The 72,089-nt window shown below is 40.7% G+C and overlaps 1 protein-coding gene and 1 non-coding gene across 3 annotated transcripts; both read left to right on the top strand.

The window, feature by feature from the left end:
* The first annotated feature begins 7,953 nt into the window (after positions 1–7,953).
* On the top strand, positions 7,954–8,059 carry LOC113461750. Its single transcript, XR_003384031.1, has one exon. It is a non-coding gene; the product is annotated as a small nucleolar RNA R71 (small nucleolar RNA).
* A 29,106-nt stretch (positions 8,060–37,165) lies between these two features.
* Positions 37,166–49,926, top strand: LOC103697919. 2 transcript variants are annotated; one of them, XM_008779860.2, is made up of 6 exons: positions 37,166–37,446; positions 41,905–42,120; positions 47,874–47,935; positions 48,454–48,544; positions 48,646–48,730; positions 48,825–49,926. In XM_008779860.2, the coding sequence occupies exons 2-6, from the start codon at positions 41,945–41,947 to the stop codon at positions 49,530–49,532; spliced, it is 1,122 nt and encodes a 373-aa protein (XP_008778082.2). In that variant the 5' UTR covers positions 37,166–37,446; positions 41,905–41,944; the 3' UTR covers positions 49,533–49,926. The 2 variants fall into 2 exon arrangements, with proteins under 2 accessions (XP_008778082.2, XP_008778080.2); XM_008779858.2 differs by having other exon boundaries at positions 37,166–37,564.
* Positions 49,927–72,089: the final 22,163 nt, after the last annotated feature.

Below are 72,089 nucleotides of genomic sequence, written 5' to 3'. Positions count from 1 at the left end.
ATTGTACCTATTGGATGCAAATGTATCTACAAAGGAAGATAGGTTCGGATGGAGAGGTAGAGACCTATAAGGCAAGGCTTGTGGCGAAAGGGTATAGTCAGCGCGAAGGCATTGACTATCAGGAGACCTTTTCACCTGTAGCCATGCTAAAATCCATCCGAACATTGCTTGCCATTGCAGCATTTCATGATTATGAAATCTGGCAGATGGATGTGAAAACTGCTTTCCTGAATGGATATCTTGATGAAGATATCTATATGGAACAGCCTTTGGGTTTCACTTCCAGTGATGGAGATCACAAGGTCTGCAAGCTGCAAAGGTCCATCTATGGACTAAAGCAAGCGTCTCGGAGTTGGAACACTCGTTTCGATGATGCAATCAAAATGTTTGATTTCATCAAAAACGAAGAGGAACCATGTGTTTACAAAAAGGTTAGTGGGAGCGCTGTCGTATTTCTCGTACTGTACGTGGACGACATCCTACTGATAGGGAATGATATTCCCATGCTAACCTCGGTCAAGGTCTGGTTGTCAAAAGAATTCTCCATGAAAGACCTTGGGGAAGCATCCTATATTTTGGGAATAAAGGTCTATAGAGATAGATCTAAAAGGATGCTTGGCCTTTCACAGAAGATGTACATAAAGGAGGTGCTGAAGAGGTTCAGCATGGAAAACTCCAAGAGGGGTCTCTTACCCCTTAGGCATGGAATTCATCTCTCCAAGAAGATGTGCCCCAACACATCTGAAGAGATTCAACGCATGAGCAAGATTCCCTATGCATCGGCAATAGGAAGCCTCATGTATGCCATGCTATGTACACGACCTGATATAGCTCTTGCTGTGAGTGTCACAAGCAGATATCAGTCGAATCCAGGTGAAGAACACTGGACAGCTGTGAAGAATATTCTTAAGTACTTGAGAAGAACTAAAGATTTATTCTTGGTTTTTGGAGGATCATCAGAGTTAAAGGTAGAAGGATACACAGATTCAGACTTCATGACTGATGTCGATGATAGGAAGTCAACATCTGGATATGTGTTCTTGTGCAATGGTAGTACGGTGAATTGGAAGAGTTCTAAACAACCGATCATTGCTGATTCTACTATGGAAGCTAAATACATCGCTGCCTCTGAAGCTGCTAAGGAAGGCTTCTGGTTCAAAAAATTCATTGCAGAGTTGGACGTGATGACATCAGATGCCATAACACTCTACTGCGATAATAATGGCGCCATAGCCCTTGCTAAGGAGCCAAGGTCTCATCAGAAGTCCAAGCACATAGAGCGGCGCTTCCATCTCATACGCGACTATGTTGAGAAGAAATATGTAGAGGTGCAGAGAGTAGACTCCGCGGATAACGTGGCAGATCCGTTCACTAAGCAGCTAAGTCAGCAAAAGACTGAAGCCCACCTTGAGAAGATGGGGCTTAGATATATGACTGATTGGCTTTAGTGCAAGTGGGAGATTGTTAGATGTATGCCCTAGAAGCTAATCTGGCTGACACATTGTAAATTCTAGGGACATAATTTTGTACTTGACTATTTATTATTGAATAAATAAAAGGCATCTTTTCATTCATATTATTATGTGTCTATGAATCGTCCAAGAAATTAATAAGATGATGATACATATTCTCAAGAGTTGAGAATTTGAGCCATGTATCATTGGTGATTAATTTCTAAATGCTCCTGATCAATGGATCATCACGAGGACGGTGATCGATCCGATCAGTGCACAGATCACTTTCCTTCTGGATGGACGAGACTTGAGTCCACAGTGTAGGGACACTGAAGTGATAGTGCAGGTGCTTGTTAGAGAACAAGGGTACTGAGCATGACCAAGACAAGAAGTCACTTGGATGTCTATCCACTCGTCAGTGACTTGCTTGATGTTGCAGTAGTGTGACTGGTCCTTTGACCTGCGGTGCTTCGGCTACTCACAGTGAGGTTATTGTAGTTTGACTGCACACATACATAGTTTCTAGCCATATGGGTCCATGCAGTGTAGATTGGCTGCAGTAGGTTCACTGTAGGAGTAGGGTATGCACCTACAAGGAATCTATCGACCTTAATAGAAGAGGAGTGATCCTAGTGATTTGTTAGACTGAGTTCTAAGACCTTGGCCAGGGCAGTAATATAATTGGAGAAAGAGTTTTCCACTATCGAACTCGAGTCGAATAAATTTTGACATATGACAGACGATGGGGTTTGACGAAGTTGTCCATGACCTCCGTCCTGTAGGGATCCACGATAGTAGGGACTGTATCACATGGTAACTGCACCTAGAGGTTCATCTTCTATTCTACTGGGTAGCCACTACATGCTGCTAGGTGTCACTGGTGGATGGTGGGACTCACAGGGATTATCTCGATGATCGATAAACCTAATGAGTTGAGTTGGAATCGTTCCACCCATTGAAAGGAGTTTTCAATGATATAGTGATAGAGATCACAATATATCTCACTACCAGTCAGAGTAGAACTAATGGGTCACACACACTAGAAGTATTGACCGATCCAATGGTTGAAAAGTGATTATGAATCACAAGTAATCAATTCGATTGATATTCAGTTGAAGAAGAACAAAGGAATTTAATTATTGGACTTGAAACAAGAGTCCTACTTCGAGTAGGATTCCTAGAGTCCTAATTGGATTAGGACTGGGAATCCTAGTTGGAGTAGGACTGGAATTCCTACTTGGAATAGGATTCCTGAAATCCTAATGAGATTAGGAGTTTTGAATCAAAATTGGATTCCTACTTGGAGTAGGATTCCTAGAGTCCTAATCGGATTAAGACTTCGGATTCAAATAGAGTCCTAATTGGATTAGGACTAAAATTATATATGTCCTAATTTGGATTAGGGTTTCTTAAGTCACAATTAATTATTAATCTAATGAATCAATAAGACTCCTAATTGGATTAGGATTGAAGAGTTCAATTGAGTCAAAATTGATTTAAGTTCTAATTGGATTAGGACTTACCTAGATTGGATCCAAATTAGTTCACCCTTGGGCTAAGCCTAATTGGATTAGGGTTTGACCACATTAGGGCATTCCAATCCCTACCAATATGGATTAGGGTTTACCATGAGGAAGGGGATAAGCCCTCCCCTTTCCACGTGGAGAAGGGAGAAGAGATGGCGCCCCCTCTTAGGAAAGACATCAAGAACTCCTAAATGTTAGGAGCTCCACATGTCTATAAAAGGGACTTGTGGGCGGCACCTAGGGCATAGAAGAAGTCCTCTTCCTCCTTGCCGTACGCCTCCCTCTCCTCTCCTCTTGGTTCAGCCGCAAGCAAGGAAGATAAAAGCCAAAGGTGTTGGCGGCATCCTCTTCCTCCCTTCTTCCTTCCAACGCAGGGAAAAGAAAGAAGGCTGCGTGGGGATTCTTCTTCTTCCTCTTCTTCATCCTTCTTCTTCCTCCTCTCAAGCACAATCAAGGGTTGATTGAAAGAGAGGAAATCAGCCATCAAAAGAAGTCTTTGCAAGGGAGCTAGCACCCCGGGAAGACAAGAGAGCTTTGATCGGATCACTGCTTCGTGTGGATACCCGTAGAGGCCGGACACTTGAACGGCTTCAAGCAAACCTTCATCCTAGACCACGAACTTCAGTTTACGGTGATCATCTACCCGCACAAGGTGAAGATCTGATCTTCCTAAAGGTTTAAAAAGTTTTAATTCTTATCTAACTACGAACGATTCATGAAACAACGTTCATGCGATGAACGTCGATCCCGCTTATGCCGATTCCGCTGCCATCTGAATTTTTTTGAAATATCAGCGGCATGGGCGGGTTCCCAACAGTTCGTGACTAAATCCTTTTTTTTGATGAAGTCCTTTTTGATTTTTTTTTTTTTGGATTAGATAAGTAAGATTCATCAGGGTCCAAGGTTGCTACTATATTATCAACATAATGTCGAGCCTAGACCTTAGAAGAGTCGGCCAGTGTGTAGTAAAATTTCAAAGTATTAATTAGCTTACAACTCCCTAAGAGAGACTTAATAAAAAGAACTTAAATTTGTATTACTTCCGACTAGTCATTGGGCTTTTTAGATTTTATATATCTTGTGTGTTTATCATTCTCGCATTAATGTATAGAAATTAGGTTTTTTTAAAAAAAACAAGAACTTTTTTTTATTTTTAATTTATTATTATTATTATTATTATTTATAAAAATGAACAATTTTTTTTAAAAAAAATTAATTTTATTTTATTATTATTATTATTATTATTATTATTATTTTGTTGGGATGAAAATCAAGATGAAGATCCCCAAACATAAACCTGACATTGTGAAGTGAAAATGAACGCAAGAGATGCAAATAAAACCAAAAATGCTTAGAAATACTTAAAAAATATCTCCAAACCTAAACCTAACATTGTTTTCAATGTTAAAGAAATCTAAGAGAATTGGGTTGCCTCCCAATAAGCGCTAAGTTTATTGTCTTCAGCCAGACACAGTGAGATAGTTTTTGCATCTCCTTCTATGAGGTCATCTATTTTGTCTATTATAAAACACTCAACTTCCCTCGCGGGTTGGTCGGCCGCATTGAACACATTTAATTTTACCTTCATGTTCCCAAATGATATGTTCATTACCCCCGTTCTACAATTGATGCACGCATTGGCTGTTGCTAAAAAGGGACGCCCAAGGATCACGGAGATTTGTTTCTTAAGATTAGGTTCATGTTCCATATCAAGGACAATGAAGTCTACTGGAAAATAGAATTTATCTATCTTGACAAGAACATCTTCAATTATCCCACGTGGTGTTTTTACAGATCGATCAGCCAATTGAAGGGATATCGAGGTTGGTTTTAACTCACCTAACCCAAGCTTCTCATAAACTGAATAAGGTAAAAGGTTGACACTTGCCCCTAGATCTAAGAGTGCTCGATCAATGAAATTACTTTCTAAGACACAGGAGATGGTGGGAGCACCAGGATCTTTGAATTTCGGAGGGGTGTTGTATTGGAGAATAGAACTCACTTGCTCAGTTAGGAAGACCTTTCTAGGCACATGTGTCCTAGATTTTCGCTTTTGGGTACAAAGGTCTTTGAGAAATTTGGCATAGGAGGGAACTTGTCTAATAGTATTAAGATGCGGAAGGTTGATTTTCACTTGTTTAAAAACCTCCATCATTTCCTCTAGTGAAGTTCCCTTTCTGTCAAAGGGAGAGGGCGAATTAAGAGCTTCAGAAAATGGGGCCTTTGGGATGTGAGTTTTGGCAGAAGGTGGACTAGCTGAAGAAGAAGAAGGTTTTAGATTTTCATTTGACACATGTCTATCCTCTTCTTCACCTTCCTTATTGTTATCTTCCCCAATCTTATTGTTTACTACACGTCCACTCCTTAGGGTAGTCAAAGCATTGGCTTGTTCATGATGGATTGCATTTAGTTGTTTTTCTTGAGCCATGTATTGTCCCCTAGGATTACTTAGTGGTTGGCTTGGAAGCTTTCCTTCCTCTCGCTTGTTCAGTGCATTAGCTAGTTGCCCCATTTGGGATTCTAGCTTGGCGATGGATTGCGTGTGAGAGTGCACCAATTGTGTAATGGTTTCCAAACCTTGAAGGGCGTGCCACACTTTCTCCTCAAAGGCTGTGTTTCTTTGGGGTGGAGGAGGAGTGTGTTGAAATTGAGTCGAGGGACGGTAGGTGACGCGTTCGCAAAAATACTTTCGCGAAACTAATCTTCCAAGTATAGAAGAATCGTACAAGTAGTAAAATCTTGGAAGTCCGAGGTCGAATCCTCAAGGAACGATCCATGGATTATTAGCGTAATTTTTACATGTAATTTTCAATTGATTTTCAGAAATTAAAAACAAAGAATGATATGCAAATAAATAAAGTTCAATGAAACAGAGAGATGGTAGGGATCTGGAATCCCCCTTGATGATATTGCATCCAAGAAATAAACTCTATAGTTCTTGATTAAAGATTAACTGTAGGATAGATCTAATCATGGTATATGTTTCATGAACATATGAACTCAATTTCTAAGCATTCATCGTGCTTTCTACGTCTACGACGAATCAAATACTAAAGCAATCCATATATCAATAATCATAATCCATTAAAGAGCTATCTACGAAATAACTATGCATAGATCAAAAATATATCAGTAAATATAAGTCATTCAAAGCAAAAGTTTAGAGTTTACTTCAAAGAGTAATATATCAAAGGTTCCTCCATCACCCTTCCTAAGATATCAGCCACTCATTTCACACATTAATCCCCCTTTTCTTTTTTTCTTTTTCTTTTCGGAAATAGGGGATACCCTCTTTCCCTTTTTTTTTCTCTTTTCTCAAAAGGGCTGATGCTCTGTTTCTTCCCTCTCTGTTTTTCCGAATGAGGATTACCCCAAACCCTTCCCAGCCGAGAGGTATAACAAGCTAGCCTTCTCCCCACCTTCTCGCACGCGGTGGAGACGAGCTAAGAATGCAGAGCGGACGTGGAAGGAGCGGACATTGATCGATGGTGCTTGGACGCGCATGGACGACTGTGGATGCTTGCGAACGGCTGGATGAACGTGTGGATCCGGAAGAATCGGATGCGGAGGAGCCGAGCAGCAGAGCCTTAGACGCGGCAATCTGAGATTTGGAAGGTGGATCACGGACGCCTGCGGGATCTGGGGAAGGCTGAAGATTGTGGGGATGCTGGAATCTTGGATGTGATCACTGGATCTGGATGTTTCGTGTGATGCTAGGACGTGGGAGATTCGCACGCGGAGAAGACGGACGTGGTTCCTGGGGTCGCGAATCCGGAAGATGTGCGGATGGGCTGCACGCGGGCTGCTTCAAATGGATGCATGGGATGAGACGGGGAGGAAGGAGATCCGAGAAGAGCTGGGATGCGGTCGAGGGAAGCTTCACGGGAGGCTCGCAGGAGGAGATTTGACAGCGGAAGAATGTGGCGATGGAGCCGGCTCGCGGACGGTTGAGCTTGGGCTCGTGGAAGAAGCGAACTCACGGGGTGACGGCTGCGAATGAAGCTTGGAATCAATCCGGGGACTGAGACGCAGATGCTGGGATCTGTTGGAATACATGGGAGATGAACCATGGACGGCTAGGAGCTGATCACATGCGCTAGGAGAAGTTGGATGCGGGAGGTTAGATCACGGATCCTGGGACGCGCTGGATCTGAGAAGGCTGATGTGGCTGGAACTCGAGAGAGCTGGCTCACGCGTGAGGCGGGCTAAAGAAGAGCTGGGATCTGTTCAGCTGGAAAGAGATGAATTTGTATAAAATAATGATGAAAATTATAATAAGTGCTATGGATAAAATATTTAATCATGCAAATGTTAACACCTATCATTTATCATTATTTTGCTAACATTAGGCTAAGTTAATTTGTACTTAGATCGCACTTTTGTGCTCTCATAAGTAGGGATGAATATTTTGTGAGGTTTGAAAATTCTGAGGGTTTTGAAAATTATGGGAGTAGGGTTGGGCAGTATTCGAAGCTTGCTGCTTCCAAGAAAAGTTTGGATGATTCCGCCATCCTGGGTTATATGTATTGAAAAATGGGTCATTACTCGGTCTGGGCTGGGTTTGAGCAGCATTGATGTGTTCTTGCACGAGTTCGGGGAATTGGGGTGCTGAGGGGCACTCATGAATAGGGTGGGATGGGCTAGAACAGATAGTACACACTTGTGCTTGGGAAGAGTTAATGAAATGCCCACCTATCATCAGTTGGTCAATCTTATGGGACAATGCATCTACCTTGCTAGACAGGTCCATAGAATGACTTATTTCACAAATGGTCCCTTTTCTTTGAGAACTCGAGGGTGCTTGACGAGAACAGGAAGCATGGTGGAGGGAGTTTTCATTAAGATTTTCAAATAATTGCCATGCTTCATGCTCATTTTGAAGCATGAATGTCCCCCCGCATGCGGCATCGATCATCTGACGGTTTCGTTCAGTCAATCCATCATAGAAACATTGCACTAGCTACCATTTAGGTATTTGATGATGTGGGCATTTACGGATTAGGTCCCGAAATCTCTCCCAAGTTTTATGAAATTCTTCTCCCTCGGTTTGGGAGAAGCTTGTAATGGCATGTCTAAACTGGTTCGTTCTTCCTATGAGAAAGTATTTTTTAAGAAATTCTTGTTGCATTTGATCCCAGGAACGAATCAAATTGGCTTCTAAAGAATTCAGCCATTGCTTGGCTCTATCTTTAAGGGAGAAGGGGAATAATCTAAGTTTTAGAGCATCATCAGTGAAATTCTGAATCTTGACAGTGGTGCAAATCTCAAGGAATTCATCTAGGTGTTTATATGGATCTTCATTGGTGAGCCCATAAAAAGATGGGAGCATTCGGATCACACTAGACTTTATTTCATATTGTACAGCTGCTACTTCAAGTAATCAAATGCAAGATGGGAAAGTGTAAATGGTGGGAGTAAAGTACTCCCTCAGGAGTTTGGGTTGTTCTTCAGCCATCTCAGGAGGTGGGGATGATTCTAATATTCTGATCTCAGCTCGAATATTCCTAAGGGTCCGTTCTATTTCAGGGTCAAAAGGTAATAGGTTACGTACTCTAGAACGACTCCCTTGCATACACTAGTACTTGATCAGTCAAGCATGCAATAAAAGAAAAACACATCAATCCTTGTATTTGTCCTAAAATCACTAGACAGCTCCTAGCTGGTTTGAAGAGATCCATCCCGAACAAGAAGGAGGAGCCCCTGTTTTAGGGCTTCTCCTCTTTCTCCTTTGAGTCCACCGAAAGAGAGCCGCCACTGATCGGTTCTTTCAATTTCAAAAGTAAACCACGCAATAGCACGTATCCTGTAGGATAGTGATTACGGGTGTCGGTCCACAGGGATTAGAGATAAGTTATTTTTCTTTAATAATAAATCAAAAAGAAGAGTTTGCTAACTTAATTATACTGAATTAATCTATGAGTACGAATTGAAATTTATCAAAGTAGATGGATCTAGGGTTTGGAATCCACCACATAGCATTGCATCAGGGACTGTGTTCTTAATTTTTTTTATCTTTTGGAGAGACATGCAAATTGGCTACAAGCTTTTTTTTAAAAATAAAAACATAAAGAGTTTTAGGAAGATCCATGATAAGTGCTAAATAATGCATAAATTAATATCTTATTCATAGCACTTATCATTATTTTAATTCACATATTTTGTAAATTCAACTAAAAGATGTGTTACCCTCATCATTGCATTTTAATAAATTAATTCGAGTTTGATTTAATTATATATTAATTGAGCCTAATGTATGCAGGTCGATTCGAACTTATTCGGGATAATTCCTGAACCCAAATCCCATGAACCCAACGGATTAGATCATCTCTCGGAAGTCTCATCTTCCCATTTACATGCACCCCATTTCCGAGCATCACTCATGGCATCACATCTCAGCCATTAACATCCAATTCCTTCACACATGTATTCATCAAAAATAGGTCTTTCCATGTGTCCAAACTTTCCAAATTTCTTTCTCAGCATGTGGCATCGATCCTAAGTTCACGTGCCCACATCCAAGCCAATCAACAACCCATTCCTTCCCAGCCGAATCAAGCCAAATCGTCCGCCGATTCCTTCCATGGATGAGCTCAAATCCCCTGTTCGCGGATCAAGCCAGCATTCATCCCGTTCGCCATCCGTGATCATCTCCCAGCATCCTCTTTTTTCGGCCTGATTCCAGCTCCCCTGTTACGTGTAGCATCCCGTCTTCATCGCCAACCAAACTCAGAATCCATTCAATCCCAACGTCCCTGCTCACAGCTCGCTCCCAAACACATCTCGTGTTCCTATCAGCCCTTCCTCCCAACTTCCGAATCCAAACTCCACCCCATCCTGTTTCTTCCACGCCATTCCATTCTTCTCCGAATCTCCCAGCTCCTATATCCCATCGAACAAACCAAACTCCCCTGCTACGGATCCCATCTTCTCCGTGATCCGACTCCATCCTTATCTCATGGATAAGCCTAAGCTAACTTCTTCAACCTCCCTCCGAAACCACTCCTTCCCAGATCAACCTCATCCGCAAGCTTCATCTCCAGCCATATCTCCTCCCGGTCATGAATCATCCCAGCATCCAAACCAATCAAAAACCAATCCTTCGTCCATGGATTTCTCTCAGCTCTCATTTCGTTGTGATCCATATTCATCCAAGTTCAGTCGTATCCACTGATCCCAAGCTTCAACTGCATCCTCCCCTATTTCGGAAACAGAATCCTCTCCCCAGGCATCACGAAGGAGCTCTCTTCCAAGATCTTCTTTATCCAAATCTCTTGTTCCCACCGAACTCAGGAACCGTTTGCATCCTCCCCTGCTGCAGCGGAACAGAGGACCGAGTCTTCCCATCGTTAACTCCATCGATCACAAGCTTATCCCATGCAACCGTGGAACAGCAACATCGGCTTCTTCTGTGTGCTCTCCAAGTTCCAGAACAGCAAGTAGATTTTCTCCAAGGATCCGAATCAGATCTCCAACATTTTCGGATCACTTCACCGAGCTAATCCAACGGCTTCCTGTTCCAACGACTAGATCAGTTCAATCCATGCATCCTTATCTTTGAGGAGGAGAAAGAGATGGCTGCCTATATAAAGGAAGGATTTCTGATGGGAAAGGGTATTCCTCCTTCTTCCCCATCGAAGGATCAGCAAGCGGGGGCTTTGATTCCACAGTTCTTCTCAAGGTGACTTCCCACGGGAAGAAGAGGAAACAGGGGAGGGAGTGAGCCGAATCCCATGAGAGAATAAAAAATGAGAGAAAGGAAATAGAGAGAAGATTTCTTGGTTATTTTGGGAATAACTTCCCCTAAGAGCTAAGAATGAGCCGTTCTCAAGGAAATCGCAAGAGGGAGAGATGGGAGCCCATTGCTGTGCTGCTGCTGCCGTCTCCAACTCCATGCAGGGCTGATCTTCTCTCTAGGGCCGGATGCAGCCCTAACAAAGGGCCAAGGATTTTGTATTTTTGATTTATGTTCTTGGAATTGTATAAACTTCTTTGATCTTAATAAATATTTCTTTAATTCCATATTTGAATTCTGTGATTTTAAATATGATGTTTATACAATTGTTCTTCATGATCACTAAGTAAATATAAGATAGTCCATGCTTAAGGAAGATGCGATGTGCTGCCACTTTAGATTAGGGTAGACATTTCATGCTAACTAAAGATGGATTATGCCTAAATTACTTTTATGAATTTCTATTTAAATGCTTATTAGGCTTGTAGCCAATTTGCATGTTTATCCAAGAATAAATTAAAATATAAATAACCCTTGTTCCGATGTTAGTGGTGAATTCCTTGCCCTAGGTTTCCCCCAAACTGATATCTTTTTAATTGCATTTTGCTTTATTAAAATTCCTTAGTTTAATTTTCTTCACCAACTCTTCCTTTTTAAATATTTTATTTTTTTAAAAGAAAAACAACTGTACCCCAATCCCTGTGGATCGATACCCGTAATCACTATCCTACCAAATACGTGCTATTGCGTGGTCTTTAAAGTTGACTATCAATCCATCTTCGGTATAGCATGGAGTGTCTATCTAAGTATGCTAATCTAGGGTGCAGCACACCTCATCTTCCTAGACATGGATCATCTTAGACTACTTTAGCAAATATGAATAGTAAATGGCATGCTAAAGGTTTAAACATCATAAAAGAAATTTTCATTGAGAATGAGAATTTAAACAAGCTCCAAAAAGATTAAAAGGGTAAGAAATACAATGCCCTGATACATTACTAGGGCTTCATCCAGCCCTAGATTAGAGGTTTAGCTGCGCGTGGTGGCCGAATGTCCTCCCATCTTCATATGAAAATCTTCCGCTCCCATTATTCCCAAAATACCCAAAATACTCTCTCCCCCCTCCTTTCTTTTCTTCTTTTCTCCCGAACAGAGCCTCTCCTCTGTTCTTCAAACCGTGCTCTCTCCTCTCTTCCCTCCGTTATCCGCTCCTCCTTTTATATCTCCAAGGGCACCCGGTTTAGCATATCATCGATCTTTCCCCTGTTTTGGCGTTGGAATCGAGGGGGAGGAGCTGGACGCGGTTGATACGCGTTGATGCGGAAGGCTGCTTGAAATCCGGCCGCCGGGCGATCCGGGCGAACGTGGAAGGCTGGCTGGCACGAAGAGGAGATCTGGGATGCGGCTGGAAAGCGTTGGGGACGCGCGGAGGATCTGGGAATGAGGGGATCTCTTCTTGGAACGAATCCGGGTGCAGCTGAGGCACGGTGAAGCGGAGAGGATCTTGGCTTGGATGAAATCTTTGGGCGCGGAAGGAATGGATGATCTGGTTGCTTCGGTTTGCTGGGAAGGAAAGGGATGATCTGCCGATTTTTGGGAAGAGATCTTCCCTTGGTTCGGTGCTGAGATGGAAGGTAGAGATTTGAATCGTGGAAGCGGAAGAGGGGAGGACGTAGAACAGGGGATTCTTATCTGTGGGAGATAAAGATGCTGAGATTCAGAATCGGCTGGAAATTGATCTTTGGGAAGACGATGCTTGACTCGCGGACGCTGGGAGGATTGCCTTGCGGGAGGAGATCACATTTGGAGCAAAGAATCTGGGAGGACGTGGTTGAATGGGAATGGGAAGAATCCTTAGGTGATCATGCGGCTTGTTCTGAAACTGGGGAAGAAAGAAAAAAAATAATAATAATGTGGGAGATGAATACGGAAATGAGGGAGGATATGTGAATTTTCTTATTATTTATATTTCTTCTTCTTTTTCTTTTTTTAGAAAAGTGGTTGGGGTCCACTCGGGTAGGTTGGAAGAGCTTTGTTCTGAATCTAAAATAAAGAAAGTTTGGACACGTGGAGAAAATGGGAGAGGCCTTTGTTTTGCTAAGTTGGGAAGCTTGGTGTACACAGAAAATATAACGTGGATAAAAGAGTGGGTAGCTTCATGCACATATGGGAGAAAGTAGTCCACACATGGAACAGATTGGAACTAGTTCGTGAATGGGATGACTCAACCTGCACACACATTAGACTAAATCAATAAAGGAAATTAAACCAAACTTGAATTACCTCTAATAATTTATTAAAATGCAATGAAGAGGGGAAACACATTTTCTTATGTTTAAATTTAAAATATACGCATAACAATAATAATAAGTGCTATGTAAAATAGATAAATTTATACATTATTTAGCACTTATCAGCCACACCCAAGGAAGAAAGGAGGAGGGTCTTCTTCACATTGTCGGAGAGAGAGGAAAAGGGATAGCCGAGCCACAGCACGCACGGGTGACCCTTTTCCTTCATTGTCACCGAAGAGGAAAGCCACCGGACCATCGTCGGGGCCGACGTAAGGACTTCCAACTTTCCTCCCATCCTTTCATGATGTTTAGCCATGATTTATTGTGGTTCTTGAGCCGATCAATCATCGAAAATTGGGTTCAAAATGGAAGCTCTGTTCGGCCTGAGAACACTCGCCGCCGGCCGTGTTCGCCGCCACTAGCCGCCAGGGGTGGTCGGCTTTGCTCCGCCACCTCCTGTCGCCATCAGGGCCGGCCACCATGGCTGCCCTTGGACTTGACCAAGGAGGGAAGAAGAAGAAGAAAGGGGGGGGGTCACGGTCCCTGTTCCACCAAAGAAGAGAGGAGTCGGGAAAAGAGGGAAAGGGAAGAAGAGAAAGGAAAGGAAAAAAAAAGAAGAAAAAAAAAAAGAAAAAAAAAAGAGAGGGGAGGGGGGTGGTTTACGGGTATGAACCTAAATCCGAACCCGAACCCGGGATGCTAGACACTTCTGCAGGGTCGGCCCTAGGAGAATGTTAAAATTTAAGTTTTATATATATTGTGATGAATTTTAAAAGAAAACTATGATTTTTGGATATTAGGTTCTGCGAGGGATTTGTGAGATTAATTGGATTTATTGTGGATCGCGTTCAATATATGTAATGAACTGCCTTTTCTAGACTCTTCATTTATATAATATTATTTTTGCATTTGATAGTCAACTTTAAAAACCACGCAATAGCACGTATCTGGTAGGATAGTGATTACGGGTATCGATCCACAGGAATTGGGGTACAGTTGTTTTCTTAAAAATATTTTAAAAAAGAAAGTTTGTGAAGAAAGTTAAACTAACAAATTTTTTAAAAAAATGCAATTGATAATAATATCAGTTGGGAGAACCTAGGATAAGGAATTCACCACTAACATCGGAACAAGGGTTAATTGTATTTTAATTTATTCTTGGATTAACATGCCAATTGGCTACAAGCCTAATAAGCATTTAAATAGAAATTCACAAAAGTAATTTGGAAATAATCCATCTTCAGTTGGCATGAAATGTCTACCCTAAAATAAGGTGGCAGGATACTGCATCTTCCTTAAGCATGGACTATCTTTATATTCACTCAGTGATCATGAAAAACAGTTGTACGAACATCATATTTAAAGTCACAGGGATTAAATATGAGATGAAAAAAAATATTTATTTAAGAGTAAGAGAGTTCATACAACTCCAAGAATATAAAAATTAAATACATAAAACTCGTGTTCCTTTGTTAGGGCTGCATCCAGCCTTAGTGAAGAGCGTGGACGGCAGCAGCGCAGGAGGCTTCCATCACTTCTGGCTCTTCTTCCTTTCCTCCACCGGCTTTTCTTCTCTCCAAATAAATTACTCGATGGGATATTGGATACTAGCCCCTCGCTTTCCCCTCTGTTCACATTGACTCCCCTTTATATAGGCTGCCAACTCCCTCTCTCCTCCTCTGTGGCTGATACGAATGAGAGGATAAAGACGTGAGTGATCCGGCTGAATGCGGCTGGGAGAATATCTTGCTGGATTGCGGAAGATGGATGGAGTTCATCCGGAATGATGCGTGAAACAAGGGATTCGGAAGAAGATTAATGCTGTGAACAGATGCCTGGGAGCGGAAGTTGGTAGGAGCTGGATTCGGTGAATCATGCTGAGAGATGATGCGGAAGAAGCCTTGAATCGTGGACGGCTGCTGGCTGTGATTCGCGAACGTGAAGAATCTGGAAGAAGCTGATCACGGATGCGGTTGAATGCTGGGCGGGATTCGTGATAAGCTATTGTTTTGATCCGTGATGAGCTGCATCTGCTGGGAGGATGCGGAGAAAATCTCGGACGCGGAAGGAGCTGGAAGGAAATGGTTCTGGAATTTCGGGATGCAGGGGAAGAAGTTTGATCCGAGAAGATGATGATGGGAGCAATCCGGAACGAGAGGAAGCTCGGGAACGGCTTGGGACGTTGGGAGTAATCCGGTAGGATGTTGGATTCAGCTCTATCTTGGGAGGATAAGCTCGGGAAGGAGGATGAACTCTGTTCTGTTTCCGAAACAGGGGAGGATGTGGATTGTGTGAGGCTTGGGAGGAGCTGGAACTTATCCATGGGAATGGAATCAATCTGCGAACGGGATGAAGGCTGGATAATTGGGGAAGTAGGTGACATGGTTTTGGGATAAGTGGGATTACAAACGGGATGTACGTCCGGCTGGGATGCGGCTGGGACTTGCTTGATTCGGCCTGGGAAGGATAAGGATGAATGCGGAGCTGATGCTGGGATTTGTTCCGAAGAAGGGATAAGGATGCAAGGCTGGGAGATGAAGCTGATGGGTATGTGGAGGGAGAAGAGGATGAATGTGGAAGCTAGGGAGGGATTTGCGGACAGAGTGGATTATGGTCGCGTGAGCTTCTTCCGGGATGCTCGGCATGGCTGGAAAACAGGGAATGATCCACGGGTGCTTCGGAATCTTGGGTGTTAGATGAATCTGGGACCTCACATACGGACATCTGGGAAGCTTGAGACAGATTGTTCTTGGATGCGGAAGGGAATGACGTGGAGGAGACACGGCTCTGTCATGGATGCCGTGAAGCTTGGGAGAGAACGGGAAGAGGACACGGAAAAAAAAATGGGATTGAGCTTAGAAGTTGATCTCGGCTGGGAAATAATGCTTTGGTTGTTTGGAATCCTTACGGGGTTCGGATAAGGAAGGGGAACACGGGAGTGGGACTCATAGCTTTGTATGAACTTGGGACGAAGTTGTTTGGGATGCTTGGATTGGTTTGGACATGGAATTTAAGAAGACTTTGAATAGCTAATTGCGGATGTGATAATGACCAGATAGTACAACGTAAAGAAAGTTTAAGCTCGATTGGATGCAAAAGAAACAGGGGAGTGGGGCTGAACCGGGGTGCGTGTCATTCGGGTTCAGGGATCATCCGAAATAAGTTTGACTCGACCTGCATATATTGGACATAACCAATAAGATCAATCAAACATGAATTACTTCTAATAATTTATGCAATGATGGTAACACATATTTTATGGTTAAATTTACGAAATATGTGTGTTAAAATAATAATAAGTGCTAGGAGAATGAGGTTAATTTATGTATTATTTAGCACTTATCACACCCCCCAACCTACCATTTTGCTAGTCCTCAAGCAAAAATAAAATAAAAATAATAGAAAAAGAAATTAACTCACTTTCGCAGGAATCGCGATTGCATTTATCGTATGCAATAAGGCTTTAAACCCCTAGGTGGCCCTAGTGGACGAGTTTTGTCTCGTGAGGGTTTTTGGCGCAGATACCCACAAACTGTTGTCTCAAGAGTTTATTTTATTAAGTTTCTGTTAGAAAGTTGTAAGACTTATTTATACTTGGGTGCTCGGTGATATCTGGACCATACACAAGCTAAGGCTTTAGATTCCCCAAAATACTGCTAAAGCTAGTAGTTTCCAAGAATAGGTCAGATAAGACCTAATCACTGATTCAAAATCATCCTATCTTGCAGGATTTCGAGAGTTGTTGATGTTTACTTTAATACTTCATGGCTTTATCTGTAATATTCCAGTTTACTCGAATTTTTACAACGACGGCTTTCACACTATCGTTTTTTTCAAGGTCAATATTATTTTCTCTTTCTCTATTTTTTTTTATTTTTTTATTTTGCATTTATAAATAAATTATGCACTTTTACTCTTGTAATGATTCCTCCGTGTAGCGAGCATTCAGTCAACAACTCCTACACCAGATGGCATAAGGTGTTAGGCATCAAGACTCCCCTACGGACCTATGCTCGGGTTCATCATCACAAGCCCGCTGATCTTTAACGATAGGTAGCCCTTTTCGATGTACCTGACTAACTTCACTTTCTATGTATATTTTTTAATTTTTTTATTATTATTTTTTATTTTTTTGAGGTAAAAGTGAATTAGATAAGTATGATTCATCAGAACTCAAGGTTGCTACCAGACTTAACAATATAATGTTGAACCTAACCTTTAGAAGTGCAGGCCATGTGTGTTGTGAAATTCCAAAGTAAAAAATTATCTTACAACTCGCTAAAAGAACTTTTAATAAACAGAACTCAAATTGACTAACTCCTGACTAGTTATTGGGATTTTTAGATTATATATACTTTGTGTGTTTATCATTTCAGCACTAAAGCATAGAAATTAGGTTTTTTATTTTTTTTAATCAAAATTTGAAAAACTTATACGAAAATGCAAAAAATTTCTTCAAAAAGTCGAATCCTATACCCCCCAACCTAGATCAGACATTGTCCTCAATGTTTTTGTTTTTTTTAATATGTTGTTTTTTTATTATTATTATTTTTGTTATTTTTTATTTAATTTTTGTTTGAATATTATATTTTTATTTTTTTTATATATTTTATATTTTTTTATTTTAGTTTGGACGAAAATATGATGCAGATAGAGGATAGAAGCATTTTACCGTAGTTGCATCAGTAATATGAGGGATCCCTGTTAAGAAAATAACAAAAAAAAATGCGACAAGACAAATATGCAAAAATAATCTACGAGAATTGGGTTGCCTCCTAATAAGCGCTAAGTTTAACATCTTCAGCCAGACGCAGCACATCCTTAATTATATCATGCCGGGTTCATGCTGAGTTTTCCAAGAAAGAAAATTTGTGGGAAATTGATTGTCGGGCACAGAGTTGGCTGCTTCTATGGCCTTTTCCAAGAGAAAGTCTACTTGAAAGAAAAAGAAGCCTGCTAAGAAGCAGAAAAAGGACAAGAAGCTAAAGAAGGAAGTTCAAAAGAAAAGGGCTAACGACAAAGAAAAATGTTTCCACTGCAATGTCGACGGCCACTGGAAGAGAAACTGTCCTTCATACCTCGAGAGCCTGAAGAACAAGAAAGGTGACATACCTTCAGAAGGTATAGACTTGCTCATTATTGAAACTAATCTAACGGTTTCTTCTACTTCTAGTTGGGTTATAGATTCTGGTTCTAGTGCCTCATTTGTGCACTACCATGCAGGGTCTAAAGGAAAGTAGAAGGCTTGGCGGAAGGTGCGGTAACCCTTCGGGTTTGGCAACGGGGCCAAAAGTTGCTGCTGTGGCTGTGGGCACCTACCATCTGTGACTACCGTCTGGATTTAGTTTATTACTTAGAGACTGCTATTATGTACCTGCTGCTAGCAGAAATTTGATTTCTGTTTCATGTCTAGCACAGGAAGGTCATGTTTTTATATTTGACAAAGACTGCTGTTCTATTTATTTCAGAAATAAAATAGTTGCACGTGGTTTCATGATCGACAGTCTCTATCATTTACATATGGATGTATCTGTGAATGTTACCGAGCAAGAAGTGAGTGCCAAAGGATCCAAAAGATCCAGAGATGAGATAAACCAAAAATATTTGTGGCACCTCAGACTTGGCCATATTGGAGAAGATAGGTGAACAAAATGGATAAAGATGGGCTTCTCGGCTCATTGACTTCCGAGTCATATCCAGTTTGCGAGTCCTGTCTTCAAGGAAAAATGGCTAGATTGCCCTTTGTAGGACAAGGGGAGAGGACCACTGAAATACTTACCCTAGTACATACAGATGTATGTGGCCCATTCGATGTGCTAGCCAGGGGACGTTATTCTTACTTCATTACCTTTACCGATGATTATTCACGGTATGGGTATGTGTATCTTATGAGACACAAATCTGAATCTTTTGAAAAGTTCAAAGAGTTCAAGAATGAAGTAGAAAAACAAACTGAAAAACCTCTTAAGGCTCTTCGATCAGATCGAGGAGGAGAATACCTTAGTGGGAAATTCCGGGACTATCTCAAGGAAAACGGCATAGTCTCACAGTGGACACCTCCGGGTACACCTCAACTCAACGGGGTGTCAGAGAGGAGGAATCGGACCCTATTGGATATGGTCAGGTCCATGATGAGCTTCACTGATTTACCTATGTTCCTTTGGGGAGATGCCTTACTCACAGCAATTTATTTATTAAATAGAGTTCCCTCTAAATCCGTTCCTACCACACCGTATGAGATATGGCATGGTAAGAAACCAAGTCTGGGTCATCTCAAGATTTGGGGATGTCCGGCCCACGTCAAGAGACTACAGGCGGACAAACTAGAGGCTAGGACCATAAGTGCTTGTTTTATAGGATATCCTAAAGAGTCATTAGGATACAATTTTTACATCTCAGAAGATCACAATGTGTTTATGAGCCGTCATGCCATCTTCTTGAAAAATCAGTTTATCCTTGATAGAGGCAGTGGGAGGAAAATTGAGCTTGAAGAGAAAGTCTCTGAAAAACAACGAGTCATGGATCCTATCAAACCCATTCATACAGAGCCAGTACACGATGTCCCTCGACCACCTCGTAGATCTAGTAGGGTCTCCCATCCTCCTGATAGATACTTAGGTATACTAGAAGAGGATACCGAGGAAATGTTCCTAGTGGGAGATAGGGATCACATACAGGATCCCAAAACCTACAACGAGGCGATATCTGATATCGATTCTGAGAAATGGTTGGAAGCTATGAAGTCAGAGATAGACCTCCATGCATTCCAACCAAGTCTGGACCTTAGTAGACCCACCAGAAGGTATTGTACCTATTGGATGCAAATGGATCTACAAAAGGAAGATAGGTTCGGATGGAGAGGTAGAGACCTATAAGGCAAGGCTTGTGGCGAAAGGGTATAGTCAGCGCGAAGGCATTGACTATCAGGAGACCTTTTCACCTGTAGCCATGCTAAAATTCATCCGAACATTGCTTGCCATTGCAGCATTTCATGATTATGAAATCTGGCAGATGGATGTGAAAACTGCTTTCCTGAATGGATATCTTGATGAAGATATCTATATGGAACAGCCTTTAGGTTTCACTTCCAGTGATGGAGATCACAAGGTTAGCAAGCTGCAAAGGTCCATCTATGGACTAAAGCAAGCATCTCGGAGTTGGAACACTCGTTTCGATGACGCAATCAAAATGTTTGATTTCATCAAAAACGAAGAGAAACCGTGTGTTTACAAAAAGGTTAGTGGGAGCGCTGTCGTATTTCTCGTACTGTACGTGGACGACATCCTACTGATAGGGAATGATATTCCCATACTAACCTCGGTCAAGGTCTGGTTGTCAAAAGAATTCTCCATGAAAGACCTTGGAAAAGCATCCTATATTTTGGGAATAAAGGTCTATAGAGATAGATCTAAAAGGATGCTTGGCCTTTCACAGAAGATGTACATAGAGGAGGTGCTGAAGAGGTTCAGCATGGAAAACTCCAAATGGGGTCTCTTACCCCTTAGGCATGGAATTCATCTCTCCAAGAAGATGTGCCCCAACACATCTGAAGAGATTCAACGCATGAGCAAGATTCCCTATGCATCGGCAATAGGAAGCCTCATGTATGCCATGCTATGTACACGACCTGATATAGCTCTTGCTGTGAGTGTCACAAGCAGATATCAGTCGAATCCAGGTGAAGAACACTGGACAGCTGTGAAGAATATTCTTAAGTACTTGAGAAGAACTAAAGATTTATTCTTGGTTTTTGGAGGATCATCAGAATTAAAGGTAGAAGGGTACACAGATTCAGATTTCATGACTGATGTCGACGACAGGAAGTCAACATCTGGATATGTGTTCTTGTGCAATGGTGGTACGGTGAATTGGAAGAGTTCTAAACAACCGATCATTGCTGATTCTACTATAGAAGCTGAATACATCGCCGCCTCTGAAGCTGCTAAGGAAGGCTTCTGGTTCAAGAAATTCATTGCAGAGTTGGACGTGATGACATCAGATGCCATAACACTCTACTGCGATAATAATGGCGCCATAGCCCTTGCTAAGGAGCCAAGGTCTCATCAGAAGTCTAAGCATATAGAGCGGCGCTTCCATCTCATACGCGACTATGTTGAGAAGAAATATGTAGAGGTGCAGAGAGTAGACTCCGCGGATAACGTGGCAGACCCGTTCACTAAGCAGCTAAGTCAGCAAAAGACTGAAGCCCACCTTGAGAAGATGGGGCTTAGATATATGACTGATTGGCTTTAGTGCAAGTGGGAGATTGTTAGATGTATGCCCTAGAAGCCAATCTGGCTGACACATTGTTAATTCTAGGGACATAATTTTGTACTTGACTATTTATTATTGAATAAATAAAAGGCATCTTTTCATTCATATTATTTATGTGTCTATGAATCGTCCAAGAAATTAATAAGATGATGATACATATTCTCAAGAGTTGAGAATTTGAGCCATGTATCATTGGTGATTAATTTCTAAATGCTCCTGATCAATGGATCATCACGAGGACGGTGATCGATCCGATCAGTGCACAGATCACTTTCCTTCTGGATGGACGAGACTTGAGTCCACAGTGTAGGGACACTGAAGTGATAGTGCAGGTGCTTGATAGAGAACAAGGGTACTGAGCGTGACCAAGACAAGAAGTCACTTGGATGTCTATCCACTCGTCAGTGACTTGCTTGATGTTGCAGTAGTGTGACTGGTCCTTTGATCTGCGGTGCTTCGGCTACTCACAGTGAGGTTATTGTAGTTTGACTGCACACATACATGGTCTCTAGCCATATGGGTCCATGTAGTGTAGATTGGCTGCAGTAGGTTCACTGTAGGAGTAGGGTATGCACCTACAAGGAATCTATCGACCTTGATAGAAGAGGAGTGATCCTATGTGATTTGTTAGACTGAGTTCTAAGACCTTGGCCAGGGCAGTAATATAAAGTGGAGAAAGAGTTTGCCACTATCGAACTCGTGTCGAATAAATCTTGACATATGACAGACGATGGGGTTTGACGAGTTGTCCATGACCTCCGTCCTGTAGGGATCCACGATAGTAGGACTGTATCACACGTTAACTGCACCTAGAGGTTCATCATTCCATTCTGCTGGGTAGCCACTACATGCTGCTAGGTGTCACTGGTGGATGGTGGGACTCACAGGGATTATCTCGATGATCGATAAACCCTAATGAGTTGAGTTGGAATCGTTCCAACCCATTGAAAGGAGTTTTCAATGATATAGTGATAGAGATCACAATATATCTCACTACCAGTCAGAATAGAACCTATGGGGTCACACACACTAGAAGTATTGACCGATCCGATGGTTGAAAAGTGATTATGAATCACGAGTAATCAATTCGATTGATAAGAAGTTGAAGAAGGAAAGGGAATTAATTAATTGGACTTGAAACAAGAGTCCTACTTCGAGTAGGATTCCTAGAGTCCTAATTGGATTAGGACTGGGAATCCTAGTTGGAGTAGGACTGGAATTCCTACTTGGAATAGGATTCCTGCAATCCTAATGAGATTAGGAGTTTTGAATCAAAATTGGATTCCTACTTGGAGTAGGATTTCTAGAGCCCTAATCGGATTAGGACTTCGGATTCAAATAGAGTCCTAATTGGATTAGGACTAAAAGTAAATATGTCCTAATTTGGATTAGGGTTTCTTAAGTCACAACTAATTATTAATCTAATGAATCAATAAGACTCCTAATTGGATTAGGATTGAAGAGTTCAATTGAGTCAAAATTGATTTAAGTTCTAATTGGATTAGGACTTACCTAGATTGGATCCAAATTGGTTCACCCTTGGGCTAAGCCTAATTGGATTAGGGCTTGACCACATTAGGGCATTCCAATCCCTACCTAATATGGATTAGGATTTACCATGAGGAAGGGGATAAGCTCCTCCCCTTTCCACGTGGAGAAGGGAGAAGAGACGGCGCCCCCTCTTAGGAAAGACATCAAGAGCTCCTAAATGTTAGGAGCTCCACATGTCTATAAAAAGGGACTTGTGGGCGGCACCTAGGGCATAGAAGAAGTCCTCTTCCTTCTTGCCGTACGCCTCCCTCTCCTCTCCTCTTGGTTCAGCCGCAAGCAAGGAAGATAAAAGCCAAAGGTGTTGGCGGCATCCTCTTCCTCCCTTCTTCCTTCCAACGCAGGGAAAAGAAAGAAGGCTGCGTGGGGATTCTTCTTCTTCCTCTTCTTCATCCTTCTTCTTCCTCCTCTCAAGTGCATTCAAGAGTTGAAAGAAAGAGAGGAGATCAGCCATCAAAAGCTATCTCTGTAAGGGAGCTAGCACCCCGGTGAGATAGAGAGCTTGGATCGGATCCTGCTTCGTGTGGATACCCGTAGAGGCCAGATGTTTGAACGGCTTCAAACGAACCTTCATCCTAAAACCACGAACTTTAGTTTGCGGTGATCATCTACCCACACAAGGTGAAGATCTGATCTTCCTAAAGTATTTAAAAGTTTTAATTCTTATCTAACTACGAACGGTTCATGAAACAATGTTCATGCGATGAACGTCGATCCCGCTTATGCCGATTCCGCTGCCATCTGAATTTTTTTTGAATTATCAGCGGCATGGGCGGGTTCCCAACAACTTGATATCCAAATCATAGTCTTTCAGGAGTTCCAACCATCTTCTTTGCCGCATATTCAATTCTTTCTGAGTGAATATGTACTTTAAACTCTTATGGTCAGTGTACACTTCACAATGCTCTCCATAAAGATAGTGCCTCCAGATTTTCAGGGCAAAGACCACTGCAGCTAACTCCAGGTCGTGGGTTAGATACTTCTGCTCATAGGGCTTTAGCTGTCTCGAGGCATAGGCTACTACCTTGCCATTTTGCATTAATACACAGCCTAGCCCGGTTTTGGAAGCATCACTATAAATAGTAAATTCTCCATTTGTGGATGGCAGAGTTAAAATTGGAGCAGATACTAACCTCTGTTTTAACTCCTGGAAGCTCTTCTCACAACTGCTGTCCCAGATAAACTTGGCCCGTTTTTGGTTAATCGGGTCAAGGGAGTGGCTATTTTGGAAAATCCTTCCACAAACCATCGGTAATACCCGGCCAGTCCCAAAAAGCTTCTAATTTCTTTGACATTGGTGGGATGAGGCCAATCTACCACTGCTTCTATTTTCTTAGGGTCTACTGACACCCCATCCCCGGAGATCACGTGACCGAGGAATGCCACGCTGCTCAACCAGAACTCGCATTTGCTCAGCTTGGCATATAACTTTTTCTTCTGAAGGGTCTGTAGTACCATTCTTAAATGAACTTCGTGCTCTTCCCTGCTCCTTAAGTAAATCAGTATATCATCAATAAAGACTATCACAAATTGATCTAAATTCTGCTTGAAGACTCTGTTCATTAAGTCCATAAAAGCAGCTGGGGCATTAGACAGTCCGAATGGCATAACCAGAAATTCGTAATGCCCATACCTGGTTCGGAATGCAGTCTTTGGCACGTCATCAGGCTTGATTTTTAACTGATGGTAACCGGACCGCAAATCTATCTTGGAGAAGACTTGGGCACCTTGCAACTGGTCAAACAGGTCGTCGATCCGGGGCAGAGGATATTTGTTCTTTATAGTTATCTTGTTCAGTTTCCGGTAATCGATGCACAGCCGCATGCTCCCATCCTTCTTTTTTACAAACAGTACTGGAGCTCCCCATGGAGACACACTGGGTTGAATAAACTTTTTATCCAAAAGTTCTTGTAATTGTGTCTTTAATTCTCTGAGCTCAGTAGGGGCCATTCGATAAGGAGCCTTGGAGATAGGTCCTGCTCCAGGGGTGAGGTCTATAGTAAATTCGACCTCTCGATCAGGGGGTAGTCCCGGTAACTCTTCAGGAAAAACATCCAGATATTCTTTGACTACCAGAATATCTTCTAGTTTGATTTCCTTTTGGGTATCCGTGACACATGCCAGGTAAGCCATGCACCCCTTTCTGAGTGCTCTAACGGCTCGCAAGGAAGAAATAAAATGCAGTGTCGGCTTACATTGAGGGGGCGTATTGTTATTCTGAAAGATAAATTCTGGTTCCCCTGGCATCCAGAATACCACTTTCTTATGGTAACAATCAATGTGGGCATGATACTGGGACATCCAGTCCATCCCCAAAATGATGTCAAAATCATGCATGTCCAGCTGTAGAAGATTTGCTTCTAATTCTTTTCCTCCCAACTGAATTATGCAGTTCTTGTATTTAGTGTCAACTATCACTGTCTCTTGAAGGGGTGTGGCAACATGCAATGGTTCTATTTTCTCAGATGTGCAGTGTAACTGTTTGGAAAAACTAACTGATACGAAGGAATGTGTGGAACCAGAATCAAATAGAATAGAGGCATCAATCAAATTAACTGGCAGTGTACCTGTCACCACTTGGTCGCTCGCACTGGCGTCCTGGCGAGTCAGTGCGAATACTCGGGGGGTGTTCCTTGGCTTCTGGCCCTCGGTTGCGGGAGGTCCGGGTGCCCTCGTTGGGCAGTCACGTGCCATATGTCCGAGCTGCCCGCATGTAAAACAGGCCCCAATTTTCTTCAGACAGGGCCCACTGTGATGCTTGCCGCAGCTAGGGCAACCTCAGTTCTGTCTCTTCTTAATCATAGACCCCTTGATGCCCTTGGGCCTACTGCTCTGTCCTCCTGCTGGCCTGGCCTTCATCAGATCATTTCTTTCTAAGTCAGGCCTCATCAAGTCGGCCTCAACCTTCAAGGCCCGGTCCAGCACGTCTCTGTAGCAGGTGAATAGGTGAGAAGATATCCGGGATCTGATCCTGTACCTTAGCCCCCGCTCAAACCGGCTTGCCTTACTCCTTTCATTTTCCATGAACTGGGGGCAGAACCGGCCCAGTTCGTTGAATTTGCTGGCATACTGTAGGACAGACATATGCTCGGACTGCGTCAGTGTCAAAAATTCATCTTGTTTCATCTGGCTCACCGAGTTCGGGAAATACTCTGCATAGAACAGCCTCGTGAAGTCCCTCCAAGTTATCCTGCTGGCGGGGTATGCGGGCTCCATGGTCGTCCACCAAAACTCGGTGCTTCCCTTCAGCTGGGGAATGGCTAATCGGACCTTCGTTTCTTCGGGGAACTGGAGTGCTTGGAACATCTTCTCCATATCCCGAATCCATGTCTCGGCCGCTATCGGGTCCGGTCCGCCATCAAATACTGGTGGGTTCAATCATCGGAACCTCTCATAATAAGAGCTGGTTGGTTGTATGGTAGCTAGCTGTATCTGCTGCTGCTGCTGGAGGAGCTACGCCATCAGCTGGTACACTCCAGCTAGATCCGCACTACCTGCCCCAGAGCGTGGTGTATCCAGGGACTCGGAGCGGTAGCTAGGATCTGGGGACGGTGCCCTCCTATCATCCTCCATATCTTATAGTGTTTACTGCAACCAAAATTCAAAGTAAGATCAATATACCCTAATAAGTCTCAACACACTTAACTACCCGTTAACCCCGATTTTATTGTTATGTTCTTATTAGTCCTAAAGCTCTGATACCACGAAATGTCACGCCCCGGATCCGGATCCGTGACATGGCCGTGCTATTGCCGACTACTGCCCACAATAGCACGCAGCCTCGTACATGGTCAACAGGTAGTCAAAAGCAGTCAAACTTGCATATATCAAAAGAAGGTATTACAACACACTGGTTCATATAAAGTACAGAGCTTCTACATAGTTTATATACACAAAAGTTTATTCATATCATCCCAAAAATAAGAAAGCCCTGTTGCAAAAGAAAAATGCTTCTAGCAGCTGTCACTGGTGGTGATCTGAAAAAAAAACGTAAATGAACAGGCATGAGCTACACGGCTCAGTAAGTAATCCTGCATAATCTTGTCGAATCAACTAAAAATGCTAACCATGCTTATCAGGGTTTGAGAAGCTGACATGTATGCTATCTAATAAATCATCATAATAAAATATCCATGCTGAGTAAATAAAACAGTATCCTACAATATCAAGAAATCATGTAATATGCACATGTAGGAAAAATCGTGCCACCAGCATGCCGTGGTCATGCTCTTAAATGCTACTGCGAAGTCATTCTTGGCCACTGGCGGGACCGGCTCAGTTATTAGGCGGCCACTGGCGGGGCTGGCTCAGTCATTCTCGGCCACTGGCAAGGCCGGCTCAGTTACATTGGGTCAGTAGCTCTTAAGAGTTCGTAAATAATGCTTCGTGTAGGTAGTACCTCATAGATGCTACGGCGAATTCATTATTGGTCACTGGCGGGGCCTGCTCAGTTATTAGTCGGCCGCTGGCGGGGCTGGCTCAGTCATTATCGGCCACTGGCAAGGCCGGCTCAGTTGCATTCGGCCCGTAGCATTAGAAGTTCTTAGGTACCCCCTTACAAGCAATATGCAGCTAGAGCAAATCATTATCATTCTTTACACTCATGCTAATAAAAATCATAATATGGAATCCAATTCATTTTGCATGTGTCACAAGAGCTATGAAAACATAATATGTGCACAACTATGAATTATGTGACTGACATGTACCACTCATGTTCATATTTCATAACTCATATCTTAGCATGTAATGTAATCCCAGTATTTTGTTGGCATAATGGAATATAAAGCATATATCATCATATCTTGTGTAACTAGAGCATGTCAGATACACATATCGTTCTTAGCCTACAGTACATGCATAACATGTTAAATTTCATGTATGATCCATAAAAGATTAGGACAGGCCACTTACATACATGATTCACAACAAGATCAAAACAAGTTACTTACCGTGATTCGCTTTCTCCCAAATTTCTCACGTCCTGGTGACGGATCCTGAGTCACCTAAAATCATATCATAATAAGCATATTATTTTCTTTTTACTTGTTTGGATCCTACCCAAACTATAGCCCAAGTCTAATGCATCCGTATTGGAACCTTAATTGGGTCCATATGGGTTAATTGGCCTGCTAATTGGTCAATAAGCTTAATCCCCAACTTAATTGGGTTTAATTCCGGGTTTAGGGTCACCGTAGTTTATTTAGGCCTGAGTTAGGATTAATCTGGGGTCAATTTGGCCCCAAATTAGTCACATTGGGCTTGAATTGGGCTTACTTCCACTAATTTGGTCTGTTAGGACCAATCCCAGCCGAATTGGGTTTGGGCCTCATTCCATTTGGGCTTAATTTTGGTTAACTTTATAGTCTGGCTTGTCCAGGCTTAGCCCAATTTGATTGGGCTCGGGTTTAGTCAAATTTGGCTAAACCCTTTTCCTTTTTTTTTCTTTTTCTTTTTCTTTGGGCTTAACGGGTTGCGGGTTCGGATTCGGATCCGACCCGCAAACCCGTTATCAGGGTTTTTCTCCCCCCCCTTCCAGAGGCTTCCGCCTCTTCACCTTCCTTCCCCCCCTCTCTCCTCCGTTTCCTCCTCTCTCTCTCTCGTTCTCTCCTTCAACCTCCCACCGAAGCCCATGCCTCCGGCCCTCTCCTTCTCCTCCGGCTAGATCTACGACCTCCTCCCTCTCCGTCACTCCCTCTTCTCTCCTTCGTCTCCACCGAACCCATGCCTCCGGCCGGTCCTTCGGCCCTCTTCTTCTCCTACGGCCTCCTCTCTCTCTCGGTCACTCCCTCTTCTTTTCTCTCTTCCACTCTTTTCCTCTCCTTTTCTCTCTTTCTCCTCGTTTCCGATCGAAAGCCCTAGCCCTTTCGGCCTTTCATCCCCACCGAACCCTCCGTCTCCTCCCTTTCTTCTCTCGCAGGCGACCGGGGAGACGAGGCTCCCCTCCGATCCACCGACCGAGGCGGAGCTTCCCCCCGGAGCACCGGCGGAAGAAAGGCCGGCCCCACATTCCTCTTCTCCGAAGCGATGCCGGAGAAGAGGAGGAGTGCCGGGAAGTAGGGTCGCGGCTGGATCTCCTCCGGGAGATCTCCCCCTGCTCCGACCACGGTGAGGTAAGGCCGGGGTCCAAGGATGAAGCCTCTTCGGTCCGGTGAGTTCATTCTAATTTTTTTTTCTCCCTCTCTCTTTTTTTTTTTTTGGTTCTTCCTTCCGGCACCACCACCCCTTGCCGGAGAAGAGGTGGTGGTCCGGCCGGGGCTGGCGGCCCTGTGGCCGCCTCTGTTGTCGTCCCGGCCAGATCTGGCGGCCCGGGTTGCCCCCCGAACCCCAAGGTACCCGCGGCCGAGGCCGCGGTGTCCGGTTCGTCAACAGGCCAAGCCCGGTTGGGTTCGGTCCGGATGGTCGCGGCCTGTGAGTCCGGCCCGACCCAGGGTTTGTGGGTTTTTCTCCCTCTTTTGTGCCGGCCTCCTCCCCTCTATTTCACTGTTGACACAGAGGGGAAGAGCACCCCACAGAGGGGTTTCCTTACTTCTGTAAAACCCTAACCCAAAAAAAAAACTCCTTACCTTGGTCGGTTGTAGTCGGCAGTGCTTCCTCCTTGGTAGTCCCTCCTTTCCCAGAGCTTCAGGGCTTCTTGTCCTTCGGCTCCAAGGCTTCGGCTCTCTCTCTCGTTCAAAGTTTAGGGGGGGTCTGTGACTTGGGGTTGCCGGCAGAGGCTTAAATAATTTGTTTAGAGGATGAGACCCCCCTCTGAGAGGTCCCATCCTCTCCTTTCCTCCCTGCTCCGGGACTGGCAGCCGCCCCCCCTGTCTCAGGCGCGCCGGAATCGGCTGCCAGCAGGGGGTGAGGTCACCGTCCCAGGGTTTGCATGGCTGGGGATTTCCTTCTGTGAAGTCCCATCCCCCCTACCCTCTGGCTCCGGGACTAACAGCTGCCCCCTGCTCTGCCATGGTGTCTGGCTTACCACTTGGGGCGTGAGGTGACCCTAGCCGCCTCTCCCTGCTCTGCCATGGTGCCTGGCTTACCACTTGGGGCGTGAGGTGATGTTCTGCCATGGTGCCTGGCTTACCACTTGGGGCGTGAGGTGACCCTAGCTACCTCTCCCCTGTCGGTCTTATGCTTTCGTTTCTTAACAGGAGGTGGCAACCTCTTCCTGGTTGCCATTATAATAATATTGCCCATAGTAAAAATTTGGGCCCAAACCCCTGACTGGGCCTATTTCTTATTGGGCCTAGTAGGTTGTGGGCCCGGACATTACATTAACAAGCAAATATGAATCAATATGAATAGAGTAGAGTTAGAAGCCCTCAAATAGATTTCGAAAGAGAAAGAGAAGGACTTCTCGAACTCTGAGTCTCCTCTTTGAGTGCACTGAAGATTTGATATCAGAAGAAAAGCCTTGAATGCGAAGGAAAGACTTCTAGGAATGTATTGAATGCAATTCTTCCTTCTTTTGCTTGTCTTTTCTCTCAGTAGACTCTTGGTAATTGAAAAACACTTAATGCACAGATTGAGTAACCAATGTTTACTACAGTTCACTCTGGCTATTTAAACAGTCCCCCTTGAAAAATAGCCGTTAGACACTGATTTGTGGCCGTTCTGCACAGTCTGCACTTCCTGACAATGTATCCGTTGGGGTCGGAGTCGACTCGCTCGATCTGAAGTCGACTCGGCTGTTGCTGGAGTTGACTCATGCTTTACTGGAGACGACTCGCCCACTGTTCAGGATTTGAATTAAAGTGCTGTCCCGTCCTGGAGTCGATTCGCCAATATCCGGAGATGACTCGGCACTTTTGGAGATGGCTCGTTCTCAGAATTCCAGGGATCTATTTTTCTGCATTTCTCTCTCGAGTCGACTCGGATCATTTTGGAGTCGACTCGGCTTTAAAAACTGATCCTCTGTCTTTCGAGTTGAACTACCTCGGAGTCGACTCGCACTCTGTTGGGGTCGACTCGGCTGACTTGGGGTCGACTCTCGTATTCTCGGAGTCGACTCGTTCACAGAGTCACTTTGTTTGGTTTTCTGCCTTTCAGTCTGCTTTTCTCTGAGAGTCGACTCTTGCATGTTTAGGAGTCGACTCGCCAAACGTTGGAGTCGACTCGCATCCTTCTAGAGTCGACTCGGTAACAGGGTCTAGAAAATACTTCTCTGTCTTTCTATCTGTTACTCCTTGGAGTCGACTCGAAACTGTCGGGAGTCGACTCGGCAAGCATCGGAGTCGACTCGAAATCGTCGGAGTCGACTCGGTGACAGGGTCTGAAATTCATCTTTCTGTCCTTCTGTCTGTTCTCAGTCGGAGTCGACTCGTAGTGTACCGGAGTCGACTCGAGCTTGTGCCAGAACCTCTGAAACACTTAGAGTCGACTCGCAATCTTCCGGAGTCGACTCGAGCTTCAGACTTTGGCTTAATTGAGTTCAACACTTAGCCAAAAGATCTTGAGCAAAAGCTCGATGCTCTTAAAGATAAATTCATATATATTTGCCTAAAACACTAGATTGAATTCATTAGTACAACATGAAATATACTCAAATACTTTGAGCTCATCAAAATCAAATATGGGTATAACCAATCACTCCACAGTTATAGCTGTGGGATGTCCTAATAAATTTTCAAGATTGCCTGGTCAGAGAAGCTAATGACAAGAATTTTTTTTTTTTGAACATTTTGAGGGAGAGGCTGGCAAGATGTCATTTTCCACTTTTTTTTCCTCTACAACCTCAGTCTACGGCTCATGTTATAGTTGCGGGATGTCCTAATAGATTTTCAAGATTGCATGGCTAGAGAAGCTATGACAAGAAGCTTTTTTTTTGAACATTTTGAAAGAGAGGCTAACAAGATGTCAGTTCCCACTCTTTTTTGCTACGACTATGGAGAAAAGAAACGAAACAATCAGGGGGAGAGGAGCGGGAGAGAAAAGCGATAGAATAGACATCAGTCTCTCTCCAGCCACCTTCACCAACTTTCGAGCCTCGGTCTCCCCTTCAGCCCCAATGACGTCATGCTGGCCGCCATCCTCCTGCTGGCTCATGACGTGCCGACTTGTCAAGAACGGAGTGCAAGAGGTCGAGGAGCTCTACGCAGCGGACAAGCCGAGGAGGTCGATGGGTTCAGGACCGAGGAGGTTGACGGTCCAGGGGCCGAGGAGCTCGGACATGTAGATGCACTTGATGAAGCACCAGTAGGGATCATAGGGGGCAAAGGTGAAGCCGGCAGCATCATAGGCAAAGTGGCAGGCGACGACGGTCTGAGGGTGGTTGGAGATGACGGTGTCGTGGGTCTTAAAGAGCTCGTGGGCGACGTTCGGAGAGGAGGTGATGACACAGAGGGTGGAGCCAAGGCGGAGGTTGAAGAGGGGGCCATGGCGGGTGGCGAGGCGGTAGAGGGTGTGGTGGACAGGGGGCGGTGGAGGTGTAGGCAGCCGATGACAGGGAGGGACAGTGCCCTGGCAGGAGGCGGCGGCGGCCAAGGAGACAACCCAAGAGGGGGGGAGGGTGAATTGGGGTTTAATTAAATCTTGACCAATTAAAAGTATAATGAGTAATTAACTAAATCTAATGCAAGCAGAATAGTTAGATTACTCGATGCAGTGAGTGAAGTGAGAGAAAGAGACAATTAGCCAATGCAAACACAATAAAGTTTATAGTGGTTCGGAGCCAACTCTTGCTCCTACGTCCACTTCCCAAGCCGCACTTGGGAGTTCACTATAATCCCTAGGATTACAGCCAGTTGTTTTACAAGCTCACAACCCAACTTGTTGTTTTGACGAGTTTACAATGAACTCAGACGGTTTTCACAGGCTCACCGACTAGAACCACCCGATTATTTTTTCGGATTCACAATCAAACCCAGTTGGTTTTTCCCGGTTCACTAATCACAACCTTACACCGTTGGTTTTCCCTTTGGCTCACCAACAAATCTTACAACCCTTGATTCAATCCCTTGATTGAATCAAGTAAGAAAAACAAAGTTTGAGATTTCACAAAGAAAGCTTCTAAAAAAGCAGATGTGAAAACAATAAATGCAAAGTAAAGTTAGAAGCCCTTAAACAGATTTTAGATGGAGAAGTAGAGGGCTTCTCGATTTCTGAGTCTCCTCTTGAAAGGACTGAAGATTGGAGGATAGTAGTAGAGCCTTGAATGCAAAGGAAGTACTTCTCAGATTGAGTTGAATGCACCTCTTCCTTCTTTTTCTTGTATTTACTCTTAAAAAGCTCTTGGTAGGTGAAAATGCCTTTTTGCTTGAATGGAATAGCTCTCTTGTTGTCTACTACTGTTCACTCTGGTTATTTAAGAGGTTCCTTCCGAAAACTAGCTATTAGGAACAGATTTGGAGCCGTTCTGTTCCGTCTGCATATCCTGATAATGTATCCGTTGGGATCGGAGTCGACTCGTGCGATCTGGAGTCGACTTGGCTGTTGCTGGAGTCGACTCGCTCTTTACAGGAGATGACTCGTCCACTGTTTAGGATTTGAATTAAAGTGCTTGTCCCATCCTGGAGTCGACTCGGACCAAACTGGAGTCGATTCGCCAACTTCTGGAGATGACTCGGGCACTTAGGAGTCGGCTCGTTCTGAGGACTCTAGAAATCCATCTTTCTATTTTTCATCCTCGAGTCGACTTGGGTTTTCTTGGAGTTGACTCGGCTGTCTTGAGAGGCGACTCGAGATCTTCTGGAGACGTCTCATTCTCAGAGGCCGAAAAACTGATTCTCTGTCTTTTGAATTGAACTGCCTCGGAGTCGACTCGTGCCTTGTTGGAGTCGACTCGGCTGACTTGGGGGTCGACTCTGGAACTCTTGGAATCGACTCGTTCACAGGGTCTCTCAGATTGGTTCTCTGCCTTTCAGTCTGCTTTCCTCTGGGAGTCGACTCGGACATAACTAGGAGTCGACTCGCCAAACTTCGGAGTCGACTCGTAACCTTCTAAAGTCGACTCGGTAACAGGGTCTAAGATCCAACATTCTGTCTTTCTGTCTGTTACCCTTTGGAGTCGACTAGGAACCGTCGGAAGTCGACTCGGCAAGCATCGGAGTCGACTCGAAACCTATTGGAGTCAACTCTGTGACAGGATATGAAATTCTTCTTTCTGTCTTTCTATCTGTTCTCAGTCGGAGTTGACTCGTAGTGTACCGGAGTCGACTCGTAATCTTCTGGAGTCGACTCGAGCTTCAGACATTGGTTCAAATTGAGTTCAACAGTTAGCCAAATTACTTTGAACTAAGGTTCGAGGCACTTAAACAGAAATTCACATATATTTGTCTGAAACACTAGATTGAATTCATTAGTACAACATAAAATACACTCAAATACTTTGAGCTCATCAAAATCAAATAGGGGTATAATCAATCACTCCACAAAATCTTTTCCAAGTGAATGGCTTCCTATCTTATTCATATTTGTGTTCCAACATCCGCCACCAGTTGAATGCCTCACCTTGCAATATGTAGGATGCATAAAGGATCTTTTAATCATCTCAGCATCTCGGAACAACAAAGGCTTTCTCCATCTCCATAAGCCAATTTTCAACTTTTAAAGATTCTATAATCCCCTTGAAAGCTGATGGAGATAGCTTCTTAAACTCTACAATGACACTTTGTTGCTCCTGCTGCCCCCCGCATCCTTGTTGTGGTTGTGCTTGCTTCTATTGTTGCATTTGTTGCTGTTGCAACTGTTGCTACATTTGCGTCATTCCAACTAATGTCTGCATTAGTTGGGCCACCGATTAGCTGAGGAGTGTAACCATTTTGCTAGTTTTATGCTTCTGTAGTAGCATCTTGAGCAGCCATTTTCATCCAATGTAGAGGCATCTTAACCCATACCCATGAGATAGCAGCAAATCCTCAATAACTTATTAATTTATCAAGATAAGTTATGTCAGATCATCATAAATTAACATCCCAATAGCCTTAATGTCTACCCACTTATACTCATCCTGTATGATTCTATGACTTTATGATTTATCCACTTAGGCTCTAATATCATATTAATTATCACACCTCCGACCTGAAGTCGCAAGCTAGGGGTCATGGTAACTGCCACATATCCATAGAAAACTCTTCTCATAAGCATACAAGGTATCTCAATATGATATTGCAAACACGCAGCAGAATAAATTTTAATAATTAGCATTCAAACATAAATTTAAATAGCTAAATAAAAATTAAATATCTTATAAAACCAATAATATTCTAAAATCTTGCATTAACTTAAATAAAAATTTAATCTAAATAAAAATGCCAAAATTCTATCTCTAATCACTCTCCTATAATGAATTCTTTGGGTCAAGCTAGTTCTCTGAATCTATAAAAAAAATAAAATATAAAATAATGAGCCAGACAACCCAGTAAACAATAAACACTTTCATTATATAAATCAATCAATAAGATATATAATAATATACTAAAAATAAGCATGCAAAGTACGTCAATTTATCTATACCTAAACACTATCCAATCATTTAAAAATTTAAATTTCATTCATAAATCAATTTCTTTCAAAATATTTTCATCTCGACAACCCTAAACTATGACTATATTTATATTCTGTGGCTGGGCCAGAACATGAGCTCAGTAATAATCAAAGTGTCAATATATAACTTCTATCTGCTGGGGTACTATGCAAACATATAACTCTCACTAATATGGTATCGATATGCCAATGTATAACCTCCACTAGGAGGATATCGATATATCAGCACGTAACTCCTACTAGCGAGATAGCGATGTACCAGCGTATAACCCCTATTAGTGGGGTATCGATATACTAGCGCAAAATTCTCACTGGTAGGGTATCGATATACCAGCGCATAACATCCACTAGAGAGGTATCGATACATAGTCAAGTTGCAAAACCGTCTTGAATCAAAACTCTCTTTCCATAATCAGTTTTGAAATCAATACCTTCAATCATGCATCAAATAATATTCCATAATAAGATATATTCAATAAATAAATAAATACTATGCTTCAAATTCATAAGTCACAAATAATACGACTCTAAATACAATGACATAAATATTATATAATTTATCGATAAATCTAAAAAAAGGGTTATATTACTTACCTTGAGAGTGAAATCAACCGACAAGTCCAATTAATTCCAAAAAGTTCTCTAAAAGCCAAATATTAAAAACTAAATTTTTATCAAAATTTGGCCATGATTAATTTAAGAATAAAAATCCTAAGTCCCAATATCCTCACAAGGCTGGCCAAGCAGTAATGCCAACATCCTAACCGGTCCAATTTAGACAATTCTAGCTGGTCAAATCATAGAACAAGAATCATACTAGAGTACATCTTACACTATAGGGGGTTATTGATGGAAGAGTCTAGTGGTGCCCGATATGGGCCAAGGGTGGGTGCTGGCATGCTGCCCGATAGTTAGGATGACTGAGCTTATCATAGGTTACAAGGAAAGGATCCTTTGGGGTCTACCGTTCATTAACAATAAGAGTAAAAGAAAGAGAAAGAGAGAAGAAGAGAAGATGGAGAAATAGGACTCTCTCTCTCTCTCTCTCTCTCTCCTCCTTCTTCTTCTTCTTCTTTCTTCTTCTTCTTCTTCTTTTTTTTTTAGCAAAAGAAGGGAAGGGCGCAGGCCACTTCGTAGGAAAAAAAAGAGGGGAAGCTTATCCCTTTAAATACAGTTGGAGGGAAACACCCAAATTTCTCTCAAAGTCGGACTTCATCGGAGAAAATGGGAAGAAGACGGCTCCCGATGGGAGTATGTTTCCTCCCCCAAAGCATGTGCTGGGCCAAATAGACCAGACCCAGACCCAGTTCACTAAAAGCTGGGTACCACAGATTATCTTACTTTTTGCTATAATTTCTTTTTTTTCAAATGAGAAAAAACATCCATAAAAGTACAACAATATAGTATAATACATATATATATAATATATGTATATTATATATTGTTCTATATTATATATATATTGGACAATGGCGGGAGACAAGCGACGATCAAATGGAGGACCAAAGAAAAAGGTGTTAGGACTAGGAGTGCAAATGGGTCGGCATGACCCGTGACCCGATCCGATCCGATCTATTTTGGAGGATCCGTAGGACTGGGTCAGATCCGAAAATTAGATCCATTCCATTTTCTGGGTCAAGAGATTTACTGAATTTAGATTCGACCCGATCTAATTCGATCTATTTAAAATTTGAATAATTTTAGAGTTTTAATCCTACGACCCACTCTGGGTTGACTCGATCCAAATCTATAAAACTATCTGGGCTCGCGGGCTGTAGGGTGCAGGCCAAGTTTTAATGCTCGGCCCAGCCTGTCGCTCACGTAATGGTTAACTCTTAACTTAACTTAAAGGCCTGGCCCATTGTCACTCACCGACAGTCGGCCATTTCGATTTTCCACAGCTTCGAGCCTTCGCCCTTCGTCCGATCGTCTCTTCCCCTCTTCCGTCCGGCGATCCCGAGTCCCGACTCGTCCGGCTGTCCCAGACTGGCAAATCCCGTCGGCCATCGGCCACCGCTCTCTCTCCCAGACGGCAGACCCCTAGATCTTCTTGCCCATCGCGAATCGCTCTCGATCTCTTCGGCAAAACCCTAGATCCTGCATCTCTTCGGCGTCCGGCGACTTTGGCATACTTCGTTCCGACTCTCAAGGTATCCCCCTCCTCTGAACCCGAGAACTGCATATGTACTATTAAGGGAGAGTTGGGGGAGAGGGAGAGAGAGAGAAGCGATCGGCTCTATTTCCCTGTCATATCTCGAGGTGGCTTCGGTAAATCTCTGATCTTTCTTGCTTTCTTCTTTGTTTTCTCGATTTCTATTATTGATTTGATTTTTGGGGTTTTGATCGGGAGAAGATTCGGGTTGGGAGTGGGTTTTGAGGAGAAAGTTGGGAATTTTATTTTTATTTTTCTATGCGATGCACAGGGCATGCACGAAAAGAACATAGTTAAGGATAAAAGAATTAAAAATTAAGTCCCATGCAGAATAATATAATTAATAAATGAGTTTTAATAACGCAATACTAAAAAAATTAACTATCACTAAAATCATCTCACATCAGATCTTACAGAAAAATACTTTTAGACCTTTGTGATGCTCAAAATGTAAAAGAAAGCCAATTTGAATTGGTCAAACCTATAAAGGTATCTCCGGAAATAATAATTTTTTGTATATTTATAGAAAGTGACTACTTGGCTATGAAAGCCATTCAATCCTCCAATTTCTTTTAGAAATCTAGGGCTGTGTTATTCTCTATATTTGTGATCCTTTTCCTTAATAATTATGTATCCTTATATAATGGCTTTTAGGAATCTAAATGGCTTCTCATTCTCTATCTTTTCGATCCTTTTCCTTAATAATCATGGATCCAATGAGTTTTATCAACCAACCTGACATGGATATAAGTCAAATATGTTCAGATATAAATCAAATTTTAGCAGAATTTAATAATCAAACTAATATTAATTATACATTTATAAAAGACAAAATAGTATCTAACATCCAGATTATGTGCGGTACATAAGTAACAAAGGTCTAAGCCCTGGCATGGAGATCAACCTAATCAAGGGTCCAAGACGCTGGTTAGACTAGGCTTGTATTAAGTATAACATAAAATATTTAAATAAAAATATATAATGTAAAAAGTATTACTATGCTTTTTACATCAAATGCCACAATTACTTATTAATTATAGCCTAAATAAATATAATCATGAATTACTTATTTTTAGAGAGATTGTAAGGAAAATTATATGTAAATGTAGGAGTACATAAATGGTATTAATATTTTAAATATTTTTACAATAAAATTCTGAAAATACCATAAAATAAAATATTAATTTTTTACTTTTGTCAAAGAATATGATTTATTTTGTGTAAATAATGATTAAAATATGAAATATCACAATATACAACAAATGACTATTTAATGACATGAGCAAATTTTGAATAAGTGAAATAGACTATCTATATAAAATAGACCCTAATATTGAAGCTTAGTGGTTGAGCACTTGTCATTCGAATGAAAGGTCGCTTATTCAATTTTGGCTATAAAAGGTCATTTAGGAGGGTTTTACCCATATTTATTTACCTTAGATATCTAAATCGTATCCGACAAGATTTATAAGTAGATATTTAAATCATATATATATATATATATATTTAAGCTGGACTTGGCTATACTCAAGGTGATCTCCTCTTAGATCTAGTCTGATCTTATATTAGACAATGGAGGACCCATATCAATGATTCAAGCGCTAGATTTGATCTATTATTTTTAAACTGCTTACATACAAAAAATTATGTGACTTAGAAACCCCTAGCCTATGCATCATATTATGTATATATATATATATATAATTTAATGTTATTTACCTTGTTCAATTTTTTGACTACTTGATGCATAGGCTTGGAGTTTCCAGATTATATAATTTTTGGTATGTAAGTAATTTAGAGACAGTAGATTGCATGTAATGGCTTACAATATTGGACCTCCATCATCCAATCTAAACCTGACCGGGCATACAATATATATGTATGTATTGTATGTATGTATAATGCTTACATACAAGCAAAAACCTTCGTGATGCACAGGGCATGCGCGAAAAAAAAAGTTAAAAACAAAAAGTAAGATTATTTTCAAAAATGAAAAAGAAAGTTGCTACTTATTTTATCAAAACAAATTAAATAAATAACAAAATTCAATCAATAAGAATCACGTCCCATGCAATAATATAATTAATAAATGACTTTTAGCTAAGACAATCTTGAAAAGATTAATTGTCACTACTTGTAGACTTTTTTAATATTCAAAATATTAAACAAGTCAATTTGAATAGGCCAAACTTATAAAGGTAGCTCTAGACTAGACCTATTCTCGAGTTGCATGACTCACCCGACCCGTCAAGCCTAAAACATTTCGGATGGGTCTAAAGTTTTAAAAGATTGGGTATTTTTAAAAGTTTAGATTTTAAAAGACTAGGCCTGTCTTTTCTTGTTGTACTTTTAGTAGGAATAAATTATTGTCATTTTCTGCCCTTCTTTTTGGAGGACTATCATGCTCTGAAGTCTGAACGAAGAGCACATACTTAAGTGTAAACAAAAGAACCTTTTCTTTGTTTCCATTCCCTGAACCAAGAGAAACATATTTAAGTTAAGCAAAAGAATCTTTTCTTTGTTTTCAAAACCATGAGATGAATATTCTGGAATTGTAATTTTTTTAGTAAGAACAGATATTTCAGATTCCTTGTTATTGGACATCAAATTTGTAGCATATGCTTTCAGTTTTTATAAAGTTCAGTACATAAATTTTAAATGGGTAAAAAAAAGTTTTTTGATATTGCAATTTTTGGTGCACAAAGTTTCTTTGCAACCGTGGTTTAATTATTGCTCCTGCATAAACTGTTCAAGCATGTGCATCACACTATCAAAAAGTACAAGTAAAGTACAAGTATTATCATGTTTTCACACTCTTTCTAAGTAAGATTTATAGCAACCATACCGAAATCAAATCAAGTTTCAAGCCAATCGAACCAAAAATCAGTCTCACATCCACTTTCACAATTCTAGTAGATCTAGTTTTTAATTTTTTAAAGATATATTTGAAATTTTTTATAGAATTCGACCGAAAATTCTGTAGAATTCATGAATTATATCATCCATTTATCGAATATCAATCAGATGCCATCTAATTTAAATCCTCAGAAAAATGCAAACTAGATGGACCAATAAACTCGATTCCTATAGGATCTATTGTCTGACCTTAGGACTCGTTTGGTTCGCGAGAAGATTTTTCTTTACTGGAATATTTTTTTGGGAGGATGATTCCTAGAAGTATGTTTTTTTTGGAAAATGGTTTTGACATGTTTGGTTGATCATGGAAAAGTGGCACATTTCAGAGTGGCTTATATTTGGTTGAGCATCTACTTTTCTGAAAAAGTTGCATGAAATACCTATTATACCCTTAATAAAGAAAAAAATCTTATTTATGAATTTTGATGACTTAAGGGTACTTTTGGAAAAAAAAGAAGACCCTCATTTCCAACCGGTAGGAAAATAGCTTTCTCTTGGCCTCCATGGGTTTTTCTTTTTCATGAAACATGAAAATCTTATTTTCATGGGAATGCTACTTTTCTACCTCTGTTCTTTAAAAACTCCAACCAAACAAGAGGTATTTCTTTATTTTTTTGTTGACCATATTTTTTTTTCTTTTTCTGTAAACCAAATGAGCCCTTAGTGTTTTACGGATCCATTCTCTTGTGGGGACCTGTAGGTCCACGGATATGTCTGGATTGTGTGCGAGTTTGGGTCCGAGCCTATCGAACTTATTTACCCGATTCATACAAGGCCGACTTTTCTAGCCAGCCTCATCGTACTAGTTTCTTTCTCAACCCCTCCTCACCACCCCTTTCCCTGAAGAATAACAATACACCTCGGCCATTCTTTAGGTTTACGTTGCGCGACGGTGTATGTTGGTGAGATTGGGGAGGACCGACTTCTCTTTCGTGGTACGCTGTCTCTCTCTCTCGTGTTTCAAAGGGAACGGATGAAATATTTTTAAAATTCTAAAATTTAGGGGACGGAATTGGCTATTGTGAACCATAGGCATTGTTTTCTTTTCCTGGGAATCAGTGAGATGCGTTTTTAACTTTTTATCACTATAGAGTGTTTTCTTGCCGTCAACATAAATTCCTCAGCTCAAGAGTTCTCTCTTTTTCTTTTCTTTTCTTTTTTCCTTCCTCAGTTGTAAAGGATTGTTGTTTCTTGCACTAGACTGCCTTGATTATAACGGCTTACTAGGGGTGGCCATGGTGTTCATTGTGGTCGGTGTGGTTTAGGGTGAGGTTGTCCTGCAGGTTATTGGACCTTTAAGTGCACCTGTTAATCTGAGAAGGTGTTTGTTAGAATCTTCCCGTGGTCGATGGGGTTGCTGATCCATACTTTACATGCTTGGAGAATGAAGTTTGCAGCTATAGTTTTCTTAAAATTTCATAATAGCAGGCTTTTGTTTGAAAATTGCACGTATGATCTAGGTTAACGAGCATGAAATTGCAAAATATATGTATTTAATGATTCTATTCTTTTTAATCTTTCTTTATTTTTTCTTGTCCAGTTGGCATTTAGAATATTATCCTTGGGGAGAAATTGGTCCTATGGCTGCTTCGTCTCATGCCTCTAGTAACAGTAAGGCTGTTGATTCTATTACTGCTGCAATCACAAATGGTAGTGCAACGCCTCAACGATCAATAAGCCTTGACCCACCGAAGCAGAACCTCCGTGGGCTTAACAAGCCAAAGTGCATTAAATGCGGCAATGTTGCTCGTTCAAGGTATCTATGCCTGGTTTACTTGGTTATTTGCATTGGAAATCTAATATCAGTGCTAATATCAGTAGTTATGTATGTTTTTTTATTATGTTGTGTTGAGATTTAAAGCATGCATGATAGAAAGATGTTGCTAACAAGAATGTATAATGATTTATTAAATAATTGAACAGTAACAGGGACTTCATGTCACTTCTAGGCCTTCTCATCGATGACTCTTCTTTCAGAAAATTGTTATTAAGACATTTCATTTCCTCCATCACATAGTAGCGCAATAATGTTTGCGTCACCAAATGATAAATATTATTTTCAACAGTTAAAGGCCATAAGGTCTGCAAAGATTTTATTAAATAGGCCACTGAATGCTTGATGTTATAAGGTATCACCTCATTCATGCATTTACATATTATGATGCTCCAAGTGGTAAAAATATTTTCAGTGCCATGTAGCTTCCTTTCAAACACACAAGAATTGTTTCTACATGAAGATAATTCCCTTGATTGTGGTATAACTCACATAAATATGCAAAATAGAAGGTTTAAACCTGACACTAGAAGTGGTTTGACAATTTTAAGTGAGTTAGATTAACTAAGGGCACCACAAGTGGCACAATGACTTACCATAGAGAAAAGAGTGTTTTGCAACCTAAGCAATGGCACTCTTGTGACAATATATTGGTTATCCACAACTTCATTACCCTAAAATATAGGTTGGGCCCTTTAATTTATAAACCTACATAACAGTTCAACGCATTTAGCTTTCCTTGATTCTAAGTTTTAAAACTCTCCTTTCTTTGTTATTGTTAGAGGGTGAGCTTTGGCACAAAAGTAAGGTTGCTTCATTCTGATTTGGATGTTGCAGGTTTGAAATATGGAAACAGTCTCTGCACATATGGGGGTAAAACTACGTACATCTAACTCCAAAAAATGTTGAACCGGCCCGTACCGGTCGGTTTAGCCATAGAAAACAGTTTCTGACCGAGTTGGTTTGGCCATAGAAAACGGTTCCGGCTGGTACAAAAACGAACTGGTCCAGTTCCGTCCAGTTCGGCCAGGACTCGGTACGAACTGGTATCGAATTTGGTTCGATCTGCCACAGCCAATGCGTGCGCTGCGCTCTTTAATGCCATGGCCAATGCGCGCGCTGCGCGCTTTAATGCCACAACCAATGCTCGTGCTGTGACCTCTCCTTTTTGGCTGGTTCGACACCGATCCGAACCGGTATTGAACCGGTCCGGTGGCCGACCGGTACGCCTACTGGTACCGGTTCGGTGATTCTTGTCTAACCCTTTACCGGCCCTGTAGTGGTGGAGCCTCGTGCATTGGATCAACTTTTTTTTTTCTTTATTGTTGCTAGCAGGTGGGAGCAAGGGGGCAATGACTCCCAGAGAATTGCAAGAGCCCTGTGTCCCCTCTGGTTTTATATTTTGATGCCCCTCACCTCCCTCCCTTGTGGAGCAGGGCTTGCAGCCCAATATATGCTTCCGCTTCCCCTTTCTTAGCTGGGGGAATAACCCAAAGATAGCAGCCTCATTATGATATTGTGCACTGCAGATGCATAACAATGGTCTGTTTATTCCCCATCATCTCTTATTCTTATACACAATTTTGTCCCACTACCCAGCAGTTCCACTAGCCCATTTTGTTTGTATTCTGTAACTTGAAGGGCTAAAAGCTGTAGGACTCTTAAGGCTTAACTTCTATTAGAGTCTTCTTATGCAGTTTGATCTGTGCCGCCCCTCCCTTTTCTTAGCTAGGGAAAATTACAAGATAATAGCCTTCTTATATTCTTTCTCCTCACATTTTCAGGTTGCATAACAATGATCTATTTACTCCCCATTCTCTCAAATTTTTATACATGATTTTATCCCACCATTTGTTCTGCTAGCCTTTTTGTTTGTATGTTGTCACTCAAGGAGCTTACAACCGCAGTAGGCTTAACTTCCCTTGGAATCTTGATGCCTTAAGACTATTCAAGTTTTTAACTACTTGATTCAAGGCAAAGAAAGCAAATTATTTCTTCTCTCTTTGGTTCAAATTTCTGAACTTCACAACTTGGGACGTGGAGATTTCTTTCCAAAAGCTTTTTGTGGTGGTCTGGCTACTACAATAGCTTGACCCCTCCTCTCAAGCATTATTTACCTATATTAACTTATCGACTTGAGGATCATGAGGAAGAAAGGTAGTGTCTTGCCATTGGATTCCATCTCTTTTTCTCTGTGGTTGTTGCCTAAAATTAGATATCAGTACCTTAATGAATTTTAGCATTTAGTTTTCAACAAGATGCTTAAAATCTATTATGATCCATGATCCATGACAGAAAAACTAATGACTGGTGATATTTTGAAGGTATACTTTAGGCGAAGTATGTTTTGGTTTGACAACTTCCATTGCTATGAAACACCATATCTTGAACATCTTGATGAGAAATCCCCTCCCCCCACCACCCTCCCCAACACACTCTCCCCTGTGACACCCCCCCTCCTCAACAACCAAAAAATAAAATAAAAATAAATACCAGATGAAAATCCAAGCTACCCAAGCTACCCCTATTTGTTGGTGGAGCAAGTCAAAGGTTTAAAAAATAATCTGGATGTGGTTGATTGGATAATGAAAAACCCTTTGAATCAGAGCAGCCCAGCCATTCTTGGTGGGACAACATGCTTATTCTTCATGTATTTTGTGAGAATACAAATTTTTAAAAAGACATAGAAGGCATGGATCCATCTATCATTTTAGTTTATTTCTTGTTATAAAAAAAGAATAAAACAATTAGTAGAGAAGTTCATAAACATGGATTTCTGGCTTTAGTTGAGCGTTTAGAGTAGCCCTGCTTCACTTTTGGTGTCTAAGTGGTCCCGTCTCCTCGTTACAAAAAGGGGTTGTCCATGAATTCAGAATCATACAATAGGGCCTGGGCACATGGCATAATGTAGCATGCTCATCTTGATGACATGAGCTGCAAAAATTCTAATATACATATAAATAATGATGAATACATAATTCTAAGCTCACTTAACAGTGAATTATCACTTTATGAATGCAAGTAAAAATAAAAGAAGAATTAGAATTTAGTTTTGTACATAAATTAAAATAATTCCTAACAAGAAGAAGAACGCAGGATGCTATCCTATCCACTGTTTCTAATGGAGAGAAACATGGCTGCAGCTGCAGCGGAGACTTACTACTGAAAGACCTCATCACAAATACCCCCTTGTCAATTGATGGCTGGATGTTAATCTAAGATGAGCACATCTTTGGGGATCTGTGGAGGCGTGCCTTCACATATGTCTGCGCTTCAGAAAAGGCGCATGCCTTTAGTGCCTTTCCAACCCCCAATTAAAGGCTTGGAAGAAGCGAGGTTCCTTCCCTTTAACACATCAGCAGGTATGAATCAATGGCTGGATGTTAATCTAGATGCTTACATCTTCTAGGATTTGTCAAGGTGCATGTTAGTGTGCGTCTGTGCTTCAGAAAAGATGCATGCCTTTAGTGCCTTTCCAATGCCCAATTAAGGGGGCCTTGCCTCAGAAGAAACGAGGTGCTAGGGATGGGCTTGCCCTGAGCCTTGCTCCTAGGTGCACCTTTTAAAACGCTGAAACAACATGTTTAAGTTTACCACATTTCCTTCTCTACTTAAATTTCCTCTCGTCTCTTTCACTGCATTTGCATGCCCAACCTTAGATCCCCTCTTTGTAGCTTTATTTTGTTTACATATCTTGAAGTATATGACTGACAAGTGAAGTTCTGATTCAGTTTGGAGGTTGTCTAGGGGTCCATATAAAATAAATGGTTTGGGTGTGGGTATATTCTTTTGAAGCTTGACTGGGTATTGATTGATTGGAGGTTGTTTTGGCCTGACCTGAATTTGGCTAGACCTGATCCTGACTAGACTTGGCTCGTTGATTATATTTGGAAAGAAGAAAAGAAATACATAAAAAAAGCACCTTTTCCTCCTCTTGCAGAGCAAAGGAAGAATATTGAGTCTTTTTATTTTTAATAATAGACCTGGATAAAACTAGAAAAGAGAAGATTATAGTTGATATGATGCCAACTCCATATAAAACCGATTATTAAAAAGCGAAGAATAAGCACCAATATCCTCCTTTTTAGTAAATAAATTTTGCACTCCTGTGGTTTATAAAGTCTTAAGCATATGGTTGTAGTGATCTGACTAAATCAGCTCTTCAATGCGACTAATATATTTAGTATTCCCTCCTATGGTTCGGCTGTTGCTTGGTTTCTTCTAGTTTACATGTCCTTCAACTATCAGAGCCTTCATATTTTTCAGTATTGATGATAACAAACAACTGCAGGGTAATTGTTTAAATTGACCAACTCATCTTTTATTCTCATGTTTAAAGCATTCTACTTAAATTTGCAACTAAGTCTTTTAGCACTAAACCAAGTATCTGGCTGGACTTCTAAATTTAAGTCAATACGAGTAACCCTTCTGATTATATCTCTTTCTCAACTTTCCTCATTAAGCTGCTGCTGTCTTTCCAAATGAACCTGCTCTAACACCAAGGAAGATGTTCAGTCCAACATAGCCATAGCCATCCATGTGAACGATGAATAATTGATGTGATAGACATTTAGATGGCTGAGGAAAAATTGAGTGCTTTCTTCACAGAATAGCATAATCTGCATATGATGTACATGTTGATGGCTGTGATGGAGACATGGACTTATACTAGAATAAAGCACATGGCTGAGATTAAATTAACAGTATCATTGTTTTCCACTTGAAGCTACATCAATGGTCATATTAACTTTGAAAAGAAATAAATATCGATGAACGAGAGATCTGGAAAGAGGTGGAGCATGGTGTTGAAAGAAAGGTTCTGTGCTCAGAGAGAGGTTTCAGAAGGGTTTAATTGGCATTTGGGTAGAGTATTAAAATCCCAAGTCCCTAATTTCATGGCGTGCCTTGTGAAGTATGTGGATGAATCCTAAATGACATATCCAAAACTAATGAGATTTTGATACACCTTGAATACAACAAAGATGCGTTCTTGATACAGCAAAGCTACATTCTAGATACGTCCTGGACACATAACTAGTACTTTTTGGGGGCTGTTGACTCATGGATTGAGTCAGGGTGGCAAGCAACATCCAGATCAATAATTGTCCAGGGCAATACATTGACCTATCTAACTGAAACATGCATACGGAGCACTGATCGGTAGATTTTTTCATAAATTAAGCAAAAATTAATATTTACCATAAGTTATATATCTATTTGTAAAATATGTATGCGTGTTTAAGTTTGTCTATCTATCTATCTACAAAATATATGTGTACGTAAATCTATGTATTTAGAGACGTAGACACAGGCACATGCACATATATTTGTGTATCCCTGCCATATGTGTATTCTTATTGTTTCAAGATTTGTTGAATTGATGTGTATCTTTCTATTCCTGTTCAACCTCTTTTCTCATTAAAATATTGTCGAAATTTGATCAGGAAACTTTTCTATTTTTATTCATGCGTGTGTTTATGTATATCCCTCCCATATGTGTATTCTTGTTCATTCAGGATTTGTTGAATTGGTGTGTACGTTTCTATTCCTGGTCAGCCTTTTTTCTCATTAAGACATTGTTGGAATTTGGTTAGGAAACTTTTCTATTTCTATTCCTTCTATCATCATGTGTGTGCATTCATGCATGCACACATGTTCTTGCATCATATGTGATTTGTTTTTTGTTTTTGTTTTTGTTTTTTTGATTTTTGGACGTACTTATTGTTATTTTGCAGGTGCCCCTTTCAGTGCTGCAAGAGTTGCTGTTCCAAAGCTCAAAATCCTTGTCATATTCATGGTATGTGTACTGATGTGCACAGGTCAATGACCAACTCTAATACTCACCAAAGTTGATTTGGTTTAGATCTTTCTTTTGTAGTCAAAGATTAGCATGTTGGTCTGTGCTGCTTAATAGATGTGCTGGTCCATGCTGTACGGCACCATGTCTCCACAAGACTGGCATGCAGCATGGTTGTGAACCCAGCCCCTTTGGAGACTAGTACTACGCCTATTAGCCAGTGTGTGTAAGCACTAGCACAGTACAGAACATACTTGGCTGGAGCCAGGCCAGCACAGCACCAGCACATTGCATGTAATACCTTGTTTATTATGCTATTGGCAATGTAAAATGATGATTATGTAGTCTATTAATAATGTTTGTGAGATCTTGAATGGTTGCGATCAAATTAATTTAAATCCTTTTATTACCTGTTATTTATATAATCGAATAATCACCGCTATGATGTTTCACCTGTGTTCTTCTTTTTGTTAATGGCCACTTATCTTGGTTTTTTCCCCTTGTGGTCAATGTTACAGTTTTGAAACAAAATGGTACTCTACCCGACAAGCCACCGCCATCTAGCTCACCTTCATTGGAACAATCATCAACTGATGCACCTTCGACTGGGTAAGTCTAGGAAAAGTAAGAATGCCGTATTTTTTCGCACAGCTCCTTGTTGCTTGCAGATTTTTTCCTCCTTTTCTAATCATCTGTGTATCTTGTGACAGATCGTCGTGGAGACTGAATTCACTCAGACAACTTTCCACTGCTTTTGCCAATTCTCTACGATCTAAGAAACCTTTGACCCGGAAGGTACAGTCATCATATGCAGTATTTTCTAGTTTGCTAGAAGTTTTGCCTGTTGTATCTTTATTGAACGCTTCCTGGTTTTGGTGATTAATGCCAGGATGCTATTAATATAAACAAGTGGAGGTTCATGAAGTTGAAGGAGCACATTGAAGGAAACATTGAAGCTGAAAATGAAGCATTTGATAAGTACATACAGAATGTTGGTCTACTGGAGGAAACATTCTCTGTTGTCGAGATGCTCAAACTAGAGGACCAGCAAATACTGGAAGATGTATCATCGGATGACAAGATTCATAAGTTGGTATCTGAGATAAAAGTGAAGCTAAAATCAAATACTGAAAAGGCAGACAACTTAAGAGAGAGGATTCGGAGCCTGATTAATCAGAAGTTAAGGAAGTTGCAGGAAAGGGAGCTTTTTAATGATGAGGGCTTACCCTATGACGAAGAACAAGATGCCAACAGAGAGTTCAAAAGACTAAAGAAAGTTATAAAATGGCATGCTGAGAGATATGCAGCAGTGAACGATCTTATGGATAAGTTGAATAGAGCGCGAAGTGAAGATGATCTGAAATCTTGCTTGGAGTCAAAGCATCAACTGTTCAACCGCTCAGATGTTAATTTTGTAGACAAATCTAAGGATCCAAATTCTGAGGATAAAATGGTGCACAAAGAAGAATCAGACAGTTTGCCTGCTGTCTCTTCCTATTCTTTGCCTATGGTTTGTTCAACTGTTCATATTGATCCGGCCGCTCTCTCTAATATCGATGCTGAATTTTCATCTCTTGGTCAAATAGCTCAATTGTGATTCAGAGCATTTACAAAACCATGATCTTGGACACCATTCATACCGCAACTTTCCATGAATATGTGCCTGAGGAACTCGTAGCAATGTTGCAGATACCCTGAAAAAGTAGACTGGCAGGTGATGGCATTGTCCAAGTTTTTCCTGGTGGAAGAAGTTTGCTGCTATGGAATGAAGCAGCATATCGTTTTCCTTTGGTTTCCAACTTTACAGTCATGTATCACAGCATGTGAAACATCCCACTTAATATGTTGGATAATTGTCTGTTGCAGCTCCTCCTGCAACATTTCAACCGAGGATCGTCCAACACGGTAACATCTTATGATTATGGTTTTTTAAGTGTTTTCGGTCTCGAAAACATTTATAGATATGGTTTTTATGTCCCCCTTATTTCTAATTGGTCTCTTGTTTCTGCGAAAGCTTGAATAGATTTCCTAGCTATTCGAGAGTCAAGCCAAGTTCTACTTTCCCATCAAGCTCCAGGGGCGTGTAGGCCGAGGTGGCCCAATACTTTATTCAAGTCTTACGGGCTGAATCCTACGGGGCTGAGTCCTTACACTGTTGTTGCCACAACAGTGCAGAGCAACCATATTCACCTAGTTGTGGCATTTTGGCCATGCATAAGGTACATCATCTGTCTGTCCGACCATTGTTGGGGCAACAAAGTTACAGAGGAGATATTAGCCATTTTCAGAAGAAATTGCGGCCAACCTGTATTGATGAGATAAAATGGGCCGTTGGCGTCGGAGTTTAATTGGAGCTCATCCTTTAGGCACAACTGCAATAGTGCAATGCCAACAAGAAGGAAATAAACAATTAGCTTGGTGTTCGGTAATTGCATTTTAGGTGGGATGAATCTTAATACGTCAATGAAAATCCTGTAATTTGAGTGGCCAAGGGGAAGGTACCTTGTTGCAGACTCTCCAAGTTCTAAAATTTAAAGGGTTGCAACTCGGGTGGTTCACAAGCCATATTTGGAGAGCTTTTTCAAGTCAAGGGGAGCAACTTCGTGGAGCTTACCACATCCACTTTGCTTTCGGTGCCTCCTCCATCCTCCAACTTTTGAATTTACCGTCATGCTTCTCAAGCAATTCTACCTCTTGGGACTTCAGACAGGTTTCTCTTGCAATGATGCTTTCCTTTTCCATTTTCCCTTTCAATTCTCTTGGTGGCTTCATGCACATCAAAGTTACCTTACGGTCAAAGTGGTGCTAGCTCCATGTAGTTGATGCTTGGTGGTGCACTCCACTCAACATGGAATCGCACATAGTAGTTAAAGAAGCAAGTTATTATGGAAAAGAGAGATCCAACTTTCTGACTGCTCCAAAGTCACCTTTAAATCATTTGGCCTGCTGGTGGCTTGTTTTCATGTGCTTGGGCTCTTGTCTTTGTTCTCCCACCTCTAATCCCCAGTTCCTTTCTTTGTGGTCTCTTCTTTTAAAGTGGATGGACACTGCACTGCCTCAATCACAGAATGACTTTATAATGCCTTCCTCACATCTCACCATCATAATCTGGAAAGGCATCTAAAGATTGCCATTCCTCCATGAGGCATATCATTCGGTCTATGCTTCTTCGTTCAGATTAAAATTGCTATGCTTCCCATCCATAGATATCTAAAGGATCTTTAAACTTCCAATAATTAGGGAGTCAATAGATAAACTACCCTCCTTATTGACCATCATGATCCTTATTTGATCATAAAGTAATGCAATCAGAGCAATGGTTAGATGAAAGATTATTTTCCTTTGGCGCTTTAATTTTTGTGCCTCTTGGCGTCATCGAATTGTTCTGAGGCTAGAACATTTGGACATTGTTAGAAGCAATCATGGGAATCCCAGAATTATTCACACTAAAATAATATAATGGTTCGATGTCATAGTTCAGGACTTGGTTCCAACCCATCTGCCATCGAGCAAGAATGAATGCCTGAACGCAAAAGGCAACCACAATGCATATTAATGATCGAGCACCAGTGGTTCAGTGGATTGATTAAATTACATCCTTCATGAATGTTTAATTGGGTTTGAAATATGGTTATGATGAATTGTATATGATTCATGAATTTGATTAAATTGCATAATAATGCTATTGAGTGGATGCTCAAGCATATAATTGCATGTGATTCATAAATTTGATTAAATTGTATCCTTCATGAATGTTTAATTGGGTATGAATTATGGTTATGATAAATTGCATAAAAATAATGTTTGTAGCATGATTATGCATAATGATGCCATTTGTCATTTTCCAACCTATGCTTTATGAAAAAGAATGATGATTTATGAACTCTTAGATAGCTATGCCCGCCTCTAGAAATAGAGGCCGGTCGACACTCTGGAGTTAGCATCCAACGAATACGACCCTCTATCAATGAGTTAAAGTTGGTAACAAATATGAATGAGTTATAAAACTCGTCGACTATAGTCACGGGATTATAGTGACCATAGCAGCATATCCGTCTGAGAGTAGGATTTATAAAGCATGGATAGATGACAACATTTTTATATAAATTGCATTATCATATTTATGAACTTGCATGATTGAGCATGCATTGCTTTATGACTGGTTTTGAGTATATCGTCTATTAAATGCTTTATTTTGTTATAATTGTTATATTCTTCAAATGAAGCATTGGCATGAGATATTCTGGATCTATATAGTCCATGGTTATTTATGGAGCCACATAGCTCATATGTCTTATGTTATTTTTTTTTCCAGATATATAGGGTTATTAGGAGCAGAGAGCCTGAAGATTTTTGGGTTGGGAAATTCATTTTGAATGACTTTAGAGCTTTGTACTGTTACATTTTGGAAGAACACTATGAATGAAATATTACTTTTGCATGACTTATTAATGAGGCTTTATGTTACTGTGAGCAGTAGCTTGCAATAGCATGGCCATGTTACGGGCCTGACCCGGGGCGTAATATTCAGTAGTAAATAGCTAGTGAGGTTTGAGAGAAGGAGATGGAGTCCATCTCTATCTCAAACACTGGACTGAAATTGGGAACTGACCTTCAGGACTCTGGCATTTGGCCATGGGCTAAAGCCGGGCCATACCCAAAACGACCCATAGTCTGGTCAACGGAGTGTTTAGTGGGGCCCGCCTAGGGGCCCACCCTCAAAGGATTGGTACAGATCCACAGTATCTAGACTTAGCGGGTCAACTGATTTAAGTCTTCTAGCAGCATTTATGTCCATATATCTCTGGTTACATCCAAGAAGAGAAGAAATTTGTCCAAGACCTTTTCGTAGCACCAAGATCTATAGATTAGCTGTTCAGAAATATCTTCAGATAAAGACGAAAGCCTCTTAGCTAAATTGACACTGATATGCCGTGTTTTGCGCAAAATAAGAAGTTGCTTCTTATTTCTAGTCATCACCAATTATTTTAAGAAATTGATTGGACATTGGTGACAAAAATCTAAGTTAATTCAACATTTCATCTTTTCTTTATATTCGCTTGCATCAAATCCGATAAAAGAAGACTTAAGTTTGTTCCAGTCATCCGTCAGGGCCTTACCACCTTATCTAAATAAGAGTCTAGATTACTGCAAACGAGGAGTATATAATTCTTTCGAGCACCAATTCCTTGCACGCTCCTGATGTGGCAGCGTTACAGATACCTGCATGGCAGAAGAAATTAATTAGTATAATTAGCAAGCGCAAGTGTGCTTCTGCAGGGACCATACCGTTCATAGAACCATCATACAAATACCATTTTAGTGCAACACTGGAATTCACAGCCTTACTACTTCTAAACTTCAAATAAAATTTGGGTGAACAGACGGGTGTTTCTCATCCGCTGGGCCAATTTTTTTTTTTAAATTTTTCTGACTGTACTTATCTATATTTGATGTGAGAGGTCGATGTACGAAAAAATAAAAAATAAATAAGTAAAACAAAATTGATGCAACCCAGCCAATTGCCAGGCAAGATGGCGTGGAGCTTCAGTTACAGAAGCATACTTTTCTTTGGAGAGAGAACAGATACGTGGGCATAGTTTCAGTCTGGTCGCATTCGCTTTCCACCGCGAAGGAAAATTCCCACAACAAGGACATGTGGCTCTTTCGACGAGCACAAAGAAGATCTAATTAAGATTTCATTTCCACTTAACTTGGGGGATAAAGTCATTTCCCTTGACTTGTCTTTTATGATCCCCCGTTACAGACTTACAGTGTATCAAAGTGAATTGGGTGGTCCCGGATAGCAACACTTGGGGGATAAAGCCAAGTCAATAAGAGAGATAAATGCTGAACGAGTCTTGTACCTTTTTTTCTACAGACAGCAATCAATGACGTTGTGCCCATCCCAGATCCAACCCAACCTGGTTGCAGCCTAACTCTTTAATTATTATATAAAATTTATGTTTTATTATTTAAAACAAATATATTTTTATTTATTTTTATAAAATTTGATTTTTCAGACTTCAAAGGACTGATCCAGATTATTTTATTTTTTAATAAATTAAAGATATAATCATATGGGGCAGTCTGAAAGGATGGATAAGAAAATATGATTCGCTACACCGCTTTATTCTTTGTCACGATTAGAACTTGGATTGGCATGTGGCACTCGAACTCGGACTACATGATCCCATGTATGGTAGGGAATGGAGCTGTCCTGGATGAAACACTATGTCCATTAAAGGGATGCTTGATGAGTCTTATACCTTGCTTTAACTGACAGCAATTATTGAGAAATGATGCTCCAAACCATAGTTGGAATCTATTCTGTGCTAATTGTACAGGTTAAGAAGAAGGGTACTAGGCCAAAAATGACAATTTCTTTGGCATAAATATTGGTGCATTAAAGATAGATCTATGATATATCCATCATCAATCTTCACTAGGGCTATAAAAGGATTCAATTCACCTACTTCTGATCTGCAACAGACCCAAAATTAATCTGAACCAACAAACTTGAAGTTATTTAGATTAGGCTAGGATTTGCATGATCTGTTTCTAATATAGATTGGATTTGAATATTTAAGTTCAAAATTATATATTTCACAACCCTTTCTTGAATATAAGAAACTAATATCCTTCTCATGATAAAAATTGTTAATAATTTTTTTGTTGATTACAATCATGCATCGATATATATATATATATCAGTCAAATCAATGAAGAATATGATTTTGATCATATTTACATAACACTTGCTATTATTTTATTTCATAATATGTTTATGATATAACTAGGTAATCAATTTATATATTTTTGTTATGATTTGTTTTTTTGATTATTTTGACTTGAAACATCAATGGATCGATAAAATTAATATTAAATTTGATTTGATCAAAATCAATGAGAATTGGATTAGGTTTGCTTTAGGTTTTTTTATCTAATTCAACTATGGATTGGGTTTTATTTAGACCACATCCATACTAATGGTTATGATATGAAGACCGATTAATAACAAACCTCGAAAGGCCATCCAGTAAAGACAGGGTAACAGTAGATATTTAGAAGGAATATATTTTGCAGGCCAAATAAGAGGTTCTGAAAGAATATCAATCTTCCATCAAATATCGAGGTATAGACCGAAAGCATAATCAGTAGGCTGAATCACTCGTCCAGTAGGCCAAAATACACAGCTTGTAGGCCAAGAGATACTCAATCAGCAAGCCAAAATACATCGACAAGAGAGGATGAAATATATAGTTACTAGGCCAATAACTACTAGAAGATGCTAACCTTGGTCTAGAATGAGACCTTAATAGAGCAGAGTCTTAGGATGGTAGCCAACCAATTATTACACTACCCATGATATGGGAGAAGCAGTTGCACTACCTACCATGGATGGGAATAATGCTCCATGTGGCATACGATAAAAGGGACAAATATCCAAAAATAAATAGTGATGCCCATGTCTCCGCTACCCATGACGTGAAGGAGAGTAACACTACCTATCAAGTATGGCAATAGTGACCTATATGGCACACCATAGCAAAGATAAGTGTCCAAAATGAGTAATGGTTCCTATCTTTCTACAACCATGATATTGTTAGATGTATGCCCTAGAAGCCAATTTGGCTGACACATTGTTGATTCTAGGGACATAATTTTGTACTTGACTATTTATTATTGAATAAATAAAAGGCATCTTTTCATTCATATTATTTATGTGTCTATGAATCGTCCAAGGAATTAATAAGATGATGATACATATTCCCAAGAGTTGAGAATTTGAGCCATGTATCATTGGTGATTAATTTCTAAATGCTCCTGATCAATGGATCATCATGAGGACGGTGATCGATCCGATCAGTGCACAGATCACTTTTCTTCTGGATGGACGAGACTTGAGTCCACAGTGTAGGGACACTGAAGTGATAGTGCAGGTGCTTGTTAGAGAACAAGGGTACTGAGCGTGACCAAGACAAGAAGTCACTTGGATGTCTATCCACTCGTCAGTGACTTGCTTGATGTTGCAGTAGTGTGACTGGTCCTTTGACCTGCGGTGCTTCGGCTACTCACAGTGAGGTTATTGTAGTTTGACTGCACACATACATGGTCTCTAGCCATATGGGTCCATGCAGTGTAGATTGGCTGCAGTAGGTTCACTGTAGGAGTAGAGTATGCACCTATAAGGAATCTATCGACCTTGATAGAAGAGGAGTGATCCTATGTGATTTGTTAGACTGAGTTCTAAGACCTTGGCCAGGGCAGTAATATAAAGTGGAAAAAGAGTTTTCCGCTATCGAACTCAAGTCGAATAAATCTTGACATATGACAGACGATGGGGTTTGACGAGTTGTCCATGACCTCCGTCCTGTAGGGATCCACGATAGTAGGACTGTATCACATGTTAACTGCACCTAGAGGTTCATCATTCCATTCTGCTGGGTAGCCACTACATGCTGCTAGGTGTCACTGGTGGATGGTGGGGACTCACAGGGATTATCTCGATGATCGATAAACCCTAATGAGTTGAGTTGGAATCGTTCCAACCCATTGAAAGGAGTTTTCAATGATATTGAGATAGAGATCACAATATATCTCACTACCAGTCAGAGTAGAACCTATGGGGTCCACACACACTAGAAGTATTGACCGATCCGATGGTTGAAATCGTGATTAGGAATCACAAGTAATCAATTTGATTGATAAGAAGTTGAAGAAGGAAAGGGAATTAATTAATTGGACTTGAAACAAGAATCCTACTTTGGGTAGGATTCCTAGAGTCCTAATTGGATTAGGACTGGGAATCCCTAGTTGGAGTAGGACTGGGATTCCTACTTGGAATAGGATTCCTACAATCCTAATGAGATTAGGAACTTTGAATTAAAATTGGATTCCTACTTGGAGTAGGATTCCTAGAAATCCTAATTGGATTAGGACTTTGGATTCAAATTAGAGTCCTAATTGGATAGGACTAAAATTAAACAAATCCTAATTGGATTAGGATTCCTTAAGTCTAAATTAATTATTAATCTAATAAATCAACATGACTCCTAATTGGATTAGGATTGAAGAGTTCAATTAAGTCATGATTCATTCAAGTCCTAATTGGATTAGGACTAGCGTAGATTGAACCCAAATTTTGGCTAATCCTAATTAGATTAGGATTAAACCATGAGAGAGGCACCTAATCCTTTTTGGAAGAGGATTGGGTTAACCAAAGTAAGAGGGGCATCAGCCCCTCTTCACTTAGTTGGTGCGACATGAAGAGAGAAGGGGGGCCTGCGCCCCCTCTTGGAAAGTAGTCAAGGGCTCCTAACTTGTAGGAGCCCTTCATCCTTATTAAAGGAGGACTAGGGCCGGTGCCCTAGATGGACCTTTCTCCTCTTCATCACGTGGCCACCCCCTCTCCATCTCTCCTTGGTTCAGGCCGCCATCAGCAAAGGGAAAAGAAGAGGAGGCGTCTCCCTCCTCTTGGTCTTCTTCCTTGGCTCCAACACATGGAAAAAGAAGAAGGCTGCAGGGGCTTTTGATCTTCTTCCATCTTCATCCTTCTTCTTCCTCCTCTCAAGCACAATCAAGGGTTGATTGAAAGAGAGGAGATCAGCCATCAAAAGCTATCTCTGCAAGGGAGCTAGCACCCCGGTGAGATAGAGAGCTTGGATCGGATCCTGCTTCGTGTGGATACCCGTAGAGGCCGGACGTTTGAACGGCTTCAAGCGAACCCTCTTCCAAAACCACGAATTCAAGATTTGCGGTGATCATCTACCCGCGCAAGGTGAAGATTTGATCTTCCTAATAGTTTTAAAAGTTTTAATTCTTACCTAATTACGAAAGGTCTAGAAACAACGTTCATAGGCGATGAACGTCGAAACCCGTGCATGCCGATTCCGCTGCCATCTGATTTTGTTTTGAAATATCAGCGGCATGGGCGGGTTCCCAACAGTGGTATCAGAGCCTAGGCTTCGTAGATTAAGGTAAGAATTAAATATCTAAAGGCTTATTAGATCTGAAAATTGAATGATCATGCATGCTGATTTTTATGTGATAAAAAGATGATTCTAAATGCATTGTTAATGGGATTACAAAGTTTAGAATCATGATTAGCATGATCAGCGACCTATGTCATGATATAATCAGTTAGTTTTCAGATCTGAAAATTATAATTGTTGCATACGGTGATGATCATAGGATTCAACCCCTTTTGGTATCAAATGTAATGACCTGCGATGTGATCTGCAAATGTCATGTAATTTTTTCAGATGCTTGCATGCATCTTATTTGATGTTTTGAGAGGCCTGCGTGCCTCCTAAAAGGAGATGTAATTTATTTTTATTTTTATTTTACATCTGGTTGTATTTTTGTGATGTGATGTACATCAACGATCAAGTTGAAGCAAAGGCATGAGATGAAAGGTGATCTAAGCGGTTGATGGCGATGGGATCAAGAGTTGATCAAGGATCGAATCAAGGAGGCTTAGAACCAATTCAAGAGTTGAAGACCACTTGATCGATTGATGTGCATGTGCTTGTAATACGACCTAATTAGAATCCATGATCATCACCTATTTAAAGTTTAGCTTTAATTTGATGCTGCGATTATAACTGCCTGTGATGAGCCGTTTGCATGTGATGTGAATGCGAGTCGGGTAGATAGGTTTACATGTGATGTAGCAAACCCAATTGAGACCTAAATCAAAACCTCCTCAATCAAGTCGAGAGTGAACCGACATGAGCAAGTCATGATTAGATTAATTGATCTAATTGGTGTCTAGGAAAGCATGAAAGGTGGTTACTTAATTAGGACCTTACTCTCTGAGTAAGGGGAGCCTCCCACCTGCTTACCTGGCCAATTGTTCGATTACCTCTTATGAAGGGCTCAAGTTGCAAACACTAAGACCTGATTAACCAATATTAAGTCAATAGGTCTTCCACTGTAGTAGAGCTGCTAAGGCCTTTCTGATGTTGATTTGTCTCGGCTGGACACAGTGGTCAAGTTGCATCGGGGGGCTGGACCTCTCTATAGACATGAGATGTTGTAGGGTAAAGGTGGGGTTTGGGCACCAATAACTGTTAGGTGAGGACCCAATGACGACTTTATTCCTACGGTTATACGGTGGGTCTGACTTAACTAAGAAATGGGACCAATAACTGTTAGGTGAGGTCTTCATGGCTTAGAGACCAAGTTACACTGCAACATGCTTGAGAAGCATTGTACAAGAGTTGTACACTCATCATCTATGTGTCACCAATAACTGTTAGGTGAGGTGGCATGTAAATTGGTGGGACCGGCAGTACCCACTAGAAACCTTAGTCATGTAGGATTTTCCGTTTTCCTACCAGGGGAGTGTGAGGGATTCGAGAAAATAGTGGGAGTTACATTTGTTCTAAAAAGACCTTAGAACAGATTAGGATCAAGTACAAAAGTCTAACTAGAATCTTTACTCTCTGCAGATACAATGTCGGCTTCAAACCCTCTGACCCGTATTCTTGAGACCAACCGACTGACCGGAACCAATTACAAAGACTGGCTTAGAAATCTCAAAATAGTTTTGGACTGTGAGAAGATAGGCTACATACTCGATTCAGATATCCCCACACTACCAGCACGTCCTACTGATGTTCAGCGTGAGTTGCATAAAAATGGTTGGATGATGACATTAGAGTAAAATGCTATATGATGGCATCCATGTCTAATGAACTCCAATGCCAGCATGAAAATATAAAGACTGCTAGGGACATACTGGCACACCTGCAAGAGTTGTATGGTGAGCAGAGTCGCACAGCTCGTTTTGAAGTGTCCAAGAGGCTTTTCAAAGCGAAGATGCGCGAAGGGCAGTCTGTCCATGATCACGGTCTGACCATGATCAAGGACCTAGAGGAGCTTGAGAAGCTCGGTATGGACATGCACAAGGAATTGCAAGTGGATTTGATCCTACAGTCACTTCCTGATTCATTTGGTCAGTTTATAGTAAACTAACCACATGAATAAGATTGAATGCACTAAGACTGAACTAATCAACATGTTGGTAACTGCTGAGGGAGCCTTGAAAGGTTCAAGGGGCAATGTCCTTACTGCTGAGTTGACTTCTGGTTCAAGAGAAAGTCTACTTGGAAGAAAAAGAAGCATGCTAAGAAGCAGAAGAAAGACAAGAAGCAAAAGAAGGAAGTTCAAAAGAAAAAGGCTAACGACAAAGGAAAATGTTTCCACTGCAATGTCGAAGGCCACTGGAAGAGAAAACTGTCCTTCATACCTCGAGAGCCTAAAGAACAAGAAAGGTGACATACCTTCAGAAGGTATAGACTTGCTCATAATTGAAACTAATCTAACGGTTTCTTCTACTTCTAGTTGGGTTATAGATTCTGGTTCTAGTGCTCATTTTGTGCACTACCATGCAGGGTCTAAAGAAAGTAGAAGGCTGGCGGAAGGTGCGGTAACCCTTCGGGTTGGCAACGGGGGCAAAGTTGCTGCTGTGGCTGTTGGCACCTACCATCTGCGACTACCGTCTAGATTTAGTTTAATACTTAGAGACTGCTATTATGTACCTGTTGCTAGCAAAAATTTGATTTCTGTTTCATGTCTAGCACAGGAAGGTCATGTTTTTACATTTGACAAAGACTGCTGTTTCTATTTATTTAAGAAATAAAATAGTCGCACGTGGTTTCATGATTGACAGTCTCTATCATTTACATATGGATGTATCTGTGAATGTTACCGAGCAAGATGTGAGTGCCAAAGGATCCAAAAGATCCAGAGATGAGATAAACCAAAGATATTTGTGGCACCTCAGGCTTGGCCATATTGGAGAGGACAGAATGAACAAAATGGATAAAGATGGGCTTTTAGGCTCATTGACTTCCGAGTCATATCCAGTTTGCGAGTCCTGTCTTCAAGGAAAAATGGCAAGACTGCCCTTTGTAGGACATGGGGAGAGGACCACTGAATTACTTGCCCTAGTACATACAGATGTATGTGGCCCATTCGATGTGCTAGTCAGGGGACGTTATTCTTACTTTATTACCTTTACCGATGATTATCACGGTATGGGTATGTGTATCTTATGAGACACAAGTCTGAATCCTTTGAAAAGTTCAAAGAGTTCAAGAATGAAGTAGAAAACAAACTGGAAAACCTCTTAAGGCTCTTCGATCAGATCGAGGAGGAGAATACCTTAGTGGGGAATTCCGGGACTATCTCAAAGAAAACGGCATAGTCTACAACTGGACACCTCCGGGTACACCTCAACTCAACGGGGGTGTCAGAGAGGAGGAATCGGACCCTATTGGATATGGTCAGGTCCATGATGAGCTTCACTGATTTACCTATGTTCCTTTGGGGAGATGCCTTACTCACAGCGATTTATTATTGAATAGAGTTCCCTCTAAATCCGTTCCTACCACACCGTATGAGATATGGCATGGTAAGAAACCAAGTCTGAGTCATCTCAAGATTTGGGATGTCCGGCCCACGTCAAGAGACTACAGGCAGACAAGTAGAGGCTAGGACCATAAGTGCTCGTTTTATAGGATATCCTAAAGAGTCATTAGGATACAATTTTTACGGTCTCAGAGGATCACAAAAGGAAGATAGGTTCGGATGGAGAGGTAGAGACCTATAAGGCAAGGCTTGTGGCGAAAGGTATAGTCAACGCGAAGGCATTGACTATCAGGAGACCTTTTCACTGTAGCCATGCTAAAATTCATCCAAACATTGCTTGCCATTGCATGCATTTCATGATTATGAAATCTGGCATATGGATGTGAAAACTGCTTCCTGAATGGATTATCTTGATGAAGATATCTATATGGAACAGCCTTTGGGTTTCACTTCCAGTGATGGAGATCACAAGGTCTGCAAGCTGCAAAGGTCCATCTATGGACTAAAGCAAGCATCTCGGAGTTGGAACACTCGTTTCGATGACGCAATCAAAACGTTTGATTTCATCAAAAACGAAGAGAACCGTGTTTTACAAAAAAGTTAGTGGGAGTGCTGTCGTTTTTCTCGTACTGTACGTAGATGACATTCTCCTGATTGGGAATGATATTCCCATACTAACCTCGTCAAGGTCTGGTTGTCAAAAGAATTCTCCATGAAAGACCTTGGGGAAGCATCCTATATTTGGGAATAAAGGTCTATAGAGATAGATCTAAAAGGATGCTTGGCTTTCACAGAAGATGTCATAGAGGAGTGCTGAAGAGTTCAGCATGGAAAACTCCAAGAGGGGTCTCTTACCCCTAAGGCATGGAATTCATCTCTCCAAGAAGATGTGCCCAACACATCTGAAGAGATTCAACGCATGAGCAAGATCTCCTATGCATCAGCAATAGGGAGCCTCATGTATGCATGCTATGTACACGACCTGATATAGCCTTGCTGTGAGTGTCATAAGCAGATATCAGTCGAATCCAGGTGAAGAACACTGGACAGCTGTGAAGAATATTCTTAAGTACTTGAGAAGAATAAAGATTTATTCTTGGTCTTCGGAGAAGATCAGAGTTGAAGGTAGAAGGATGCACACATATTGATGATAGAAAGTCTACATCAGAATATGTGCAATTGTGGTTCAGTAAATTGGAAGAGTTCCAAACAACCGATCATTATAGATCTACCTTAGAAGCTGAATGTTAAGCCGTATCTAAGGGTGCAGTGGAAACCTTTTGATTAAAAGTTAATTGCAGAGTTAGGTGTAATGTCATTAGATGCCATAACACTTACTGCGATAACATTGGCACCATAGCACTAGCTATGGAGCCATGGTCTCATAGAAGTCCAAGCACATAGAGCGGCGCTTTCACCTCATACGCGACTATGTGGAGAAGAAATATGTAGAGGTGCAGAGAGTAGACTCCGCGGATAACATGGCAGACCGTTCACTAAGCAGCTGAGTCAGCAAAAGACTGAAGCCCACCTTGAGAAGATGGGCCTAAGATATATGACCAATTGGCTTTAGTGCAAGTGAGAGATTGTTAGATGTATGCCCTAGAAGCCAATTTGGCTGACACATTGTTGATTCTAGGGACATAATTTTGTACTTGACTATTATTATTGAATAATAAAAGGCATATTTCATTCATATTATTTATGTGTCTATGAATCGTTCAAGGAATTAATAAGATGATGATACATATTCTCAAGAGTTGAGAATTTGAGCCATGTATCATTGGTGATTAATTTCTAAATGCTCCTGATCAATGGATCATCACGAGGACGGTGATCGATCCGATCAGTGCACAGATCACTTTTCTTCTGGATGGACGAGACTTGAGTCCACAGTGTAGGGACACTGAAGTGATAGTGCAGGTGCTTGTTAGAGAACAGGGTACTGAGCGTGACCAAGACAAGAAGTCACTTGGATGTCTATCCACTCGTCAGTGACTTGCTTGATGTTGCAGTAGTGTGACTGGTCCTTTGACCTGCGGTGCTCGGCTACTCACAGTGAGGTTATTGTAGTTTGACTGCACACATACATGGTCTCTAGCCATATGGGTCCATGCAGTGTAGATTGGCTGCAGTAGGTTCACTGTAGGAGTAGGGTATGCACCTATAAGGAATCTATCGACCTTGATAGAAGAGGAGTGATCCTATGTGATTGTTAGACTGAGTTCTAAGACCTTGGCCAGGGCAGTAAATAAAAGTGGAAAAAGAGTTTTCCCTATCGAACTCAAGTCGAATAAATCTTGACATATGACAGACGATGGGGTTTGACGAGTTGTCCATGACCTCCGTCCTGTAGGGATCCACGATAGTAGGACTGTATCACATGTTAACTGCACCTAGAGGTTCATCATTCCATTCTGCTGGGTAGCCACTACATGCTGCTAGGTGTCACTGGTGATGGTGGGACTCACAGGGATTATCTCGATGATCGATAAACCCTAATGAGTTGAGTTGGAATCGTTCCAACCCATTGAAAGGAGTTTTCAATGATATTGAGATAGAGATCACAATATATCTCACTACCAGTCAGAGTAGAACTATGGGTCATACACACTAGAAGTATTGACCGATCCGATGGTTGAAATCGTGATTAGAATCACAAGTAATCAATTTGATTGATAAGAAGTTGAAGAAGGAAAGGAAATTAATTAATTGGACTTGAAACAAGAATCCTACTTTGGGTAGGATTCCTAGAGTCCTAATTGGATTAGGACTGGGAATCCTAGTTGGAGTAGGACTGGGATTCCTACTTGGAATAGGATTCCTACAATCCTAATGAGATTAGGAACTTTGAATTAAAATTGGATTCCTACTTGGAGTAGGATTCCTAGAAATCCTAATTGGATTAGGACTTTGGATTCAAATAGAATCCTAATTGGATAGGACTAAAATTAAACAAATCCTAATTGGATTAGAATTCCTTAAGTCTAAATTAATTATTAATCTAATGAATCAACATGACTCCTAATTGGATTAGGATTGAAGAGTTCAATTAAGTCATGATTCATTCAAGTCCTATTGGATTAGGACTAGCGTAGATTGAACCCAAATTTGGCTAATCCTAATTAGATTAGGATTAAACCATGAGAGAGCACCTAATCCTTTTTGGAAGAGGATTGGGTTAACCAAGTAAGAGGGGCATCAGCCCCTCTTCACTTAGTTGGTGCGACATGAAGAGAGAAGGGGGGCCTGCGCCCCCTCTTGGAAAGTAGTCAAGGGCTCCTAACTTGTAGGAGCCCTTCATCCTTATTAAAGGAGGACTAGGGCCGGCGCCCTAGATGGACCTTTCTCCTCTTCATCACGTGGCCACCCCCTCCATTCTCCTTGGTTCAGCCGCCATCAGCAAAGGGAAAAGAAGAGGAGGCGTCTCCCTCCTCTTGGTCTCTTCCTTGGCTCCAACGCATGGAAAAGAAGAAGGCTGCAGGGGCTTTTGATCTTCTTCCATCTTCATCCTTCTTCTTCCTCCTCTCAAGCACAATCAAGGGTTGATTGAAAGAGAGGAGATCAGCCCATCAAAAGCTATCTCTGCAAGGGAGCTAGCACCCCGGTGAGATAGAGAGCTTGGATCGGATCCTGCTTCGTGTGGATACCCGTAGAGGCCGGACGTTTGAACGGCTTCAAGCGACCCTTTCCAAAACCACGAATTCAGATTTGCGGTGATCATCTACCCGCGCAAGGTGAAGATTTGATCTTCCTAATAGTTTTAAAAGTTTTAATTCTTACCTAATTACGAAAGGTCAGAAACAACGTTCATGCGATGAACGTCGAACCCGTGCATGCCGATTCCGCTGCCATCTGATTTTGTTTTGAAATATCAGCGGCATGGGCGGGTTCCCAACAGATATTAGAAGAAAGGAACCATACCTACTTTAGCATAGTGGCCCAATGTAGCAGACAACATGATGAATAAGTGTCCAAAACTATGAATTAGTATCCATCCTACTAGTTAAGAGTACTTATGAATATCAGGTTGTAACCATGAAGAAAGAGCCTTTTCGGACAATAATGAAATCTATCTTTCGCATTATCTTCTTTAGTTAACAGTCTTTACTTTTACCAATATTTTTTATAGTAGATTTAGGTAGCATTTCCATTATCCTCAAAAATCCTTAAAGTTTTTAAGGCATGAGAACCTAATCTCATCTCTCTTCAAGTTTCGGCCCATAGGTCGATGGCACGCAGCGCAATCCTCCTCACTCCACCATTGCCTGGAACCTGATTTTTGGACTAAAACTAAGGAAAAAATTTTTGCATACTCAGTAGAACCTATATGACATGTCGCCAATGAATAAGTGTGATCCTCAGCCTTCAACCATGGTAGTGAGAATCTTGTTGGAGATTCTCTATTTCAGAGGAACAATAGAGGTTTCAGGGTGAGCAGATGGAAAATTCTCCACCAACATAGTAGCTTCGTGCCACTTGTGGAATATAACATGGTACATCCCTTCAAAGGAATCTTGGCGAATAAGAAGGCCAGTTTCCGACTACAGGTTGTTCTAATGATATCGAATAGATTGAGTGAAGCCGTTACCCGATTCAAATACCATCTAGATGAGAATCAGAAGGACTCCTCCAAGCTATAACTAGTCAATTTACAATGTTCTGAGGCTTTCGTTAGTTAATAGGAGAAGTCCTTCACCTAGATGGCTAAGCAAATTATTAATTAGTTGTAGTGTTTGACCAACAGATTTAGTCGCCACATTTGTCATGCAACACATCCCCGCCAATGCAAGTATTTGAAACTAGTCCCAATGTATCAATAGATCTCCAGTTCAAGACTTACAATGTGATAGTGTAAAGATTTTAGAGCGGTCTGACTTCAAAAGCTTATGTCATATGATAAAGGGAAGGCCCGAGTATTACGCAGGCAAACCTTCAGGATTGAAGTCATATACAAAATAACGAGGTACTTGTGAATCTAGCTCTTTCTCGAGTGGTTTTCAGCTAGCCATAAGTGAATGTGATGTCTGAGAGAGTGAATTGGTGGTCCAGTATGGAAATGAAAATAGGGCTACAACCGAGGCAGCTATCAACACTTGGAGGAATTTAAGGCCCTATTTGGGGTATTATTTGGTACAAATGCTGGGGGCAGCTGCTCTATCACATAACATATCAGCTAATTATGGACTTATAGAGCAATTTGTCCCTACAAATAATATAACCTTCAGTGCTGGTATGAGGGGATAGGGTACCCCTAGAGTGCTTCAACTAATATCTCGATAACTACAAGCATGTCCGACGATGAACACCGGGGGCAAATTCTAATACATCATTTGGAAATTTTCTATAAAATCTTTTCTTAGAGAGAAAACACCCCCATTGATCTTACCCTCTACCAGATCTTCCATGATTATACATTACGGTCAAATTCACCTTTCCAATGAGCTATATCTATTATTTTCTTAGCATGTGAAACAAGCGATTGATGATTCTGGTTAGCTTTTCGTTCAAATCGGCCAAGTTGGATGAGTACCAAGTCTAAAATTAGACCGAGTAGATTTGGTACTACGCACATTCCATCACCCTCCTAAACCATCGGATAATGAGATGTGGGGGATATTGTTTTATACCATATCCATATTAATGGTTATGATATGAAGATAGAACAATAAAGGCCTCGTAAGGCAATGTAGTATAGATTCGGGTAATAGTACATCTTCCAAAAGGAACATCTTTTGTAGGCTAAATAAAGATTCTAGAAGAATATAACCTTTCGATCAAATACTAAGGTAACTGGGAACATAATCAGTAGGTTGAATCACTCGACTAGTAGGCCCAAAATACATAGATAGTAGGCCAAGTTATACTCATCAGCTGGCTGGAGTACTTGGATAACAGGTTGAAATAACAGTTACTATTCCAAGAATGTACGCTGATGTATGGAGGTGTAGGCAGATACGTCAAGGGTCATGCCAATGCACCTATTGGCTTGGTCCAAAGGTGCAACCGAGTAACTAGATGTATGCCCAAAGAACGAGAGTTATCGAATTAGGATGAGGCTTTTATGAGGAGAGTTCTAGGTTGGTGGCTAGCAACTGTTGCCACCCACCCTGATATTGGAGAAGTAGTTATATTATCTATCATTGGTAGGACTAGTGGTCCATGTGGCGCATAATAGAAAGGAAAATATCCAAAATAAATAGTGTAATCCATCTCTCCACTACCCATGATGTGAGAGGAGGATAACACTACCTACTAAGTGTGTAGTAGTAACCCATGTGGCCACCATAGCAAAGACAAGTGTCCAAAAGAATAATGATTCTCATTTTTCACTACCATGACGAAAGATGAAAGGAACACATTACTTACTTTAGCAATAGTGCCCCATGTGGACCACAAACAACAAGGACAAGTATCCAAAGCTAAGTGTTAGCCCCATCCTACTAGTTATCAACACGTATAAATATTAGATTATAACTAGAAGAAATATCCTTTTCGACGACAATGAAATATATGTTGTACATTATCTCCTTTTGTTTACCAAGCTTTAGTTTTAAGGTAATTTTACAATATATTTAGGTGGCAGTCCATTATTTATAAAAAGTCCTTGAAGTTTCAAGGCATCAGAACCCAATCGCATCTTTTTCAAGTTCCGGCCATAGGCCCGTGGCACACCATGCAAGCCTTCTTGCCCCCCCATTTGCTTGGAATTCTAATTTCAACCTAAAACTAACGAAATAGGTTTGGATTGTACCCATCCCCAATCAGACTCGGCCAGCTTCCTGGCTTACTTTTTATTCTATTATTTAAAAATGTAATTATTGTTATCTTAGACAAATCTATTTAATTTGTTTTATAAATTTGATTATTCTAATATTTATTAGACTCAATCTTGAACTTGAATATTAAGCTTCGTTATTTCAAGCGATTGATAGAGATGTTTTACTTTTTGAAAAAAAATAAAGATATAATCGTATGAAGCAGCCCAAAAAGATGGCTAAGAAAATCATTCACCATGCCACTTTATTCCATGCTGCGAGTGTGAAACTAGGTATTGATAGAGCCCTTTGACCGTGACTGCATGATCTTGCAAATTGCAGGAAATAGAGTAGTCGTCCATGATAGCGACAAAAGGGATGAATTTAATGAATCTTGATCCTTTATCCACTGCCTGTATTATTAGAGAGTGACATTTCAATTACGATTACAAGCACTGTGGTACTAAGTGTACATGTTGAGAAGAACAGTATTAGACTAGAAACCAAGACTAGAAACAAGTTTTTGCAATTATTTCTCAGTTGTCATCATTCTTTAACGTATTATGTTCCAAAGTTCTCGATCCTAAGGAGCTTGATCAATTTAGTCTAATGTTGCACTTACGCTATGCTATATGGAAAAGATCTTTCTCCTAAGTTTTTTAGTATATAGTTTATCTAGTCATTCACTTAGCGGCGGAAGCTAAACTTGGTGAACCGATTTACTACCGATGGATGTATTCTATTGAGAGATGATTTTTCTAACTCTAATATCCATATTTAATAATCAGTTTGATATTGATATTGATATTAAAAATTTATTGTTGAAGATTTTTTGTGCACTTAAAAGATTATGTATGCAATCGAGCCTATCCCGAGAGCTCTATTGCTGAAGGATATATTACTAAGGAGTGTTTGACATTTTGTTCGAGATATCTTGAAGGAGTTAAAATAGTTTTCAATCGACCTCAAAGGAATTGTGATACCATAGAGAATGTAGATGTTTACAGGTTCTCATCTGGTGGAAGAGTTTGAAAAAAGTTGACAGTGTTGTTCTTGGCCAAAAATCGTTGGCACAAGCGCATCGCTATGTCTTACTTCATAGTAATATAATATCCGAGTTTTGCAGGTTAGTATGGTTATTTGAAATCTAAATTTACTGTCATATCAGGAGAATGTAAAAGAAGGTACTTAATTTAAAGATTTTTCTATCGTGCAGAGAATTTTTAATAGCTCAACGAAGTCTCAAACCATAACATTCATCTATACCAAGGATTGAGCAACGATGGTTGTTGAGTTATTTCGTGAATGACTTTTCAAACAGGTTAGATGTCTAATATATTAAGCTTTTTTTTAATTTTTATAGAGAGAAATTAATCATTACTTCTATATTTCTTTTAGGGTACCAATGATGATGGAGAAAAATTATTCTGACGAATTAATAGTCATTGCTTGAGGTCCGAATAATATTGTCAACAGATACGATGTGTTCATTATAAATAATTTTAAATTCATACTAAAGAGCATGAGAAATTTAGAAAAAATCCAAATAGTGGGGTTATGGTTGAGGAGGATGGAAAAAATTATTATGGTGCCCTAACATATATTTATAATCTGGATTATTATGAAAAATTTAAGGTAGTATTATTTTGATGTGATCGGGTGGATAAAAATTCACCTAGAGATTTGAGATAAAACATAAATGGATTTATACTTGTAAATTTTTCAAGATTGATATATACTGGTATGTTATTGAAAGATGATCTATTTGTTTTTTCATCTCAAGCTCGACAAGTACTTTTTGTACAAGACTCAAAAGATAAAAATTGGTCTGTTGTCATTAAGACGAAACCTAGGAACTTGTATGATATGAAAAAAAGGTTGAAAGAGGAGGACAATGATACTTATACTTAGTGTATGCCTTATAATGTTGTGCCAACTGATGAAGTAAATGCGCCAACGAGTTTGGTTAGGACGGATGTTGAATAAGAATATAGTTTCTTAATGGTAAGTAAAATTTATAATGTTTACATTGAATGAATTAATGTGTTTTTATTAGCAATTCATTTAATATAGATTTATCATTTAACTAATACTGATTCATTTTTGTGCATACCAGGTAACAATATACCCCAAGAGAAACGATTTAGAGATGTGGAGTTCCAGTATTCTCAGGTAGGATCTTCTTTTGATCAGTCTCTGCAGTCCCAGCAGCCTTGTGAGCAGCAGCAGCCCGAGCCCCAATCTCAGCGCGAGCCTCCTGCTGATTATCCGAGGGAGGATGTTGTTATGGATGACTTCCAGATCTAGGATAATTCGATTTAAAGTTCATATTTTAAGTTCATATTTGTCTTCAATTTTTTAATGCACATTTTATTTAATTTAATAAATGGACAAGGGACGGTGAGGATGAGATGGCGTCCCACTCAAGCAAAGGATGTATGGTAGCTTCGTGAGGGTGACAAGATAATCATCCGATGCAACAAATTGGGGCAGCCCATCAAGAGGGCTGGAATTCTTTATCAAGTTTCTTAGGATCGGTTGCACGCAAGGGTCAGCTGTGTCCGCTCAACTATACGAAGTGAAATGAAATGCTTCCTTCGTATAAGGTTGAGCTTCTTAGACTTATACAGGTAATAAATTGAATTTGTTCTTTTTAATTTGATACCTCCTATATGTTAATTTGCTTCCTACCATAATTTTAATTTTTGATTTAATATTATTATGACATTCTGTATCTTGTTATAGAATAAGTTTGTACTCCCTCCAGAGAGCCATGATTGGGTGTTAAAATTTCTTAACGTCAAATGGAAAGAATATAAGGCGAAGTTGAAGATGGACTTCAAGCACGAGGATATGACAGAGGAGGAAGTTGCTCGTATTTGTCCTCCGATGTATACCCTCAGCAGTGGAGGGAGCTTATTCATTACTGATTTTCTGAAAGAGGACATGTCATGTATATTATTTCAATATCTTATATTATCTTTATTATTAATATGGATTGCAAATATATACATTGAATATATTATATTGTTTACTTTTATTGTGGCAGACATATTCTAATATTGGTAGAGCTGCACGAGTATCTTAAGTAGTTCCTCACACTTCAGGCTTGAATAGTTATGCGAGACGTAGAGACAAATTCGTAAGTTTTTATGAAACTATTTGAAACTCTACTAATATATAGCACGTATCATGATATATAGTTTGTCAATATACTCTTCATGTGTGTAGATAGAGAGCATGGGAGGGAACCTGATGAGGTAGAGTTTTATAGGATGATTCATACCCACCGAGATGACAGTTTTGTCCGGAAGGAGTCGAGAGATACAGTTGTATATATTCATCTTTGATTTATTCAAATTATTTTTTATTAGTTTTACTTTTTTTCAAATATTAATGTGACTATTTTTTTTAGAGAGATATAAGACAGGGCTACATCTCTTATTTCTGAGTGTGTCGGAGAGCCATCATCATCTGGCGCGGCCAGTCGCGTCGAAGTTCAGATCTTTGCCGAATTGATGGGCCTGGAGCATTATGATCGAGTAAGAAGTTATGGCATTGGAGTTATCCCCACTCAGTTGTTTGTGTTAGATGTATGCCCTAGAAGCCAATCTGGCTGACACATTATTAATTCTGGGACATAATTTTGTACTTGACTATTTATTATTGAATAAATAAAAGACATCTTTTTCATTCATATTGTTTATGTGTCTATGAATCATCCAAGAAATTAATAAGATGATGATGCATATTCTCAAGAGTTGAAAATTTGAACCATGTATCATTGGTGATTTATTTTTAAATGCTCCTGATCGATGGATCATCACGAGGACGATGATCGATCCGATGAGATCAGTGCATACATTACTTTCCTTGTGGATAGACGAGACTCGAGTCTACGGTGTGGGGACACTGAAGTAATAGTGCAGGTGCTTGTTAGAGAACAAGGATACTGAGCGTGACCAAGACAAGAAGTCACTTGGATGTCTATCCACTCGTCAGTGACTTGCTTGATG

Source organism: Phoenix dactylifera, unplaced genomic scaffold (genome assembly GCF_009389715.1).
Source record: "Phoenix dactylifera cultivar Barhee BC4 unplaced genomic scaffold, palm_55x_up_171113_PBpolish2nd_filt_p 000527F, whole genome shotgun sequence".
In the NCBI taxonomy this organism is placed as follows: domain Eukaryota; kingdom Viridiplantae; phylum Streptophyta; class Magnoliopsida; order Arecales; family Arecaceae; genus Phoenix; species Phoenix dactylifera.
This window is presented reverse-complemented; position numbering and strand designations above follow the sequence as displayed.

Excerpts from the sequence above, each read along its gene's own strand:
- LOC103697919 (XM_008779860.2), top strand. The coding sequence starts at position 41,945 with ATGGCTGCTTCGTCTCATGCCTCTAGTAACAGTAAGGCTGTTGATTCT. Across the intron at positions 42,121-47,873 it reads GGCAATGTTGCTCGTTCAAG|GTGCCCCTTTCAGTGCTGCA; the intron begins GTATCTATGCCT and ends GTTATTTTGCAG. Across the intron at positions 48,545-48,645 it reads ACTGATGCACCTTCGACTGG|ATCGTCGTGGAGACTGAATT; the intron begins GTAAGTCTAGGA and ends ATCTTGTGACAG.